This window comes from Conger conger, chromosome 12, assembly GCF_963514075.1.
Source record: "Conger conger chromosome 12, fConCon1.1, whole genome shotgun sequence".
In the NCBI taxonomy this organism is placed as follows: Eukaryota; Metazoa; Chordata; class Actinopteri; order Anguilliformes; family Congridae; genus Conger; species Conger conger.
Window position 1 is genome coordinate 15,528,425 of NC_083771.1, and position 50,708 is coordinate 15,579,132.

At 42.4% G+C, this 50,708-nt stretch overlaps 1 protein-coding gene across 1 annotated transcript; it reads left to right on the forward strand.

The window, feature by feature from the left end:
• Positions 1–21,007: 21,007 nt before the first annotated feature.
• Positions 21,008–33,506, forward strand: LOC133141507 (early growth response protein 3-like). Its single transcript, XM_061262077.1, has 2 exons — positions 21,008–21,417; positions 32,392–33,506. The coding sequence occupies exons 1-2, from the start codon at positions 21,267–21,269 to the stop codon at positions 33,504–33,506; spliced, it is 1,266 nt and encodes a 421-aa protein (XP_061118061.1). The 5' UTR covers positions 21,008–21,266.
• Positions 33,507–50,708: the final 17,202 nt, after the last annotated feature.

Genomic DNA, 50,708 nt, shown 5'->3' on the forward strand with positions numbered 1-50,708 from the left:
GTTCACACACAGAGCAGTGTGTAGTGGAGGAGGGTGGAGGTACACAGAGCAGTGTGTAGTGGGGAGGGTGGAGGAGGTTCACACACAGAGCAGTGTGTAGTGGAGGAGGGTGGAGGTACACAGAGCAGTGTGTAGTGGGGAGGGTGGAGGAGGTTCACACACAGAGCAGTGTGTAGTGGAGGAGGGTGGAGGTACACAGAGCAGTGTGTAGTGGAGGGGGGGTGGAGGTACACAGAGCAGTGTGTAGTGGGGAGGGTGGAGGAGGTTCACACACAGAGCAGTGTGTAGTGGAGGGAGGGTGGAGGTAGAAAGAGCGAGTGAGAGAGCACTGTGAACCCCCCTTCTCCAGTTTGGCATTAATGTACATTCCCATGTACAAGTCATATTGATGAAGCACACACTTTATCTGTAAATTCTGAAAGACAAAAGAAGATGTAGGAGGGAGAATAAGAGCGATATGGAAAGAGTGAGAGGAGAGAGAGGGGGGCAGTGTGGGTGACTACAGTAGAAATTGAAGGAGTGTGGGGATTTTTGTGAGTAGGTTTTTTGTGCCATTCTTTTGTTGAAATGCAAATGATTTTAAGACTTAATTCACAGGGAAACAGGGCTCAGATTATGGCTCTTGTGCCTTTCCTGTCTTCTCTCAGTCTGTCTTTTACATGAAGGCAAAATAAAAGACAGAAAAGTAGAACTGTTGTTTAAACAAATGCCCACCTTCCTTCACATTGACCATACATGCAGAGGCCATTACAGCTGCAGAAAAAGTTCCTTTAAGGTGGAAGTCACCATGTGTATTCTCCTGGCATAGCTGGATGTTTCTGACTCTGAAGACATGTTCTGGCCTGTCGCACTACTGCAGGTGGTTACTAGAGGCTGTGCACTGCAGCTTGGCACAGTGTGGGTAGGGTGGATGGAATAGAAAAGAAAGCCAACCTTTTCTTATATTCAAATAATGTCTAATTTGGGATAGGTTATTGTAATCTTGTCATGACAGCTGCCGATTGTTTGAAGAAAAAAAAAAATGCTTCACGACAGGAAACACATTGTTTGTGTTTTATTACACTTCACTCAGATGACAGCAAGCTTCTGTCTCAGAGAATGATGGTTTTCAGGTGATGGCGTGCAAAAGAAAAACTGCTTATTTTTATTTATGCAACTGCTGCAATAGCTTCCATCCCCAGCTCTCATGGGGATGGTGGTTCAGCAAGAGGCGTGGTCTCTGTTAGAACATACACAAACATAATCATGGTTATTATAGCTCTGCAAGTTCTCAGCCCCCTGATCCATTGGAGCAAGAGTTACTATGGGAACTAAGGGGAGTGTGACACACAGTGGGGGGGGGGCTCTCCTGCTGGGGGGCCATGTCTGCCAGTTCCACTGAGCAGAAAGGTCACTGGGTTCAGGTAGTGTCATGTGTACGGTCCAGTGTGGGAGATGTAGTGCCTGCAGTGTCGTGTGTACGGTCCAGTGTGGGAGATATAGTTCAGGCAGTGTCGTGTGTACGGTCCAGTGTGGGAGATGTAGTTCAGGCAGTGTCGTGTGTACGGTCCAGTGTGGGAGATGTAGTTCAGGTAGTGTCGTGTGTACGGTCCAGTGTGGGAGATATAGTTCAGGCAGTGTCGTGTGTACGGCCCAGTGTGGGAGATGTAGTTCAGGTGGTGTCGTGTGTATGGTCCAGTGTGGGAGATGTAGTTCAGGTAGTGTCGTGTGTACGGTCCAGTGTGGGAGATGTAGTGCCTGCAGTGTCGTGTGTACGGTCCAGTGTGGGAGATGTAGTTCAGGCAGTGTCGTGTGTACGGTCCAGTGTGGGAGATGTAGTTCAGGTAGTGTCGTGTGTACGGTCCAGTGTGGGAGATGTAGTTCAGGCAGTGTCGTGTGTACGGTCCAGTGTGGGAGATGTAGTGCCTACAGTGTCGTGCAGGTGGTGTAGTGAGGTAGAGTGATGGGTAAAGAAAGAGAAGGGGCCAGGATGGAGAGACAGTGGATGACAGAGAGGAGGGGTCAGGATGGAGAGATTGTGGGTGAAAGAGAGGAGGGGTGAGGATGGAGAGATCGTGGGTGAAAGAGAAGAGGGATCAGGATGGAGAGATTGCGGATGAAAGAGAGGACTAGAGTCAGAAATGAGAGATTGTGGGTAAAGAGCTCTCGCTACAGACCCATCTGTCACACGCTCTCTTCTCATCCATGTCTCCGTATGCCAGCCAATCAGCACTCAGCCAGGCCATCTCAGAAGGATGTGGGTGAGCACTCGGCCCTGCAGGATTGAGTTTCAGAGGAAGTGCGAGTCGGGGGTGGGGAGAGGAAGGGAGTGGGGGGTCGTCAGCAAATGAGTCAGTGACTCTGCTGAGGAAAGGGAGCTCTCACCCACACAGGAGACCGGAGGGGCAGGCGGACGAGTGGGCATCCCCTGGCTGACTGGCAGAACCCCACTTACCACTCACCACCCACCAGGTGAATCCTCACTGTGTGTACGTGTGTACGCTGGGGTGTTCCACACTGTGAGTGTGTTCTGGGGTGTTCCACACTGTGAGTGTGTACTGGAGTGTTCCACACTGTGAGGGTGTTCTGGAGTGTTCCACACTGTGAGGGTGTTCTGGAGTGTTCCACACTGTGAGTGTGTACTGGAGTGTTCCACACTGTGAGTGTGAGCTCTGGGGTGTTCCACACTGTGAGTGTGTTCTGGGGTGTTCCACACTGTGAGTGTGTTCTGGAGTGTTCCACACTGTGAGTGTGAGCTCTGGGGTGTTCCACACTGTGAGTGTGTACTGGAGTGTTCCACACTGTGAGTGTGAGCTCTGGGGTGTTCCACACTGTGAGTGTGTTCTGGGGTGTTCCACAGTAGCCCTTTTTCCATTAAAGAAGTGTATTCCTATGACCCGAGGCGCGTGGGGAAGTTATTGCGACAATGTTAACGGAAAACAAGCTAATTCGACATATGATGTGCTTGACTAATTATTTTGCTTGAGGTGGATTAGAGTAGATCCTAATGGATTTAGCGCAATGGAAAAAGCTTGCAGTGATATAAAGGGGGAAGTCATAATTGCGGAGCTTGCCAAGTGCATTGAAACAAGCCACTCGTCAACAGAATTCCGTTATATGTGTGAGTCAGGTAGCCTAATGACTTTACCTAGCCTCAAAGACACGTGCAGTCATTACATTACATTAGTGGCATTTGACAGATGCCAGAGTGACGTACACTTAATGTCGACTAAGCAGGAGACAATCCTCCCCTGGTTAAGGGCCCAACGGTTGTGTGGAGCTTATTGTGGCTACACCGGGATTCGAACCACTGACCTTGCGGGTCCCAGGCATGTACCTTAACCACCCTGTGTCACATGCCGGTCAGGTACAAGCATAGTTTACGCAATAACCTTAGCCTACCTACCATGTTTTCCCCACAGCTGGTACCTTCATGCACAGTTAATGCACAATTTGTGGTTTAGCTAGAAAGCATTAGGTTATCTTGTAATTAGGTCTAGTCTTATATTAGTGAAGACGACTGTTACATAACCTTACACATTTGTGTTTAGGTTATGCCAATATTTTTGACACCTATGGTTTTCGTAAGAAATTAGATTGCCTAATAAAAAACATTGAAATATGAAGGTAAATGTATTGAAATAAAAGTAGATAGTTTTCCTATGTGTTTGAACATAGATTATTAGAGTTGTTCACTAAATATGGCCTTTTTTCTTCACTTTCAGCAAGGGTGCCAATAATTCTGGAGCCCACTGTATATAGTGGGGTACAGAATTATTGGCACCCTTAATAGAAAAAAAGGCTGCACATAATAAACAAAATGTAAAGAAAATGAACCTTCACGTGTGTTTTATTCACATATATGAGACTATGTTTCTATAAAGTATGCCCAAGCTCTCAGTAAAGGAGTACCCACCCTAATGCTTTCTAAGCATCACATTTAAAATGGAACTTCATTTCAAAATTAGGTGAACCAGAGCCCCATCCAATTACAGGTTTATCAATAGCAAGTTCAAATCCTGTAATTGTCAGTTAGCACCTCATCAGACATGGACATGGGGTTGGATTTGAGGATGCAAATGAACATAAACCTATTTACAAAAGTACATTTTTGGAATATACACAGATTGAACGCAATATGATGTGTCCTGTACTACCAAACTTCAACCCACGCACGCGCTAAAAACTGTCCCCTGATATTAATGTATCCTACAGTCTTACGTATTCTAAAAACATAGTTTCACAGCGATATAGCCTATCCCTGTGCACACATATGCAAAAAATATATATATTTCTTTATCCCAGGACTTATGGAGCTAAGACCCAGGTATTGTAGGGGACACAAGTCACTTGTCTTAACCATTATATATCATGCTGAAACCAGACATTCATTAAAAATTAAACAAAATAATATTTTTATAAAAATCATTTTCCCTGCAACAAGATACGTATACTATGTCAAAAATGATAAAAATACCTCATCTTTTTTTGATCTCAGGAGGATATATACTGCATCAATCTAGTGACTCCATGTGAACTTCTCCCACTTGTGTTCTGTTGCAGAACGATGCACATTGTGCTACATTGGCTCTTCGGCTGCGTGGGATGGACCTGGAAGGCATTTTGTGTTTCTCGGTTTGCAATGAATCAGTTTCTACAGTACAGTGGAATGGACAGCGTCACATAGGAATGATGGCCCCTGCGTTCAAAGTATAAACTCTCTTCTGTAACTCTCTGAACCTGCACTGCTTGTGGTCAGCACACTGAAAACGCAGTTGTGGAAGAAACGCGCATTCCTCCTACCTTCCTCCTTTCATTCCGCGCTTTGTTTCTCTCCGTCTTTGTGGCACCTACACTTATAAGCATATTATGCAAATTTCTCAGGACCAACACTGCTGTGGATACAGGCTCACACAGGCTCTTACTCTCTCTCAGTCTCTTCCCAACACACACAAGTTTACATGCCTGGAACTGTGCGTGATCAGTGTTCAGCGTGACTGTCTTCATCAAAGTCCAGCATGCAAGTCCATCTAGGGTGTGGTCAGATGCACTTTTGTCACTCTGGTCAAAAAGGTTAAATTGTGCATTGTTGTAAATCATAAAATAATAATTTATCTTATATCAACTGTTTACTCATGAAACTAATTTCTGCATCACTCCCACTAGCTTTTCATCTTCATATGGACTTAAAATATCATGGGGTCCTAAAACCACTGAAAATTAATTACTTTATTTTTGTCCCCTTATGAAACACTGATATTGCATTGAAAAATAATGGAAAGGAAATGTGGTACACATACCTATGCATGTAATCGTTCACTTGTATATGTTTTCTGTACTCTCATTGCTCATCTAATAAAGGGGATTTCAACACCCAGTTTCACAGTGACTGGCATGAATTCAAAGTATGCCACTATGAACCAGGATGCTCTCTAGAACTACAGTGCTCTTACTGGCTATTAGCAGCTACTCAGCCCATTCCTAGCATTATTAGCAAAGGCTAACAGTTGTCTATTAATGCAAATATGACACTTTCAAAATAGGAGGTGCCCAATCAGGGGTGCCCAATCATGTGGCATGGATGCAGGTTGTCATTCCAACCAATCACTACACCTGCTTATTCACTAATTACTTCCCTCCTCTCTGGTTGAAAGTGTGTTAATTAGTGAAATCAGAATGAAAACTGGCATACTCTTGGCCCTCCATGTCACATAATTGGGCTCCCTTGATGTAAATAATTGAAATGCTGGAATACATATGTCTTTTCCATGTTCCTATCCTAGACTTCAAACAACTTTTTCTGATTCACTGATTCACTGATTCACACTTCATTCTGATTTCTGATGCCTTTATACTTTATGGTGTAATGTTATGCTCGAATGCACAATGCTGTGTAAAGCAAGCTTTTAAGCTGTTTAGCTGTTAAGCCCGCAATAATGAGCCAGTAGAATTATGCATGCCATACACTATTGGAAAGCTTGTACTGTCATTATGTTGCATCCTTTTTCATTGCCCTCATGGCCAATATGTTTTATTCATTCATTAATTTATTAGCTAGTTATTATCATTATGAACTGAATAAATTAAACTATAGCTGAAGCGGGGTTAATGATGGTGTTGAAGTCGCCGCCGATTATTATTGTTGAATTTGAAATATAATTTAGTGAAGAGAAAAATGTATGGAAGAAAGTAGGATCATCAGTATTGGAGCCATATATGTTTGCAATGGTGATATTGTAGCAATTAATGGAGGCATTGATGATACCATCTTTCTTCAGGATCAGTAATGGTTGCGTTATGGATTAATGGTATTCTTTTATTTATTAGAATTGATACGCCTCTTTTCTGGGAGTTGTAGGTCAATGAGAATACTAGAACAAATTGAGAGGTTTTTAATTTCTGAGGCTCAGATTCTGTTAGGCGAGTTTCTTGTATGAGGCATACGTCTGCCTGTAATTCAGTGAGGTGATTTTGAATTTTACATTTCTTTGCCTGTTCAGTAATCCCACGGACATTCCAGTTTATGAATTTGATTCTAAAGTGAAGCTGTGTATCATGCTTGTTTACTTCCAGGAAATTATGCTCTGGAATATACTCAGTAAAACCCTGGAAATAAGCACATCATCCTTTTTTATTTTAAAGTTTCTCATCCAGTGTAACCAACAACAATACTCAATAGTTGGCAAGGGTGCTAATTTGGACACAGCCCAGCACAAGCAGGAATTGGGCATGCTCAGTGCATCTCCAAAAGATAGACTAGCAGTAGGAGTCATGGGAGTGACTTTTGCTCTTATGTAAATACCTGTTGCTATAGCAATGAGTCTAGTATCTTCATGCTGTGTTCGATCTGCTAAATAAAGCTGTCCTCCTTGAAGCACAGCAGATTATACAGGAGTGATTCTCATGTATCATACTTTCACATTTTACTTCACGATATCAGTCATGGTGGGGTATTATTACTTTCTCTGATGTTCATCCAAAAGCATGTCTTTGGTTAAATTCCATGGCTGTTGAACTAGTATACAGTACATATACCATGAGCTCCATTATGCTTACAGTGCAGTCCATAAGTATTTGGACAGTGCTACAATTTGTGCTATTTTGGCTCCAGGTAGTAAGAGCAGTCGTCTGGCAGTCAGAGGGTTGCCAGTTTGATTCTGCCCTGGGTGTGTCGAAGTGTTCCTGAGCAAGATACCTAACCCCCAAATGCTCCTGACGAGCTGGTCAGTGCCTTGCATGGAAGCCAATTGCCATTTGTTTGTGAGTGCATGCATGAAAGGGTGAATAAGAAGCATTAATAATACAGCGCTATGGATAAAGGTGCTATATAAATGCCAAACCATTTACTATTTCAAGCAGACAGCACCATATCTTACCTTCATGTCGATGGGCCTGTAGATGACCTCCACACACCACTGCCTCCAGGCTCATCTGAAATCTGCCTCTCCAACAGCAAGAATTGAGACCCTACCCCTATGGAAGTTAGAGACCTCTGGCGCTCTCTTAAATGTGAAAGGATGCCGTAAAAGGGGTATCATAGTGCAGATCTCAATTCTTTTATTTATTTGATGTGATTTTCACTCGCAGATCGTAATATCTCATCAAAACTCTCTCATAGGATATACTTGAATAATTTTTAACCCATTTACTTCTGGAAAGTACAAAGAAAGTGTATTTTAAATAGCCTCTATTTCGTTCAGAAAAAGTTCTTCAGCCATATTTTTTTAAACATCTTTTTTGTAAGGGTTGACAGCTCCGTTTTCTTGGGGTTTTCAGGCAATGGTGTAAGCATTCCATCCAAATACGTCTGTAAAGCACCAATGTGTAAAAACTGACACTCACCGCTGGCATTGTTTTCTAGAATGTGGAGCACTACCTCGTTTAGAGGACCTCTGAATATAAAGTGCAGTATATCAATATCCATATACACTCACCGAGCACTTTAGTAGGAACATTTTTACTTTATTACACCTACTTATTCATGTGATTATCTAATCAGCCAATTGTGTGGCAACAGTGCAATGCATACAATCATGTAGATACGGGTCAGGAGCTTCAGTTAATGTTCACATCAACCATCAGAATGGGGGAAAAAAGTGATATAAGCGACTTTGACCATGGAATGATTGATGGTGGCAGACAGGGTGGTTTGAGTATCTCAGAAACTGCTGATCTGTCGGGATGTTCACGCACACTAGTCTCTGGAGTTTGCAAAGAATGGTGCAATAAACATAAAAATTGTCTTGTTAATGAGAGACATCAGAGGAGAATGGCCACACTGGTCAAAGCTGACAGGAAGGTGACAGTAACGCAAATAATCACACATTACAACAGTGGTATGCAGAAGAGCATCTCTGAACAGACAACACATCATAACTGTGAGTGGATAGGCTACAGCAGTAGAGGTATAAATAATAAGTCTAATAAATTCCTAATAAAGTGCTTAATATTTTAATATTAGTCAAATGTGTTGGGTTTTTTTTAGGAATAATGTAGGGTACGTACTATTGGCAGAAACTTCAGATCCAGTACGATATCAATAAAGAGAGGCTTAGTTTTTATAACTTGGAAATCAACAAGGCTCAACAAATGTTTTATTAATGTCATTAACAGCAACATGAGTAATACCCACACTTTATTTGTACTGTTGATAGACTTACAAATCCCCCAACACAACATTCCCCAACCTCCTTTCCACCAGCAAATCTAAGGAGTTTGCAGTATGAAAATTAAAAATATTACATTGGCCATTAAAAACTCTGTATCAAATAGTGAACCTATGTCAAATAAGCAGGTATTTTTCTAAAGGCATTGAAAAAGGCATTACAGTCACCAAACCCCTCTTTAAAAAGATCAACCTGGACACTTCCATACTAAACAAATACAACAAACAACTATTTCTAATCTGCCATTCATAAGCAAGACTATTGAAAAAGCTGTCTACAATCAATCAAGTTAGTAACTTCTTAACATTAAATGAGCCAGGCTCTGTGCTGTTCTGCCCTGATCTGTGTTCTTTCTGCTGTTCCAGTTGTCTATGTCCTTGGCGTTTTCACGTTTTTTATCCCTTGCTTTTTTAGTTCTGGCAGTCATTCATTCATTTCAGCTGTTCGTCATTTTTGTTAATTCACCTGTGTATTTATACCCCTCTACTTCCTGTGTCTTGTTGCTAGATTGCTATGTGTTCACCTCTGACTCTCCAGTGCTTTATTGATTGCCTTACCCTTTTCTTGTACCCCAAATTTATTTTCTGCATTCTGTGTTTACGATTTCTGGATCCCCTTTTGTACCTGGTCATACTGCCTGCTGCCGACACCGTCTTGGATTACCCTTTTTACAATAGTCTGCTGGCAGTTGAGGTATTTCTCTTCGAACTGTCGCAATTGCCTACTTCCTGGTTGCTAGTGGTTTGTCTGCCTTGCATTCTGACAAATCGGCTATTTTTCCCACTTTTAGTCAGGTTTCCAACCCCACCACAATACTGTGACTGCTCTTATAAAAGTAATAAATGATATTCGTCTGAATACTGATTCAGGCAAGATATCGGTTCTTGTATTACTGGATCCCGAATTGATGACATCGTATGACAGGCTCGGCCATTGAAAAATCATGGTTGATTACATACTCACAATGGTGACCTTCACTTCATTGGAGACAACCATCTGTCTTCTTCTGCCTCTTTCTCTGTTTTGCCATAACCATACCACCATGCTTCATTACTCCTCTTCCTCATCCTCTTGGATGAGCAGGCACTTGCCCCTGTTCAATGTTTTTGTAATTTGTGACTGGGTGATTTCTGACAAGCACTGACATGCAATTTATCATGACATTAAATCAATATCATGTCGCAGAGTATCTACACTGGGTCTCAAAAGTTTGTTCTCCCTAAAAGTCACCTGAAACTACGAGTCCTCGGCAGATTCAATCAATTAAAAAAAACAGTGGGTCCCACCTTCATCCTGTTCACAGCCTCCAGTCCTCCAGAGGCATGGAATGTACCAAATTCTTGAGAAGGCTCAATCTTGTCACATTTCTTTGTGACCCTTGAGTTGAGCTGTTTCATAGTGGTGGAGTGGACTAAGAAAGACCCTGCTGTTCAAGATCCCCCAACAGTTTTCAATTGGGTTGAGGTCAGGGGAGTTGGGTGGCCATTCCTCCTTATGTAGGAAGCTAGGAAGGTGGTCAGCCTTGGCTGAGTCAGCCAAGCAGTGTTAGCAGGGGCACCATCTTGAACAAACATCAATTCCGAACACCTGTTGAACATTTTCCTGGTGGTTATGGGCCCTGATTCTTTCTTTCTTCCTAGAACTGGAAGCAGTGTCTGCTGCAGAATGTGGTTCACATAGTAGTGAGCATTAATTGTGGTCCTCTGAGGTACTATGTGCAGTTTGGAGAGACCTGAAGCTGACATAGCCCCCCAGAGCATGGCATGGGTGCTAAATTTTACTTGTTCAGATGGTTGAACTTTTTCAGGACTATCCATGTATAATCAATCATGCTGACTGTTAGGGGTAGGAAACCGGTACAAAGGGCATTCATCAGAGAAAATCCAATTCTCCCAGTCTTTTGGGGCCAGTGTGACACACTTATTTGCGATGGCCAGTTTCTTGTCTTTCTGCAATTTGGTAATTTGTGGAAGTTCTTTTGTAAGCTCAGAAACCTAGTTTCTTGGTTAGGTGACAATGTACAGTCTTTGGAAACCTTTTCTCCAAGATTTTGATTGGTGCCTTTTGTCCTTGGCCCTGGAACTCAGGCCAGATGGACATCCAGCTCTAGGCTTGTCATTGAGGGAATCCCTGTGCACGTGTTGCTGCCACCACTTCTGAACCCATCATACACTTCTGCCCAGGGATCTGGCAACCGTGACTGGTTTTTACAGCCTTCCAAAGGGCAATGGCTTGGGCACGAAGCTGGGACTCTGAAAGAGTAGCCCTTCCAGGTTTGCTGTTGGCCATGGTGGTACCACTTGCAATAACTTTCAATAACTGAGCTATACTCTGGTCAAGAAAGACATTTATACACTGGAACCAGACAGATGATCTAGATTAACAACCACACAACAGCTGGTTGACCAGGTGAGATTAATTTGTGAGATGGACACGCAAATATGTTCACAGTTTGGAGAACAAACTTTTGAGGCGCAGTGTACTTCATAGCTTCTCATTCACCCATTAATACACACACTCCCACACACCCTCACACCAAGGGAGATAGGCTGCCACGCAAGGCACCAACCAGCTCTTCGGGAACATATCAGGGTTAGGTGTCTTGCTCACAGGTGGGATCATACCAGCAATCCTCCAACTGCCAGACGACCGCTCTAACCACCTGTGTTAATTTTGCCCCTGAGTAGTTGCACAGATGTGTTTGAGAATAAAACTATTCAACTGAAAAGAACATAATGTATTCTGATCAGCGAGATATTATGCGATTGATAATTGGGCCGATTGTACTTTATCATTTGCATAAATGTGCTTCACATTTGCAATTTCTAGAATGCAATGAGAAATGGTGTTCTGCTGTGAACAAGTGATATTATGGTGTGGACGTTTTCACATATAGAACGTTAATTGTCATTCGACAATTGGGCCAAAGTGAACTGTAACTCTAGTTAACGTTGGTGGGCCAAATGGATTCTTTAATGTTTTTTAGGGTGCGTGTCAGGTGTTGTGTTGGGTGCATGTAGGATGCATTGTGTAGGATGCATGTAGTGTGTCTGTAGGGTCAAAGCACACAGTTCTACCAGAGTAGCTATCTGAAATGTTCTTTCTCTTTCCTTCATGCCTTTCTTCCTTACTGACTGACTGAGGACGCAGTTCACAACTTGCCCTCTAGGGGGAGTATGCACATGGTGAGACAAGTGATCGCGAAGAGAGTAAACTTAGCAGCCAGCGGCTTCTCGGTGAACACGAATCGGGGGCTGAAGGCAGAGATGCAGCCTGGTCGTCGTTGAGCGCGTGTTTTAGTAACGGTGGATGATACGGTATTGATGTTTCGGGGGGGGGGGGGGGGGGAAGCCATCCTAACCGCAAAAGTAGGCTGCGCGCGCTTTCGCATGCAGCGTTCTTACCTCCCCCGCAAGCGCGTGACCCCCGCGGCCGCGAGCGGTGCTGTTTATTCAGCGCGCCGTTCGTCAGCACCACGCACCCAACAGTGAAGAGCCTGCCTGTCATTAGCGCCAACAGATGGAGTTTAACGTGACTCTGGATGGAGCTAGCAACAGAAAAAAAAAAAAAACCTGAATTCCTTTCTTTATGAATTCCTGTTTCTAAGCAACCGGGGACTGCGTATTGCCATTCTGTTGCTGTGGGATTTTTTTAATGCAGTTCTTAAACAGAACCTCAAGGCGATTTTTTTCACAAGGTTCACTTAGTGTTTCTCAAGATTTGAAATGCATACATTGTTTTGGGGTGGGTGTCAGTAAATGCCACGGTGTGGTTCTTGCATTCTGGTGACCAGAATGGCGTGGCAATGGGGTTTTCCCCCCTCAAATTTCCTGTTGCTTTGACCTTGTAATAAACCTGCTCTTGATTTCCATGATCAACCACTGTGACACTTTTATGTAAACGAAGCACTGCATTTTGAACACTGCTGGGACAGATCAAAACTGACACATATTTACACAAACTGACACACAATACATTCGACACACCTATACACAGTTATGCGTTCTATCAGAAAGTGATGCTCAACTACCCAGCACTGACAGTTCCACTGGCATTCTCCTGCACGTTCATTCCCTTGTTTTGTTTTTTTACCAAAGATAGCAGATAACCCTGAACGCATACTGCACACTTTCTCTCGCTTGCAAGTTGTAGTGGATTGCTGGGTCAGAGGTGGTATGGGGCCAACTGATTGTCAGAATTGATTTTAGATTAAGTGGAGGTCAGAGAGGATGCTGTGTGAACTGGAGTTTAGAAACACTTCCATAGACCTGGCGCGTGTCCAGACCTCTTCCCAGCCTCCTGTTTTACAGTTAGTACAAACTAAACTCCAAAAACACATTTCTTTATTCCTCTTAACACTGGTAACTGCAAACACCATCATTGTAGGGGAATCCTCAATCCCAACAGTCCAGAATGGCTTCTTTTTTTTTAGCTATTAGATGTGTAGATGCGATCCTAATGCAACACTATTTGGAGAGTGTTGCATAATAAGTGAGGAACTGGGCCCACTGTTGTAGGTACAGTTCCTAGATTGGAGTAAGGTACTTAATCTTAACCACTTTTGTAAACAAATATCCAGCTGTATATATTCTTTATGTAAAAACCATGTAACCTTTGTGATTAGAGCATTTGCTAAATGAGAAAAATGTCACACAATTATTTCTTTTTATTTCTCAATTAGCATAATTATACTTGTAGACCCATCCCATCCCTGCAACACTGCAAGCAGTCATGCGTTTCAAAGTACAAACAAGCATTGAGCACCTCTTTTCATTGTCTGGTTCTCCGGTCACTGAACTAAAGGCCAGTGCTTTAACTGGACAGGACACCAAGATCTTATTCTCCTCCATTGTATAATAGATTTTTCCACAGAATGCATGCTTGACAGCAATCCTTGTGGTAAATGACAGATGCGATTTTTTGAGTGAGCGAATGTGTAGGCAGTTACAGCCCTGGAGGGGAGGGATATACATGTGTCTAGTGCACATACTTCATCAGTGCAGGGGTGGGGTGGGCACTACCCTATCACTGGCATTGCAATGGGCTCTGGGGAGTTACACTGAAGGCCTGGGGCAAGGGCATGCAAAGCCGAAAGGGCCTGCAGTTTGATGGTACCCTCACTGAACGTTACCATCCACCAGGGCATCGCACCGTTTCCACCACCAGCCACACTGCATTACCACTGCACAACATATTCAGAACTATGCCGCACTGCATTAACACTGCACGACATATTCAAAACCATGCACACTGCATTACCACTGCACGACATATTCAAAACCATGCCACACTGCATTACCACTGCACGACATATTCGAAACCATGCCACACTGCATTACCACTGCACGACATATTCAAAACCGTGCCACACTGCATTACCACTGCACGACATATTCAGAACTGTGACACACTGCGTTATCACTGCACAACATATTCAAAACTGTGCCACACTGCATTACCACTGCACAACATATTCAAAACTGTGCCACACTGCACTACCACTGCACGACATATTCAGAACTATGCCACACTGCATTAACACTGCACAACATTTTAAAAACTGTGTCACACTGCATTACCACTGCACAACATATTCAAAACCGTGCCACACTGCGTTACCACTGCACAACATATTCAAGACTCAACATATTCAAGATTCAGAAACCGTGCATGCATATTGATATGCAAACATTACAATGTTCTATATATGAATACTGCAAGGCTTGATTACTTTTTTATTTCCTTTTTGCTGCTGTTTTTAATGCATATGCATTAAGGTGAGAAGAGCAGTTTGCCATTCACACTGCGTTTCCACTGTGCGCCTGTTTGATACATAAGACACATTTTTCTGGGGCAGAAGGCATCAAGATATCATACTACTTGAATCATACTAACTGTACTTAAAATGATGGGTCCAAAACGAAGCTCGGATCCTCCGTGTGTCAGTTGGGTCACATTTTGGAAACCATGGACGAGTTTAGGCCCCCACTTACTCTGTAACATCCTCTCCCAGTTGCAACGGGTGACTGGTGAGGACCCAAAAGCCAGAAGCAGACCAGAGTTAAGTAAAGCATGCCTCATCGGAGGCATTTATTAGTAGTATACAAGAGTAGAGCTGGAGATCAGAACCCCCAGACAGGCAAGCAAGCAGCTATAGGCGGCATGAACCAAAGCTGGCAGGGAACAGGAAGGCGAACAGGCAGGCTTGGCTGGCAGGGACCAGCAGGACAGGCAGGCGACAGGGCTGGGTGCGAAGACAAAAAACTGAACAGTTCAAAAGAACTGACGGAAAAGACAAATACACAAGAGGCACTGACTAGAAGGAAGAATGATCTGGCAATGAAAGGGAGTGTGAACTGGGACTAAATAGTGACAAGAGCAGGTGTAGGGAATCTATCTATGATTGAGTACGTGGGAGTGAATGATCTGAATATGCCAGTACTAACTGAATGAGTGACGAGATCATGAGGAATGTAATGAGAACTGCAGGGGCAAATTAAATCAGTGCTAATGGGATAATGAGGTGATAATTAAGCAGGTGAAACCGTGATCAGGAAAGGCAGGTAAGGCGTGTGAAGTGACTGCATAAGATGGAAAACCAGGACGACATGGAACACGAACCACACACAAACTAAAACACAAAAATTAAGAACATAGAAGTAAATTGACCTCTCACTGACTGTTGAGGACTTTGTAGTTTCCTCCTCCTGTACGGCAAAGAATCTTGGGGTGACTCTTGATAACTGCCTCACCCTGGCTCCACAAGTATCCTCCACTGCCAGAACCTGCAGGTTCTTTCTGTATAATATACGCCGTATCCGTCATCTCCTGACGGAGAAAGCCACCCAGCTCCTAGTCCAGGCACTCGTCATTTCCTGCCTGGATTACTGCAACTCCCTCCTAGCCGGTCTCCCAGCGTGTGCCATCAAGCCCCTCCAGCTGGTCCAGAATGCTGCAGCCCGCCTGATCCCCAGTCAGCCCAGGTCGGCTCATGTCACCCCGCTTCTCATTGGCCTCCACTGGCTTCCTATTGCCGCACGCATCCGTTTCAAGGCCCTAGTGTTGGCATTTCAGGCTGCTAAGGGGACTGCCCCACTTTACATACAATCCTTGATCACTCCCTACTCCCCAGCTAGACCACTCCGGTCTGCCAGCTCTGGTCGCCTTATGGTTCCCTCTCTGCGTGCACCTGGCGGTCGAGCTGCACGTTCACGCCTGTTTTCCGTTCTGGTTCCTCAGTGGTGGAATGACTTGCCTACCACTGTCAGGACAGCAGAATCCCTCCCCCTATTTCGGCGCAGACTCAAAACCCACCTTTTCAAACTCTACCTTAGTCCTCCCTCCTGATCTCCCCCGCCCCTTTCTGATATCCCTATCCTTGTCTAACCCCCCCCCAAAAAAAAAATATATATATATATTTTGCACTTATGATGACGACTATGTTTAGAACAGCATTCCATGTATGTTTTCCTAGTTCTGGATGTGATGCTTTGACTTATGGTAGAACCTATGCACTTGTAAGTCGCTTTGGATTAAAAGCGTCTGCCAAATGACAAAAATGTAAATGTAAATGTAAATTAAATACAATATACGACACAAGGGGAACCAGGAAAACATGAAGGAAATGATGGGGATCCAGTGGCGTGCATAACAGTACCCCCCTCCAGTACCCCCCCTCCCACCCACCAGGTCTGGTCTTGTCAGGGTGGGCTCGATGGAAATCCCTGATGAGGGAGGGTCAAGAATTAAGCTCCTGGGGATCCAGCTCCTCTCCTCTGGCCTGTACCTTTCCTAGTCCACCAGGTACTGGAACCCTCTTCCCTTACGGTGGATGTCCATTATCTGGCGGACAGTGAAGGCAGGGGATCCGTCGATGACCTGGGGGACTGGAGGGGGTTTGGCCGGAGGGCACAGAGGATGACACTTGGGAGACATGAAACACGGGGTGAATTTTAAGTGTTTGAGCCTTACCGCCGTCGGATTGATCATTCTTTCCACAGGGCACGGGCTAATGAAACTGGGCTGGAACGTCCGGGAGGTGCCTTGAAGTGGAATGTATGTAGACCTCTTGGGCGGGGACATACTGAGGAGCAAGGGTGCAATGCCGGTTGGCCATTTGCTGGTTCTGGGCCCTGGTGCGCAGCACACCACACTTGCCTACATCGGCAAAACCTCCTCCTCTTGGACTGGGAACAATGGTGGTTGGTATCCATGAATGGAGATCCAGTAGCAGACTCAGTTTTTTTTATTATTGCAGGTTGTGTTTGTCATGGATGTACCTCTCTGACAAACTGCAACCCAACGGATGGTGAGGAAAAAAGAAGGATGGAACAGGAGGAAGAGAGAACAACCAACATTTAAAAGGGGAGAGGTGAGGGTGAAGTAAGCACCTCTGCCTGAAAGTGGTTGCAAAGGTTTCTTCTGAAACATTAAATCAAGTTTATAGAATGTTCCACATTACATTACATTATTGGCATTTGGCAGACGCTCTTACCCAGAGCGACGTACAGTTGATTAGACTAAGCAGGAGACAATCCTCCCCTGGGGCAATGCAGGGTTAAGGGCCTTGCTCAGAGGCCCAACAGTGGTGTGGATCTTATTTTGGCTTAGAACCACCGACCTCGCGTGTCCCAGTCATTTACCTTAACCCTTATAGGATCTTCGTTTTTTTGTTACACAGGGGGTCCTGCCGGGTCTAGTGGACCCATAGCATTTTTTTTGTTTTTCTAAAACTATAATGTATTATTTCTTTGAATTTCATTAGAAATTTAACCTACTCAGGCCAGGTTACACATAACACCTGTCTGCCCCATTGAACATAACACATACACATAACACCCATTAGCCCCATTGAATACAGCCATTTTTATCCCAGACTATTCCACACATGAGGGCCACAGTTTCACTGTGTGTGTATTGTATATGTACTTCTTGCACTGGGTGCATGTATATTTTGTTTTCCTGTCCATCTTGGGGCCACAGACTTCACAGCGCTTCTTTGTATTGCTGCCGGCCAAAATCTAGAAAAATGAAAAGATAGATCTTTACTAACACTCCTCTTTCTCAGAAAAATAATTATTTTACTGCAACAGCATCAAACACTTACCTCAGATGATGCAGATGATGAGGATGTGGCACCATCACCTTCCTCCTGAATCCTCCTTACAATGGCATGAAAAGGTCAAAAGTAGAGTTGATGTCTTGTATATGAGTGACTGCCATGCGTGTAGGTCCTGGTATCATCCAAATCACATTGGCAGCCATGCGTGGGGGTTCATTTCTTGAGCAGGAAGACCATTCAATTTAGCCATTTTTTGACATCCATATGTTGTCATTTGCAAGCTGTTGAGGGGCTGGCCCTGAGGCTCGCTTGCGTTTCGGAGCTGGCTGATGGGCTGGTCCTGTGCCTTGCTGCTCACTGGCTGGTCCTGTGGCTTGCAGCTCATCGGCTGGTCCTGTAGCTGGCTGCTGGCGGCCAGGTCCTGAGGCGCGCTTGTGTTTCGGAGCTTTCTGACAGGCTGGTCTTATGGCTGGCTGTTCATGGGCTGGTCCTATGGCTGGCTGCTTGCGGGCTAGTCCTATGGCTGGCTGCTCACAGGCTGGTCCTGGGGCTGGCTGCTTGCGGGCTGGTCCTGGCTGCTCGCTGGATGGTCCTGGGGCTGGCTGCTCACAGGCTGTTCCTGGCTGATCACATAGTCCTGGTTGCTGAAGGGCTGGTCCTGAGGCTCTTTTACGCTTCAGAGGTTGATGCTCATCCTCCTCTTCAGACTCAGTGTCAGATTCTGAATTTTCAGAAATGTGATCCTCACATTCTGAAACTTCTTCCCCTGCATCACCATCGAAATCCTCTGTCTCTTCCAATATCAACTGTAAGGCAGTCGGAACAGAGAATCGCTTTGCCATCTTGATCAGTTGTGGTATGGAACCACACTGACAGAGGTATTTATAGTGGCTGATAGAGGGTGAAATGTGTGGGAATATGGGTGCAGATAGTGTTGGGTGCTCCAATTTTGCAACAATGTTGCGACCTTGTGCGGGAACAGTGGGTGCACACTGTGGGTGCTCACACCAAGGGCCCATTCACCTGCTTTACTCTCTCCCTCTCCTTCTCTCTCTCTCTCTCTCTCTCTTTCACACACACACACACACACACACACACACACACACACACACAGGCCCAAAGAGGAGGAAGGGAAAATGCACAGGACCTATGATTTCCACACTTTCACTAGCCCCAGGTCCAGTGGACCCGAAGACCCTGTATGTAATATAAATTTATCGGGGGGGGGGGGGTCATTGAAAATGTTTTTTGATTCATGTTCCTCAAAAAAATAGTTTGAAAAAATAATTATTTGTATCATTTTTCTGAAGCTAAAAACTGAAAAAGGGTCCCACAGACCCGAAGAAGGGTTAACCACTACGCTACAGGCTGCCCCCATACAGGCTGCTACAGGCCGTTCTCATTTAAGATTATATACAAATGCTGTGTCAAAGTCACAGCAGGCTCCAAAATGTGGTATTTTAATGTAGGAGTAGGACGATAATAGCTCTGAACAATTGGTGTGCTGCCCGCCTCTCTACTTACATATCCTATTTGTTTGTTTTATTGAGATGAATAACATGAAGAGTGTCACCAGGAAAATCTGAAAAGAAAAATTGGGAAATGTAAAAACATGTCTGTGACATTTGTACAGTGGCATGGTTTACATGCCACATGGTTTACATGCCACTGTGAACACCACACAGATTGTGGATTTGCTTTCACATCCATTTTTGCAGTCTTTTGCGCCTATTTTCTAAAAAATATATATCAATGAGATTGATGGCCAAAAATGGCAATCTATTTGAAATTAAATCTTGAACACAACAAAGTGTGCAAAAACTGAAGGGGTCTGAATACTTTCTGAAGCCACTGTCAATGTTCGGTCAGTGGTAAAGTGATTGTCTGGTCATCACAAAGTTCCCGGTTGGATCCCCAGCCCATCTGGGCAAAAGTGTCAAAGTGTCCTTGAGAAAAGCAGCCTAATGCCTCATTGCTCTTGGTAAGTTGGTTGGCTATGTGTGAATTTATGTATAAGAGGCATTAAGTATAGTATTAGTTGCTGGGAAAAGCTCTAGGAATGTTTAGTAAAAACCTTCTAAGTATGTGCCAAAATATTTTCCAAGAATGTTTTCAAAAGATCTTTGGAAATCTTTGGGAAAAAAGGAACTTTCCATAAAAACCCTCTAAGAATGTAGTGTCGAGAAGTTCCAAGAATGTTTTTAAATATTGTTTTTATAACTTTGGAAAAAACATTCTAGGAGAATTTAAAAAGAATGTCACAAAAAACTTAAGCATGTTAATTGAACAAAACGTTCCAGCAATTTTTGAAGAAAAATAAATTGCCATACCAAACGTTCTACATAGCAATGAATGTTTTTAAAAACTTACAAAAAATAAGTTACAGGCCACATTGGTACACTTATCTCTCTACTAAATTAACTATAGCCCCGAAGCACAATATGTACATAGGTGCATATGTACACTATGCGGTATATTCTTCTGTTTTTCTTTCGCCTGTGTAATAACTTCTGCCGTCATGGACTCGTGTCAGTGCTGGCCTTCTTAACTGTGGTATTGCTTCAGCCTATTTTATGCTACGTAAAGTTATGATTAACTTGTGCTTTTTAAGGAAATTGTATATTAAAGTATATATTTACAATTGGTCTGTGCGTCTGTGGACCTGTTTATTATATTGCCTACACATGCTCAAGCCTAGGCGGCACGGATGGTGCAGTGGGTAGCACTGCTGCCTCACAGCAAGGCGGTCCTGGGTTTGAATCCCTGTCGGCCGGGGCCTCTCTGTGCGGAGTTTGCATGTTCTCCCCGTGTTTGTGTGGGTTTGTGGTGTGTGCCCTGCGATGGACTGGTGACCTGTCCAGGGTGTATTCCTGCCTTTTGCCCAATGTATGCTGGGATAGGCTCCAGCCCCCTGCGACCCTGTTCAGGATAAGCGGGTTCAGATAATGGATGGATGCTCAAGCCTTCCTTATAACATCAATAATTAATAAATGTATTCATTCTTAATAATCATCACAATTTGATTATGTACAGTGGTTCATTCTGCCGCTGCCATATTTCTTACCTTCAAAGTTTATTTTTGCAACGCTACCTTAGACCAATGTATACGGTTCCAAAATGAAGCGCTTCCACCAGTGACGACGTGAAACCGCCAAACTGTTGTGTATCCTTATATGGTCATCTACGTCACCTCGTTTTGTCGTCCCCCTATTAAATATCAGCAAGTGCCGACTGGAATTTCCCATCTAGGCAACGCACTGAGCTGCGCTTTACCTATAATAGCGTGCCATTCCTCCGGACACAGTATTAAACACCAGAAAATGAAACCCAGTTATTACAATAAAATAACCTTAAAATGACGATCTGACACCATACATTTTATTGACAACACAGAAAGACCAGCGCATTTCGTCGATAACTTCATTTTTTGGACACTGTACCTGGGATTTCAATCACTTAGCATTTGTATTGTTCGATATCTACAGCGCTGCCGCAAATAGGACGTGGACTTTTGAAGCAACTAAGACGTTTCCCTTTTAGACAAATCGGATATAAGTGCTATGACAGGAAAACTGGTGGAGCGGGTCCCTACGACAATGAGCAGTTTAATAAACACGATTTCTGACAACCTTTACCCCGAGGAAGACAGCCCGTCGTCGAATATTTTCACGAGCACGGATTCTATTTCGCCTTATTCGCAGATGAACACAGGTAAGGACGAGACTTGCCCACTTCGAGAGAAGGGATTCGATCGTTTCAAGGCATGATGTACTTGACTAGTTGCGGAGATTTACCAAAAGCGTCTTCGAAGCAATAGTTTCCTTTGAGTGCTGGAGCGCGCGCGCTTCTGCACTCCAGTTTTACGCACCTGTTAGAGCAGCACCTGTGGTTTGTTCGCACTTTATAAATTGCATTTGGATATGTAGTTCTAATTCTACATTTTGCTTGAAGCTTGGCTTTCACTTCATTCGAATAAAAAAAAAAAAGTTCTGACAAAAAAGCAGCCTTGGCACTCTGAAAATCTGTAAACCATCATCTCTTTAGTAATGCATATTGCGTGCTACATATTCGTCTCTTAACAATTTGATCTGAGAACAGCCGTGTGGTCATTTTTTTCTCGACATGGCTTTGTCTTACTTGTCATGTCATTAAATTTGCCACTTCATGTACTTTCACTTGCATGTTGGCGGCAAGCATCGTTTGACAACTGTAATCTGCGTAACAATGCCGCATATCATCGACTGCTCCTATTGATTGATTGAGGAAAGAATCGTTTGCATCGAAGTGCTAGGCGACATGCACAGTGCAAACGTACGAGATGTACAAATGACATGTGACCAGGTCCAGTTTGCAAAAGTAAAGATACATGTACAATAACACCAACCAAAGATAACGTACTGGAAATTGGAGGAAGGCAATATTGTTAAACTGTTCTATTGCACAGAATCTGTCATGTAATCAATAGAGAAAAAAGGCTACCGTGCTGTGATTTACCCTACAGTAGCCTACATGCGATGGCTAATCTCTCACATAGGTATAGATCTCTGTGGTTTCTCTCCAACTGTGGGAATAAGCTACCATTTCAGTAGTGGAATGGTTAGATGTACAGTATTTAGCATATATATATATATATATATATATATATATATATATATATATATATATATATATATATATATAATGGGCTCCAGAATTATTTGCACCCTTGATAAGAATGTAGAAATGAGACTGCACATAATAAACAACACAAATAATCTACAGTGCCCTCCAAAAGTATGGGGACAGCAAGGCCAATACGTTTGTTTTTGCAATACACTGAATACATTTGGGGTTGAGATAAAAACATGAACACAAGAGTCAGAATTTCAGCTTTTATTTCCTGGTATTTACACCTACATGTGTTAAACTACTTATAACATAGTACCTTTGGTATCAGGCCACCCAATTTGTAGGTGAGAAAAAGTATTGGAACAGAGAGTATTTAAGTCAATTCAAGTGAATAACACTTAATATTTGGTAGCATATCCCTTGCTTGCAATAACTGTAGCAAGCCTGCGACCAGTTGACATCAAACTGTTGCATTCTTATTTTGTGATGCTTTTCCAGGCTTTTACTGCCTCTTTCAGTTATTGTTTGTTTCAGGTGGTCCCTTCAATCTCTTCTTCAGGAGGTGAAATGCATGCTCAATTGGGTTAAGGTCTGGTGATTGACTTGGCCAGTCAACCTTCAACTTTTTCTCCCTAATGAAGTCCTTTGTTGTGTTTTGGGTCATTGTCTTGATGAAGTTCCTCCCAATTAATTTGGACGCATTTCTCCGTAAATTGGCAGACAGAATAGTTTTGCAGACTTCTGAATTAATCCTGCTGCTACCATCATGAGTTGCATCATCAATAAAGATTAGTGAGCCCACTCCAGAAGCAGCCATGTCACTTCCTCCACAGTGCTTCACAGAATAGCTGGTATGTTTTGGTTCCTGAGAAGCTCCCTTCTATCTCCACACTTTAGCCTTTCCATCACTTTGGTAGAGGTTAATCAGTCCATAAAAGTTTGTTCCAGACATTTGTGGCTCATCTCTGTACTTCTTTGTAAATTGTAATCTTGCCTTCCAATTCTTACTACTGATAAATGTTCTACATCTTCTGCTATAGCTTATATATTGTTGTGTTCCAAATCGTCTTCGAATGGTTGATTGAGATACCTCACCCCTGTCCTGTGGAGAATGTTTGCAATGTCACTGACTGATGTTTTGGGGGTTTTCTTCACAACTCTTACAATGTTTTGTCATCAACTGCTTTTTCTGTTTTCCTTGGTTGACTTGTACACCAGCGATTTCTTTCTTTTTCAGGATATTTCAAGTTACAAGCTATCCCCAATGCTTGTGCAATGGCTCTGATCGATTTCCCCTCTTTTCCCAAAGAAAACAAATGCAGTCTTCACAGACAAAGCCCAAGGATAGAACCAAGACTATTTATTGTTTAATCAATCAATCTAACAGGACATATCTGGGCAACAAGAAACACCGGTCAGTCACATGTTCCAATACTTTTTCTCACCGAAAACTTGGGTGGTCTGATACAAAAGGTGATATGTTCTAAGTTGTTTAACAAATCTAGATAAAAATATCAGGAAATAAAAGCCGAAAGTCAGTCATGTACATATTTTTACTTCAAACTAAATTGTCTTTAGGCGAAAACTCTAGCCCAAATTAAAGGGTAATTAGATTTGAATAAGAGTAAAACAATTCTCTGGCACACTTGTACTTTGTTTGGGTAAATTACTGAATGAAAAGATCAAACAACATGAAAACAAAAGTAAATGCACAAGTCAGACTCCGCCTCCTGCTAACATAGAAGGGAAACTGAGACGCGAGGAGAGGGAGAATTTCAGGTAGAGAGACCAAATGGCAGAAATTTCAGGTCTCCAGGCTAGTAACCAACCAAACGTGGCAAAGAACGGCACTTCATAACTTGGGTCCCTAGCTATAGGAAGATCCAGGATTTTTTAAATTTAGGAACATTCCCATTTTTCCACTACCGTATACCTTGCATATTGCGTAAATAAAGAGTGGGATGAACAACATTCACAAGCTGACTCTGCCTACAGCTCTACTAACACTGAAACAAGCTGATGACCAGGCGAGAGGAGATTTCAGAAAGAGACATCAAACTGCCGAAATATCAAACAGCCTAAACTAGGAACCCGACCAGAGTGTCAACAGGTTCCCTAAAACCTTTGTCAGCCCTAACTAAGGAAGTTCCTGGAATCCTTTTAATTTAAAAAACATTCCAGTCTCCCGACTCTCTCTTTACTGGCTTTGTGAATGACAGAACGTGAAGTGTAACAAAAAAAAGCACAAAGTTTTGAAAAGACTGGTCTTATATAGATTAAAATCACCTGTTGGCGATTGCCCATCCACTCTTCGTGCAATCAGAAACAATTTGCTACATGAGGGAGACAAGAATGTGACCGGAGCGCCCTCACGCAGCCGCGAGAGATAATGCCCAACTAAGCAACCCTGACACCTTGCTGTTCCAATACTTTTTGAGGGGACTGTATGTACATCATTTTGTGTCTGGTAAATGCCTATTTTAGATGTTACAATATTTTTATTTTAAAAATGTGCATTTTTTTTTCTGAAGTGACAGATCGGGGGTGCACCCCTATTGACCAGCCGCCACTGAATTTGGTTGATAAAACCCAGAAACCCGGAAACCTTCCAAACCTGGAATGTGGACTGAAGTAAAAACAGGGTTTTACTCCGTTAACTACTCCAGCTAACTGTAATCCTGCTTTGTGAGAAGCCCCCCTTACTTAACAAAACCTACCAGCCACAATCAGGCTCAACCAGTACTTGCAAAGTGAAGACGGGCTTTGGAAAGTGAACATGGGCTTTGTTAAACAAGTTCTGTCCATGTTCCACTAAAAGTGACAGGCTAAACAACAGCACAGCATGGACCGAACTCGAGCAGCGCACGTCTCATCTGAGAGAAAAAGTTAATGTACACGGTATATGAACAGTCACAACCATATTGACAAAAGCCACCCACAAAGTCAGGGACAAGACTGTCTGAACAAGAATGTAATAGTGTTAATCAATTAGTTAATACCTTTACCATGCCTCTTCATGAATAGATCGACACTCCAGACTTGAGATTCAAACTTTTCTACACTTTACTTAGCTTGTTTGGGGTATTGAAACCTGTGAAATACTCTCAAAATGTAGAAACCCTGTTTTCTGTTCCTCTTGGTTGGTTCAGTTGCACCAGGCAAGATCAATGGAGCACAGAAAAGTTTTTGAATCCAAAACAATAAATTATCTAGAGCTCATAAATGTTAAGCTTGATACAAGATATTTAAATTATTGGCTGAAGTAATGACCCCAAAGCCATTGTTCCATAACCATAATTATGGGAAGTAGATATTGATGCATATTAAGAAGCTTGCATATGTAGGACAACTGCATTCCTTCCGTTGAGAATGAGGCGAAAGGATATTGCCTAGCTTACTGAATCTTTCATATAGTGTATTCTCAGAGAAAGCCTGCAGTTTAATTTGGTCTCTAAATAATCAGCATAAACACCCAAAGCTCCATGGAATCCTCCAGGAATGGAGAGGTGCTTTTTGCAAGGAGTTGCAACCCTGTTCCTGGAAATCTACGATCCTGAAGACTTTCAGTCCGAACTTATCACAGCACACCTCATCCAACAGCTAGAGCTCTCCCTGAGCCGCTAATTAGTAGAGTCAGGTGGGTAAAATTATGGATCGAATGAACGCGGTTGGGGATTAAAGGGTGCTACTTCTATATGTTTCAATATGATAGCCTGAAGATAACCTGAGTAGGATAGGCGTGCAGCAAACGTTAAAATGTCTGCATAGCTAGATGTCCCTTTTTCTGGTGGCAAAAAGTTTGGTTTCATCCTCTGAAGAAATGATCTTGCTACTTACATGTTACTTGCAACCTGTTTTTCAGAACGAGAAATGCCCAACACGCTGCAAGGCAGCTAAAGGAAGGAGGATCCAATAAGTGCTCTATAAACAGAACAGATAGATTATAAAAAAACTCCTTACCTGGACAAGTTCACAGCTACCAGCCTGAAATAAAGAGCCGGTGCTCTGTAACTTGTGCTAGTCCCTGTGAGGTTATCCAGGTAAGGGGTTTTGTGTAATTTTGTGGGTTTGAATAAGATGACAGGGAATTTGTGAAACTTCTCAACAAAGGTCCATGTGAGTTACATGTATGGGACTCACAAGAACGGAGAAACATGCACATCTATTAAATCATGTAATATAAGGGCAGGTATTTCACAAAATATGTGGTCATACTTGGGGCCAGTCCCTATTTTGACAGTGACACATTTTTTGTTGTTTTCGCTGTGCTGTCTGGCAAACATACAGTTGAAATAAAACACTATGTGCTTAATGTGCAGACTTTCAGCTTTGGGAATTTTTTTAAACATTTTTATTTACATCCATATTGGGTGAACCATATAGGAATTACAGTACCTTTAGTACCCACACATTTAAGGGACTTTAAGTAAATGGACAAATGAACACAAACTGAAATAAAGTAATAATATTCAATATTTTGTTTCAAATCATTTGCAATCAATGACTGCCTGCAGTATACGACCAATTGAGATCACCCCTGATGATGCTCTGCCAGGCCTGTACTGCAACCGTCTTCAGCTCCTGCTTGTTTCAGGGGCTATTTACCTTCAGTCTGGTCTTCAGCAAATGAAATGCATGCTCAATTGGATATACAATACATATTTGATATACTATACATTGCTTGAACAATCTATGATAATTTGATGCGTCTAGTTTCAAATTATCTGATGAATTAAATTCGGCCTTACTCCATTAAACGTTCATATCTTGGATAACTGCATGCACCCGCTCTGCTATAAAGGGCAGATAAATCGCATGCCAAAACCTGGATCACACTCCTTATATAGACAAAAGGAGGCGGGGCTCTGCCCATGTGAAAATGAACTAAAATAGGTTACAACGAAGCCTACAAAATTACACAAAGTATTTTTATCTTGTGTGCACAAGATGAAAATGAAAAAAATAAAATAAAAATAATTCAGGGGCTCCGACGAAGCAATATATTTTTAATTCTTCTAATGTAACCTCAAAATGAGAGAGAAATTCATAATAAGACTTGATGATTTTGAAATGATTTAGGCTACTTGCTTTCTAATAATGCCGGCACAATGAAACCTTAAATGATATCATTTTTCATGAATTCCCATAAATAATATAATTAAATGTTTCAGTGCGGTGGCATTATCGAAAAAGTATGTAAATCAAAGGTTTCTTATCAATAAAATCGTCAATTAGTTCCCAATAACTTGTATATTGTAATGGACAAGTGGTTAACATCACAGGACATTTGGGAACGCTATGGAAATATTTATATTTGAGTGATTATGTACTGTACAATTATGTATGAAACAATTCAATTCCAAGGCTTTTTATTCATATTTCTGTCACTCCAAGGTCTTGGCATGACAAAACAACCAAAAATATCACACATCATAGAAAACATAAAATATGTATATAATTATAAGCAGAAATACAAGTATCGTAACTACGATTATATGCGCAATATATACTCCTAAATCACAAAGGTCACCACATCACAAAGGTTAACGTCACAATAAACTGGCTTAACGTTATTTCAATTCAGCTACTTCACCATATTAAGAGCTAAAAATGTATTCATTAACATGTTCATTAAAACACTGTACTTAAGTACGATTGATTTCTTTAACAACCCCAACCGGAGAATGCAGTAAGTCTGATCCAGGTAGAAATACCACTCCATACAAGGTGCCACAATTCATGCTTTGAAATATTTAGGGCGTTATGGGTTTATTCAGCACAGTAATCCTGCTTTGACAAATACCACCAGTTCAGATTGCTAGATGGCTAGCTACAGCAGATACTGTAGTTAAAATGCTATACATGCATGTAGCAACAACAGCGATAAGTCAGCAGGGTCCTCCAAGATAAGCATTTAACGTTATAGTACACCAACTGTTATTAACTAACATGAAGGATGAATGTAGGCGAAGAATGGCAAGACCTCACACATTAAAGTGTGTTCAGACCACTTCAGATGACAGGTAATTTGACCGGAAAAATCTGCTAGCTAGCTACATTACCTACATCACCGTGAACAAAATCACAGTACCTAGCCAACTGCCTAGTAAACATGTTTAAAAGTGAATGACTAAATAACAAGAATCATCACCAGAGAAAGCGAAATTGACTAAATGTACTACTTTTCCTCTAGCTAAAATGATGTCCATATCCACAAAATCATGACCTCATCCTCCGTCCTTACAATTAACTCAACCTTAATTTTTAAAATCCTGGATCATTGTTTGAAGCACATGGCTGTGTGTTTACAATGTGTCATGGGAAGAGGTGGGGTTTGGAGTTTCAATTATTTGTGGGAAGTCTATGGTCCCTCCACACACACACATTAATCCAATGAGTATGTACGCTGAAGCCATTCTGATTTATCCACAGTGTAGGGGTCAACACTCTTTGCTGTACCTGTTATATTTGCTTTTACTTTTCTTGCGTGGCTATTCAATGACTGTGGCTAAGACAGCACACATTGTTCCATGTCAACAAAATGGCCTATGCAAGGCTCAAGCTGAGGTAGGCTAGCAGTTTCATATAGCCTGCCAGATCTCTCCAACAGCCTGCTTGTGAAACTAATGGTGCTGCTGACAAATGATAACTGTCGGCAACTGATAGACAATGCATAAAATAAAATAATGTATTATTTGTAGATATATCCTTAATCTACGATCAGAACAAGTTCACACAACAGTCTCTTGACATGCACAAGAGAGGAGTGGGGAAAATGGCATTTTTACGCACTGGGAGGAACCAGGGAGGAACTGGCCTTTCACGACACAGTGTTAACTTTATGCCACGCATTCATCACTGATGTACAGCTACTGCAGACAATTAAAAAATAAATAAATAAAGTAGGCCACTTTGGGCATCCAGTCACACAGTGCTTTGATAATGACAACATACATTTAAATCTTGAATAAAAATAATGACTTGGACGAAATACAAAAAATACATATTTTATGAAGCTTCCTTAACTATCACATCCGTAAGGTTCAAATAGATACTGAAGATTAGAAATCGGACCAAAAAGTAACCAATTATAGATCACTCTGTGAAAGTTAGCTTTGCTTATACATTTTTAATACAATCCTATTTCAAACGCCTGTTTTACAGAAACATTTCCTCAAAAACGTAAAACTTAAAACGTTAAAACTTAACCCTCTTACATTCAATCCATTTGGCCTTATTTACCTCCGAATTTCATAAATAAAAACACTGGGGGGCAGATGTGAGTGAAAAACAAGTTCAGTGAGCTCTTTCAAGAAGCCATTAAGTGTAGTCGACTGAAAATACCTTTATCCTACATTGTAATGGTAATAACATGCCGTCTCATTAATACAATGTTCAAACTAAGTTGGTTCACCAAAATATACACCCTAAGGGTAAATCTGTCTCTGGCAGTGCTTTGGCTTTTCCCATGCTGATGGTTGACAAAGGGATTTTCTATGCTTTTTACAACATTCTTTCACTCCAGTGAAATAGGAAGTGTTGGAATGACACAACACAGGTCCTTTAGACTGAGATGTACTAAATTAAGTAAAATTGTATTGACAATTTCACGGTTTGATTTTTTTTTTTTTTTCAGTAATTGTGAAGGGTGCCAATAATTTTGACACCTGAGATTACTTATAAGGTATATGGTTCACATATGTTTGAACATGCAGGCTTTTATCTTGCAGTAATTTTTTCAGGGTGCCAATCATTCTGGAACCCACTACATATTTCCAAACCTATACGTTTCTTATGGTTCCCTCGCTACTTGTACCTGGTTGCTTGGTATCCATTTTTAGCGCCTTGTAATCTTAACGTACAAGCATCCCATCATGCTAATTTCTTTCTATCTTTCGTTCTTTATTTATTTATGTAACTACATAAGTAGAAACAGTCTTTGTTAATGTGTCTGTATCTGCAACCAGAAACGAGCCGCTATGCAGAGAGTGTTTTTGCACTGCAACTGTTTCCAGTAAATCTGGCCCTTTGTCTGTTCCTATTTCACGGTAAACAAGGACGTGTATTTCTTTCACACATACCAAAATGTCATCAGTTTAACTTGATAACTCTTTAGATTTGCTGTTACTTTTGTATTGGTGTGACCTAAGTGGAAGATATCACTTCCTCTCAAGATTTATACAGTGCATCCAGAAAGTATTCACAGCTCTTCACTTTTCCCACATTTTGTTATGTTACAGCCTTATTACAAAATGGAATAAATTCATTTTTTTCTACACACAACACCCCATAATGACAACATGAAAGAAGTTTTTTGGAAATTTTTGGAAATTTATTAAAAATAAAAAACTAAGAACATGTACATAAGTATTCACAGCCTTTGCTCAATACTTTGTTGATGCACCTTTGGCAGCAATTACAGCCTCAAGTCTTTTTGAATATGATGCCACAAGCTTGGCACACCTATCTTTGGGCTGTTTCGCCCATTCCTCTTTGCAGCACCTCTCAAGCTCCATCAGGTTGGATGGGGAGCATCGGTGCACAGCCATTTTCAGATCTCTCCAGAGATGTTCAATCGGATTCAAGTCTGGGCTCTGGCTGGGCCACTCAAGGACATTCACAGAGTTGTCCTGAAGCCACTCCTTTGATATCTTGGCTGTGTTCTGAGGGTCGTTGTCCTGCTGAAAGATGAACCGTCGCCCCAGTCTGAGGTCAAGAGCGCTCTGGAGCAGGTTTTCATCCAGGATGTCTCTGTATATTGCTGCATTCATCTTTCCCTCAATCCTGACTCGTCTCCCAGTTCCTGCCGCTGAAAAACATCCCCACAGCATGATGCTGCCACCACCATGCTTCACTGTAGGGATGGTATTGGCCAGGTGATGAGCGGTGCCTGGTTTCCTCCAAACATGACGCCTGGCATTCACACCAAAGAGTTCAATCTTTGTCTCATCAGACCAGAGAATTGTGTTTCTCATGGTCTGAGAGTCCTTCAGGTGCCTTTTGGCAAACTCCAGGCATGCTGCCATGTGCCTTTTACGAAGGAGTGGCTTCCGTCTGGCCACTCTACCATACAGGCCTGGTGGATTGCTGCAGAGATGGTTGTCCTTCTGGAAGGTTCTCCTCTCTCCACAGAGGAACGCTGGAGCTCTGACAGAGTGACCATCGGGTTCTTGGCCACCTCCTTGACTAAGGCCCTTCTCCCCCGATTGCTCAGTTTAGACGGGCGGCCAGCTCTAGGAAGAGTCCTGGTGGTTCCGAAATTCTTCCATTTACGGATGATGGAGGCCACTGTGCTCATTGGGACCTTCAAAGCAGCAGAAATTTTTCTGTACCCTTCCCCAGATTTGTGCCTCGAGACAATCCTGTCTCGAAGGTCTACAGACAATTAAGCTGTAGAAACATCTCAAGGTTGATCAGTGGAAACAGGATGCACCTGAGCTCAATTTTGAGCTTCATGGCAAAGGCTGTGAATACTTATGTACATGTGATGCACTGGATACATGGCAGGAAGGCCCTTAGCTTTGTGCCTCAGGTGACAGTACTAACCCAAGCCGGAGAAAGCTGAGAGCCTCCCACTTTTAACTTGTCATTAAGCCTCAATGCTCATTGTCCAGATCCTCTGAGTGGGCTGTCTGGCGTTTCAAATATAGTAACATTATAGCAGAGAACAAAATAGCTGTTAGCTTCAAAATAACACCGTAGGGTAAAATGCTTGCCAATGCCAAGATCAGAAATGGAGCTCTCATTGCTCAGCAACCAAGTAGGTTTAGCTTAGCTATTTCTCTTAAATGTAACTTGTGCTTTTTAGTGTATAGTAATTTCATGAATACCAGTGTATCTAGGGGGTGTTGCCATCTCTCCGCTGTTTAACAACTCCTGCTAGCTGAGCATGACATTTTCCTTCCAAATCTTTTCAAAATATGCCCGGTCATCAGCAAATCAGAATCAAGCATTTATATGAGGCGGACTGTGTGTACGAATCACACGCAGCCATTACTCCTTGTTTTGAAGCCTTGCTAGTATATAATTTGTGCATGTCTCTCTCTCTCTCTCTCTCTCTCTCCCTGTGCCACAAAGACAGCATCATGGATCTGGGGATGGGTGGGGAGAAGGGTGCTGCGGACCTCCAGTACAGCTCGGGGTTCCAGTCCGTGCGCAGCAGCCAGACCGTCACCTACCTGGGGAAGTTTGCCTTCGACACGCCCTCCTCCTCGGGCGGGGGGCTGGCAGGCTCGGGCTGGTGCTCCGACAGCAACATCATCAGCCTGGTCAGCGCGGGGGTCCTGGGGGTGTCCCAGTCGCCCAGCAACATCACCGCGCAGAACTCGCCCGGCGGGGGAGGCAGTGGGGGCGAACTGGACCAGGTATACGGCACGGCTCTGCCGGCCTTCTCCCTCTGCGGAGACATGTACCAGGACCAGGTCTCCTTCAGCCACAGCCCCACAGCCCCCGCCCAGCTGCCCTACCCCAGCACCGAGTACCAAGCCAACGCCAAGCCCACCGTGGACGGCGGTCTCTTCTCCGTCATTCCCGACTATACCCTCTTCCACCACCAGGGCGAGGTGGGAGGGATGGATCAGAAGCCCTTCCAATCCCAGGACCCTGGGCGTGTCAACCCCCCGCCAATCACCCCTCTGGAGACGATCCGGGCGTTCAAGGACAAGCAGCAAGTGGCGCCGGGGTTCAGTGCCGGGCAGCAGCAGGTGCACGGCCCCACCCCCCCTCAGGCCCTCACGCTCCGGCCGGTGCGCCTACGGAAGTACCCCAACCGGCCCTGCAAAACGCCCGTCCACGAGCGGCCCCACGCCTGCCCCGCAGCCAGCTGCGACCGGCGCTTCTCGCGCTCGGATGAGCTGACGCGTCACCTGCGCATCCACACGGGCCACAAGCCCTTCCAGTGCCGCATCTGCATGCGCACGTTCAGCCGCAGCGACCACCTGACCACGCACATCCGCACGCACACGGGCGAGAAGCCCTTCTCCTGCGACTTCTGCCCCCGCAAGTTCGCCCGCAGCGACGAGCGCCGCCGCCACGCCAAGGTGCACCTGAAGCAGAAGGAGAAGAAGGCGGCGGACACAGCGGGCGGGGTGGGGCTGGAGGTGGGGGTGGGGGTGGGGGTGGGGGTGGCAGGGATGGGTCACAGCTCTCCTCCCAGCTCCTGCACCAGTCAGACCGTCACAACCTGCACTTAAAAAAAACCTCACGCTTTCTTTAGGTGGCACTGGGGCCACAGAGGACTGTTTTCCTTTTCTCTTGCCCTTCTATATCTATCTCCTTCCCACTTCCCACTGTCTCTCTCCTTCCCACTGTCTCTCCTTCCCGCTGTCTCTCTTTCTCACTGTCTCTCTCCTTCCCACTGTCTCTCTTTCTCACTGTCTCTCTCCTTCCCACTATCTCTCTCCTTCCCACTGTCTCTCTCCTTCCCACTATCTCTCTCTTTCTTGTCCCTCGTCTCTTTATTGTCTTTGTATAATACCTCCATTAATTACAAAAGCACAGAAGACCAAAAGAGAGTATATAGAAGTTGCCCCTTTATCTTGAGTCACTGACTGCTCTATAAGTACCGACAGCTTACTCAGGAGGCTTTTTTGAGCTCTTATGGAGCGAGAACAGCACGTATTTATGGGATCAGTCGGTTTGCGTGAGAAACATGGTCAGTGTGATTACATTTAGAGGTGAATCCGTCTATTTATTTGGCAAACAGGATTACTGAACAGGACCAGTGTGCTCCTATTAGGAACAGGAACGGTATGTTCCTCTATGGACAAGGAGCAGCATGTTCCGTTTGAGAGCCAAGGGGTCCTAGTTTCTCAAATCTAATTATAAATAAAAAGAGCCCAGAAAAAAGTGTGACAAGCCTTCACTGGGCTTCCTGATGGCAATATCGAGGTGTGATTTTATGCCTGTCGTTTGGCTTATCATTTCCAATGCTGTTAGAGTGTGAGGCTTCCATCCGTCATAGTCACAAAATCATACTTAAAGCTAAAAACTTAAGCAGAAATGAGAATTGGAATCGTAAAACTGCACCTATCTTATATTCTGACCAGTTATCTATCTCCTGTGTTACTTTCCATACCTCATACATCATTGTCGTTAAGGTTTTGCTTGGTAACAGGGCTTTCTGGTGCTGTCTCTATTGCTAACTTGGCTATACATGCTCTATCTTTGGTGACATTCCATATCCTGCACACTCATGAGGAGCCAGCAAATCAGTACACTTCCAACAGCTGGAAAAGGACTTCCAGTGTTAATTACCAGGAGCTTAACACTTTGTCAACATATAAAACATTTGTGGTGAAGACTGTCCTTTGGAGCACAATGGTTTTCTTGCTTCTTTGTTGATTGTCATTTGATATTTCTCCTGTGGTATCAGATTAGACGACTTGGGAAGGGACTCCAGATGCGAGTGTTGTTTGAACACACTGCTCGTGAGTGAATCATGGAAACTGTCTAAATCCCTCAATGTTCTGTTAAAAACAATTCTAATCTAAATATGACTAAAAGGAAGGATTCCAACCAGTGAATAAATATATTTTTCATGTGAAAATATAAAGGATAAAAACAAATAAATATAGCCACTTTCATGTATTTTATTGTTTGCAGATATTGTAAAATATTTAAAACATATTCATGAAATACACAAAATATTTAAATGAGAACCAGATATGACATACATAAGCAACATGTTGTACTGTATACTGTACGGCAAAGGTTCACAACTGTTGGTCCAGCAACAGTTGCAATCCAGTAATTTTAACATGTTGATTTTTCTTAATTTGCTTTTCATGTTTAGAGGGATTATTTACCCTCTGAAGCCAAATTATGTTAGCAATAGCTATGCAACCCATTAAAAATAAAAATACCATTTTCACATTGGGCTTATGGTGCTACTCTATATTTTAATCAGTTAGATATAAAGAGATAATCTTTTTATAGTCTTTAATTTGATCAGTTAAAAAAGGTTGCAGTGAATCAATAGGCTCCTAATTAGGTTGTTCAACACATGTTTATGTTCTTTCAGAATTGTTCTCTTAAACTTATTAACACAATACAGGTTTGGCTCATCATCATTTGCTTTGTCTTTGAATAGTTTTAGTGGCCATGTTTCCACAACTTTAGCAATTTGGGGCCTATAGACTCAGCTCGACATTGCCTGACAGCAATAAGGTTGGGGGTTTGGATCTCTGCTGGGCCTTTCTGTGTGGGGTTGGCATGTTTGTCCATAGTGTCCTTCCACTGCCTAAAAACATGAAGGGTATGCTAACTGGAGAATGTAAACTACCCATAGCTATGGTGGTGTGAGTGAAGTGAGTGAATAGTGTGTGCACCTTGCTATGCATCCTGGGATAGGCTCCAGTGTCAAACCCCCCCCCCCCCCCCCCCCCCCCCCGATGGGTTTGCATGCTTCTAAAAAGCGCCTAATTAAGAAAAATTAACAGCTTGTTCAAATTGCATCTGTGGTGAAAGGCAGCATCTACAGGCGGTCAGGACCCGGACAGAGGATGGGAACCACTACAGTAAGATACATGTACAGACACCCATTAAATAATCTGCCTCACCATCATATCTAAAACTGAGAAAGGATATTGCCATGGTTACCCTTGCAATGTTCAAGAATTTGAGCACTCAAACGAGGGATTTCAGACTGAAGTGAAGATTAACATTAGATCATCACTAATGCAACTTTTTACAGAAGCCTGTGTGCATGTGTACACACACACAGATCAGTGTGACTGAATGACTATACTGGGGATTTTGAAATGGCTTTTTTGAACAAAGTATTTGTAAATAGAAAGTAAAGAATGTTGTGCGGTCATGAATCTGTTTATACAAAGGTAATTATTTTGGTGTTAATATGTCGGAGCCAGCAGGGACTAACTCAGTGTGACTGGGCATGCATGTTTTTGTTCATAATATCAAATGTTGTATACATAATGTGAATACCGACAACAAACTACAGCAAAAGAGAATGTTTATATGAATATTTATAAATATAATAAATGCTTTTTTAAACAAAAGTACTGTATTTCAATTGCATGGAAATTTAAATAGCAATCTTTGTTTGTGTGCATTGAAGATATTTTTTATTTTTTTTATTTTTATTTTAGCCAAAAGTGAAACAGAGATTATTCATTCTGAAGCCATTGTGCAGGATTGGAATAGCAGATTTGTTTTTATTTAAATTAAGAAGGAAATATCCTTGATTAAGCTTCTTAATTTCCTGACTGCTCTATGATAGCCCCCACAGATACTGCATATTGAGGCACCGTTCTTTCTGAAAAACACCCGTGCGTGGTTTAAACATGCACTGCAGATGATATTATATTGAAGTGTTTAGCTGAGCTGACACATCCTCCCCCTACCTAAATGAATCATCCTTCATGTTGCACTACAGTCTCATACAAAACTGCGCACAGAAAAGAGCTGCAAAGGCACCCCATCATGCACGCACAAACCAAGTCATTTGGACCGTACAACGAGCAAACCTATTTGATTCATGGTTATTGATCCACTGTCTTTTTTTTTTTTTTGTCTCCATGGTGAACTCACACTTTAATTCTCCAACACCTCCCACTCCCACTTCCACTCCCACACCACCAGCGAGAGTGGGCTCCATTTGCATAAGTGCACATTGACATTCCACCGGGTCGTGAATTGCAACACTTCAATACGTGTTGCCAAAAGTGGTTGTAAGAGAGATTGCAAAGCAGATTTATCTAACATCTGACATTATTATAACAAAGGCAATGCTGATTTATCATCTAGATTATTATTATTATTATTATTATTATTATTATTATTATTATTATTATTATTATTATTATTGTACTCTGCTGCAAGAGAAAGCATTAAAATAAAACCAGGGGGATTTGGAAAGCAGTCTGAATTTTTGTGTGTTCCTTGGCATAAAATTTCAATCACTCACATTACATTTATATTATTATCTGATTTCTAAAATGGAGGAAGGCTTCACAGAGCTTGTTTCAGCTGTACTATGTAAAACGCCAAGTTACAAATTAAATGTGAAAAGTAGATTAGTGGTCCCAATTTCCATAAATCGTACAGAGAAAATACAGTGGGCTCCAAAATTATTGTCACCCTTAGAAAATGTATATAATAGACAACACATATAATAATATATATGTTATGTTCAAACAGATTACTTAATAAAAAACATTGAAACCTGAAACTAAATGTATTGAAATAAGACTTATTTCAGTACATTTAGTTTCAGGTTTCAATGTTTTTTATAAAGTAATCCTTTTTTTTTAACCACAGGTGCCAAATATATTGCTCCCGTAACAATTATTGTAAAATTAACTAAATCTAAATTAACTAAATTGTGTCATTCTATCACATCCTGTTTCCCTAGTGTATAAAAATGAGGTGACCTGCAAAATCCCTTTGTCATCCATCAGCATTGGAAAAGCCAAAGAACTATTACTTCAGAAGAGATGGATGGTAATTGATGGATGGTATCCCCATGGACAGTAAGGAAGATGGTCAGGGAGGCCATACATAACCCAGGGATCATGGTCTAAGAATTGTAGAGATTAATTTCCGCTTGCGGTCACCAAGTCTCAAAAATAACCATAAAAGACCCATAAAATATCTCAATACCAAAACAAATTATTTATTTATTTCAGGTGGGTCATTGATATTTTGGAGATATTTTGCTCCCAGTGGTCCACAGCACTATTTCAGATCAACGGTGCAATTAATTCAACAAAGTACCAGAAAATTTTGGCAGAAAATCTTGGTCATAGGTAGATTGTCCAGCAGGACAATCTCCAAGCATACATAAAAATAACTAATAATAATAATGCATAATAATTTTGCCACCTATGGTTTTCAGAAAGAAAATAATTACTTCATAAAAATCATTTAAATAAAAAGTATTTAGTTTTCCTCTACATAACTTATAGATTCTTTTCTGTATTGTATTACTAAACAGCCCTTTTCTTAATTTTTATCAAGGGTGCCAATAATTCTGGAGCCCACTCCAGGAGCCCAGAGTGATCTTATTTAGAACATACTACAGAAAAAGTCTTCCATAGTTATTTTATTGTCTTAAATGCTGATCTTAATTTTACTGTCTTAAGGGCAACCGGATGTTGTCCTACAGTGAACATACATGGTAAGCAATTTACCAGATTGATATATCTTAACAGATATATCTTGGACCTAATACGAGTTTTAAATATATATATATTTTCAAATAAACTGGAGCAATTCTGGTTTGTACTTTTGTCTCAACTTGACATTTCTTGGTTGTTGAGACAACCTTGGAACAGCAACAGAGAGTGACTTTGCAGAACAATGGGTGAAAAGGTTGGGTGACTAATGAACACCATTGAGAGTAACTGAAGAACAGAATGGATAGAATCTCACTCAACTGTGGATGGTAAGGCTCCCAGTAAAAATGTATTTACTGTATGTTACTATGGATACAACCATGAAATCGTAGACTTGAGGATGGATATTTCATACGCAATGCATGTCAGATTATGTGTTAAATACAATTTCATATGTCATGCTGACACTTATAATGTGATCCACACATACATTGTTCAGTACATTGAATAATAAGCATACTGCTTAAATAATCAGACATAATAAACTGCTATAATATATGCATATAATTGCATGCATTACAGTGGCAAAAACCACAGTATTTGCAACATCAGACCACTCATTTATTATATTTAAAAAGTAAATACGTTTTTTATTGTTTCTTCCCAACTTTTTATTTTCATCCGTTTGATTCCCTTTGTATTCCAATTTCATCCAACACTTGCATTGCCTCTGATTATATTTTCCTTAAAACTCCTTTTTCTTTTTTCTTTCTTTGTTTTCCAAGAGTCAGAATGACTCTATATATTACTAAAACAAAGTAACAAGACACTTTTTTCTCACATCAAATATGTTTTATTTTTGAGTGGATTCAGATGCTTGTGACCTGGTATGCTTAGAAACATAATGGAGCCACAGCCACTCAAATTTGACGACAATATCAGCAGGAATTAGCATTCTGCGCCCCATTTTCTGAGCTATGTCTATGTGGGTTTATAATTTGATCAAGGCCATTAGGAGACCTGGGTCAAATTATATTATGGGTCTCATGAGGTGTAAAATACAATGGGCATAAGGTGGCAATAAGTCCAAACGCAAGTGCCATTGCTAGTTTCAGAGATACTCAGTGACTGTTTTCCCTCCAGCACCTTGACTATTAAAATAACAAAAGACCAAGTGCCGTTGGGTGGGTTGGTCTTGAATTTTGCCAAAGACCTGGCCTTAAGTCACGTTTCATTGCTATTTTAACAGCATAATATTAGGTGAGTAATATTCCAATACTGTGAAACTGTACACCATCCTGTCTGTTACAGTACACCTGCAGGGATCTCTAAATTACAATGGAAAAGATAATTGTTGCATATTTTTATCAAAAATATAAAAAATACAACATGTCACAGCGGATGGTCATAATATTGATCATAATAATATTAGACAGTCACAGTAATGACGAATAAAACTGGCCAATGGCCAATTTTGGTATGATGGCTATCTGATGGTACAAATATAGTGTGTGAGTTATTATTCAATGGAAAACTCATGAAAACACACTGTAGCCTAATAGAGAGTTTTATAGTGGGTGACTGAAAATTCCTGTGTGTTACAGTACATAAAATTCTCAAATGACAGGACTTTAAAAGTCCTGGTGAACTGCATGTCAGGTAAGCAGACACAATGGTTCATTTGACTGAATAAAGTACTGATCTTTGTCAATATTGTTTTTACTCAGACATTTAAATCACGGTAATGCATTGCAATGTTTTTCATATACCCATAATCCCTGGGATTGACCGTGCATGATGTTTTTTTTTACTGTAAATTTGGATACATTTTTAAAAATGTGATTCATTTAAATGTCACCATTATAATGTACATTTGTAACCCTATTCTTAGTTCATCACATTTTTTGTTTTTAAAAATTACAGTGACCAGATTTCCATACTTTAAGCTATTAAAACCCCAACAATTTCACCTGTTATTCCATAACTGAACAAAATGATTCAAAAGAAAACTAAAAGTATCAATCAAGAAAAAGGCATCAGAAACTAAAACAAATGTGTACCACTTCATACAATTCAGAAAGAATTCAGCTTACCTCAACACTGTAGTAGCCAATCCATACACGTCTCCTCTTTCCCTCCTTTTATTGGATCAAAGAATGGAAAAGTTCAGTGCATTGGGCACATGCTTCTCAGATACAGTACAAAAATAAAAAGGCCCAGGCCCAGAAGCGGCCCAAGAGTTTTTAGAGTGACAAATACAGGTAGACAAGCAAGGTATTGGCCAATGTGAACACAGGTTGTCAGTGTATTATAGTAATGACTGAGCATGTTTGATTTATATTTTCCAGGTGAATATTCTGCATAGAATGCCTAAATCCCATCAAAATCATGCAGCATTAAAAAATAATGGCCACACCGAAGTAGACCAGGAACCTCTTCACCATTGATGTCAAATGAATCCACATGATGAAACATGACGAATATGAACAGGAGGAGTGAACAGGAGAACAGAAGAACAGGAGTGAACAGGAGAACAGGAGGAGTAAACAGGAGAACAGGAGCTATGAACAGGAGGACAGGAGGAGTGAACAGGAGAACAGGAGGAGTGAACAGGAGAACAGGAGAACAGGAGTGAACAGGAGAGCAGGAGGAGTGAACAGGAGAGTAGGAGGAGTGAACAGGAAAACAAGAGGAGTAAACAGTAGAAGAGGAGAAGTGAACAGGAGAACAGGAGGAGTTGTTGGACTTGAGCAGATTCAACTTTGTTTTCAGAAATGGCAATCATGGTTCAACTTCTTTATTGAAATAACACATCTCTGTTTAAAGATCACGGCCTTCATCTCAGACATTGCAAGGCTTTGCTCATCTATACAAGTTCTCACTGAAATGGTAAGCACCCAAGTGTATGTGTGTGTGCGTGTGTGTGTGTGTGTGTGTGTGTGTGTGTGTGCATGTTGTGTGTGTGTTTGTGTGTGTGTGTGTGTGTGTATGTGTGTGTGCATGTGCATGTTGTGTGTGTGTGTTTGTGTGTGTGTGCGTGTGCTGCACGCGCAAGTGTGTGTGTGTGTGTGTGTGTGTGTGTGTGTGCCTGTTGGTGAGGTGGTACTTTTTGATTTGATCACAGTTGGTACTTGATTTAAGAAGTTTGAGAACCACTGCATTAGACTAACAGCATGTAATAACCTGGTGTCACATGTGAACAGTCAGAGCATTGCCTACATCACAACTTACAGAAATTACCCATGTGTGAGACCATTGTTTCGCTATGTAGAAAACTGCCAGACCTTCCTGTCAATTCGCGGATGGGGGTTTGGGGGAGTTTTAAGTTTGGTATCCTTCATCCAAAGGCCTTTGATTACTGGCCAATACCTGGAGTGTAATGGTTGTTCACCCACATCTTACTTACCTGGAGTGGGTGCTGTGTACAGCCATAGATGTGTTATTTTGGAGGGCAGGACCTATAAACACTGGCCAAGTGAAAGGTCTCCAGCATTTGAAGGCGTAATTATACCCGACCAGAATAATTACCTTTGTGAAGAAAATAATAAAACTGACACAATTTAAAAATAGGTTTGGGCATAATGTCTGCCAAAATGCATCACTTACGCCCCATTTAAGCCAGCTAATGATTGGACCCCTCTCTGGGGTGTTTTTTTGTGAAAACATGAAAAAAAAAAAACTTTGTCATGTTTATTATTATTAATATTTCAATTTCAATATTTCATTAAATATATTCAAGGGTGCTGAATGCTTTCTTGAAGCGCAGATGAGCCTTATTTCAAGTCAGTATAGAGGTACGTTTGCAGAATTAGGTGTTCATAGGCCTTTGTACTTTTGTCAGACACCACTAATACCCCCTTCTCACACAAAACCCAGAATATACACAGGATATTGAACCCAGGATCGCCCTGTGTTTGACCCATTCACTCCGCACAATGGTCACAGGAAAATCCCATGTCCTTGCCGTTCACACCAGGCCTAGGACATTCCCAGGTCTGCAGGAGGAAGGATACTGACCTTCAGCCAACGCCTGATCTAGTTGCTGCTTGTTGCATTTTGCATAATGCTTGTGAACTACAGAAAGATTCAATTAAATTGTATTTGTATAGCGCTTTTCACAGCAGACTCAAAGATGCTTTACACAGTAAAAGAAGGGAAATCTCAGCCCCAAGCCCAGAAATAGCAGATGAGGTAAATAACTTCCTTTGTAGGAGAAAACCCCTCAAACAGTGGCAAAAAATGTTGAGAGTAACTTGGCTAAAGGGGCCCATCTTCCACTAGCCTGTAGGTTAATAACAGTTCAGGTATTAAACTAGGAGGTGATCTAGATCTAAGCCCACATGGATGGAAGTACGGTATGCAGTTCAGTGGGTTGGGGGGATGAATCTGTAGCTCCAGGATGTGTTGAAGCCTGGGCAGGAGCAAGGAGAGGAGCAGGGCTGCAGCAGGCCACGGCCTTAAGGTCCGGTTGCAGTGGTCGAATGGACCAAGAGCTCGGAGGGGGCAGATGAAAAAGAAACAAAGAAGGCTGTTAGGCACTAGTAAAGTTATCAGGACGGAGTAAAATGTTCTCTTGCACAGAACAGGTAGAAACAGGTCTCCACCTGTCGCTAAGAGAATGTCTGTGGTCCTGACTGTGGTAGACCAATTCTCCAAGTTTGTGCACTTCATCGCCCTGCCCAAGCTCCCATCCTCGAAAGAAACTGCTGACCTCGGACTTCCCCTCCCGAGACCAATGGGCAGACAGAGCGTCTCAATCAGGAGTCGGAGAAGACGATCCCCTGCATGGTGGAGAAGTCGCCTTACTCCTGGATGGATTCCCTCCGTGGATTGAGTACACCCACAGCTCGCTACACGTCTCCTCTACTGGAGAGTCTCCAATCGCCAGCAGCCTGGGCTATCAGCCACTTCTGTTCCTGGAGGAGGAGAAGGACATGGAGGTACCTGCTGCCCAACTCCTTGTTCATCGTGCCCATCGGGCCTGGAAGAAGGCCCAAACTAGTCTATTACACGAAGAAGTTTGCTGACCACTGGAGTCTGTGGTTTTCACACATCATCAGTTAATGATGTGTGAAAAATACTTTGGTGAAAAATAAACAAAGATTTATTAATAACCCTTGAAGTTTTCAAATCATCCTGCCACTCACATGAGAAGCGTGTTGCTATAAATACACAAAATCCCAGTGTTTCAACATTCTCCTCATTAGTTTGTGTCCCCAGTCTCACCTGCATCAAGACAGGGGAAAAAGAACAAGACACAAGTGATGCATGAGTGGTAGATTATGGTACTCCTGCAGAGTAGTACTAGCTGGTTAAGGTATTGCCTGAGACAGTGCTGTTGTATGAGACAGTGCTGTTGTATGAGTGTTACGACCCAGTCTAGTGTAGAATGGGGTGGGGGGGAGGAAACGAACACTGCAGACCGATGAATAACTCCACTCCTGTCTGCCTAAACAAATCTATATAACCTTCAACTAGTCTTCGAAGCTTTACCAGGCTCCTCCCAGGATCCTCTTAAAAAAAAGGAAAAATAATAAAGAAAAGTAACAAACAGTGTCCCGTTGGATGGGTGTAATCTAGCTGGAGACACTCTAACATTACAGGAGTCACTATGTGGCGAGCAGAGGGGCAAATCAAAGTCACAGTCAGGGTGGGCAAATAGGGTTGAGCACGATTGAGGCACTGGAGCAAACATATCAAAAAGGGCTGGGCAGGAATCAGAGTCGTAAGAGATGCAAGGGTCAAAATCCAATCAACAAACAGTTCAAAACGGGTTAGGCAAGAATCAAGTCGAAAACAAACGAGGCAATGGTCATACATGGCATCCAAACAGTAAACAAAGCAAAAGGGGTAGGCGAGAGTCGCAGGTCAAACAAAAATATGGTAACACACAAGCCAAAGTCAAACGCAAAAAGGGTTGCATACCCCGATGGGTAGGACTGGCGGCCTTTTTCAAACGAACGAACTGGAAATTGCCAATCTAAGGTCATAACAATGAGACAGTGCTGTTGTACGAGACAGTGTTGTTGTACAAGACAGTGCTGTTGTATGAGACAGTACTGTTGTACGAGACAGTGTTGTTGTACAAGACAGTACTGTTGTATGAGACAGTGCTCTTGTACGAGAGAGTATTGTTGTATGAGATAGTGCTGTCGTATGAGACAGTACTGTTGTATGAGACTGTGATGTTCTGAGCATTTATGCTTTGTGTCCTGCTGACAACAGTCAAGTACTATCAGAGCACAAGGAAACTGAGCTGCCTACTGTTGCTAAGCTACAGATGAGAGTTCCGTCATTTTGGCCATACCCGCGGTTCTGTTGCTGAGGTGGAGCCAGCCAAGTGATGTGTTTAATCTTGCTTGCACAAAGGGTTTAAGAATAATACCCGTAAAGCAATGTGTTAACACAGGTACATGGAGGATTGGGATTGCAGGGACAGAGCACACTCAGTTTTAATTGTTGTTTTATTTATTTAATTACTGGCAAGAATGAAGAATCTGTGAACCTTGTTTCAGAAAGCCTGTGTAAACCACCACCCACAGAGGTCTTTCAGCGATTAAAACTCTAAACACTTACAGAAGCTGACTCTGTCTTTCTATCTCTCTCTCACATACACACATACACACACACACACACACATACACACACATGCATGTGCGTACAAACACTTACCGCTCCAACACGGTTAAAACCTGCAGTAAACTGATCTGAAGTGGTAGTCTGCTTCACCATATATTTCTAATAAGTGAATAGACATCACCACTTCAATGATAGTCTTTCTCTGAGTTCAGTGTTGATATCACATTGAGCTGTTGGTCACTAGACTGTCATCAGCATTATAATCAGCAGAACATCTAATCATATAATTGTGACCTTAATGGCTTAGAAAGTATTAAGTTATCTATATCAGATCAGAGAATGGAAACAAACAGTGTTTACAAACAGGTCAGTCATGGAAAGGATTTGTTTTGAGAATTAACGTAAACTCACCAAACAGAACACGGGGAAGCGGCCATTTCACCAGAAGTTAACACCCATTCAATGCTAGTTTTTCTCCTGAGGAATGTGGTTTATGACTGATTATTGACTATCTCAGACAATAAAACACTTTGATTGATGTGGACCAATAATTATAGAGAGAAAAAACAAATAACTGCACAAAGTCCCTGCGTTCGAATGTGTTAGCTCACGATGGTCCAAACACCGCTGTAGAGGCCTGCCCAGTTTGTAGTCTCTCATTAGCAACAGCTTCCCCACCACAATGTCACAGTGGAACACTAATACTATGTCACTGTATGCTGAAATTGACTGCGTATGTGACTCATACAAAGTTTTTATGAAAATGGAAGGAATTTTTACACACACACAATAAGCTCTTAATTGGATAATGTATGTGACTCACGCCTTTGTCCTGAGACACAGGCTCTCACACGACTCAACCACATCTCTGAACTGAAACCGAAGTAGTCACTCCCTCATTAAACAAATTAAACAAATCTAGATTCATCAGCTTGCATGGCAAGATTTAAAGCTAGATATTGCCATCAGGCTGTATTTTCTCACTAACTAAAGCAACACTGCTTTTCCAATATTTATGTCTGGCTTTGATACACTATCAGGAAAAAAAAAAGGTTCCAAAAATAAGCCTGAGATATGGTTCCATAAAATAACTGTATCTAGTTAAAGAGTTTGTTGCGGGCAAAATGGTTCTTTTTCAGGGAGCTTTGACACCTCATACCTATGATAGAGGGTTCCATAAAGAACGAAAACAAGTTCCTCTATGGAAAAAAGCCAAAGAGCCTTTTTCTGAGAGTGTAGGTCTTTGAAGTCATGTCTTTATTCATTTTGGGTTTGTTAGCATTTTTGAGACTTCCGGATCAAAAAAATAAATGGTCAGCAGGAGAAATGAATGGCATTTTCCTTTAAGATAAAATAAACTATGACATGTGGACATTTGTTTCTCACCATCATTGTCTGGAGGTATTCCTGTGTGTGCTTTTAAGGCCCCAAGTCCTGCCCCCCCTACCCTCCTACCCCCCTCTCCTCAGAGCACCACTCTATTAAAGAATTCTGGGTAGAACCCTGAAATTGTACTTTGTGAGGCTGTTGTTTCTGACTGTAATAAAGACAAATGTCAGATAAAGGTATCCTTCATGAAACATCTCTTCAGATTGATGACACAGCCTCTGGCTCCATTTGCAGAGGATTTCCTGAAATCCATGTTTTTATGAAATCAATCTTTTTTTTAACTATATGAATAAAATCCTGTTAAGGATATAGGTATTAAAGGTAACCATGTTTGCACATGCAGTGGCTGTGTGTGTCTGTGTGTGTGTACCATAGACTGTATTAAAATATGAACCAAATGCCTGTTATGTCACCCGCTTACTATCCACGGGCTTGTGATAGCATTTTGAAGCCCAGGAAGTCAAGTTTACCAGCACTGCCATGTTGTGCAGTTTGGAGCTAGAGACTGCACAGTAGGGAATGGATGTCACTCCTCCACTAAGCGTGTGAGAGAGAGAGACTGTCCCTGATTCGTCCACAAAGTATTGCTGTATTGTCCTAATAACACAAAAAAAATCGGCAAATGGAGAGACATTAGATGTGGCGACTACATACATTTTCTTGAAGAAAAATGATTGACTGTATTTTGACCACAATTGTCTAAATTACCTATTCTGGAGCCAACCGCAGTGGCACTAATGAGCACCATCTCTCCGAACGACCAGGAATTGAGCTTTAATAAAGGTTTTGGACGCTTGGTGTGTGCGTGTGCGTGTGCTTGCCTGTGTGTGCATGCAAGCAAATGTATATGACTGAATGTGTCAGGGATCGGGCAGAGGGGACCAGGCATAACGTGAAAAGGGCAGGCTTTAATGCGAGAGGGCAGATCCAAAACCTAATCCACAAACAGGTAATGGTCGAAATCCAGGCAGATACGTATATACGGGGCAGGCAGACCAACAGAAAATACAGGCAGTATGAGTGACTGAGTGTGTCAGAGTGCAGTATGAGTGACTGAGCGTGTCAGTGTATGAGTGACTGAGTGTGTCAGTGTATGAGTGACTGAGTGTGTCAGTGTATGAGTGATTGAGCGTGTCAGTGTATGAGTGACTGAGTGTGTCAAAGTATGAGTGACTGAGTGTGTCAGAGTATGAGTGACTGAGTGTGTCAGAGTGCAGTATGAGTGACTGAGTGTGTCAGAGTATGAGTGACTGAGTGTGTCAGTGTATGAGTGACTGAGTGTGTCAGAGTGCAGTATGAGTGACTGAGTGTGTCAGTGTATGAGTGACTGAGTGTGTCAGAGTGCAGTATGAGTGACTGAGTGTGTCAGTGTATGAGTGACTGAGTATGTTAGTGTATGAGTGACTGAGCGTGTCAGTGTATGAGTGACTGAGCGTGTCAGTGTATGAGTGACTGAGTGTGTCAGTGTACGAGTGACTGAGTATGTTAGTGTATGAGTGACTGAGCGTGTCAGTATATGAGTGACTGATTGTGTCAAAGTATGAGTGACTGAGTGTGTCAGAGTATGAGTGACTGAGTGTGTCAGAGTGCAGTATGAGTGACTGAGTGTGTCAGAGTATGAGTGACTGAGTGTGTCAGTGTATGAGTGACTGAGTGTGTCAGAGTGCAATATGAGTGACTGAGTGTGTCAGTGTATGAGTGACTGAGTGTGTCAGAGTGCAGTATGAGTGACTGAGTGTGTCAGTGTATGAGTGACTGAGTATGTTAGTGTATGAGTGACTGAGCGTGTCAGTGTATGAGTGACTGAGCGTGTCAGTGTATGAGTGATTGAGCGTGTCAGTGCAGTATGAGTGACTGAGCCTGTCAGTGTATGAGTGACTGAGTGTGTCAGAGTGCAGTATGAGTGACTGATTGTGTCAGTGTACGAGTGACTGAGTGTGTCAGTGTATGAGTGACTGAGCGTGTTAGTATATGAGTGACTGAGTGTGTCAGTGTATGAGTGACTGAGTGTGTCAGAGTATGAGTGACTGAGTGTGTCAGTGTATGAGTGACTGAGTGTGTCAGAGTGCAGGATGAGTAATTGAGCGTGTCAGTGTATGAGTGACTAAGTGTGTCAGTGTATGAGTGACTGAGCATGTCAGTGTACGAGTGATTGAGCGTGTCAGTGCGGTATGAGTGACTGAGTGTGTCAGAGTGCAGTATGAGTAATTGAGCGTGTCAGTGTATGAGTGACTGAGTGTGTCAGAGTGCAGGATGAGTATTTGAGCGTGTCAGTGTATGAGTGACTAAGTGTGTCAGTGTATGAGTGACTGAGCATGTCAGTGTACGAGTGATTGAGCGTGTCAGTGCGGTATGAGTGACTGAGTGTGTCAGAGTGCAGTATGAGTGACTGAGTGTGTCAGTGTATGAGTGACTGAGTGTGTCAGTGTATGAGTGACTGAGTGTGTCAGAGTATGAGTGACTGAGTGTGTCAGTGTATGAGTGACTGAGTGTGTCAGTGTATGAGTGACTGAGTGTGTCAGAGTGCAGTATGAGTGACTGAGTGTGTCAGTGTATGAGTGACTGAGTGTGTCAGTGTATGAGTGACTGAGTGTGTCAGTGTACGAGTGACTGAGTGTGTTAGTGTATGAGTGACTGAGTGTGTCAGTGTACGAGTGACTGAGTGTGTCAGTGTATGAGTGACTGAGCGTGTCAGTGTATGAGTGACTGAGTGTGTCAGTGTACGAGTGACTGAGTGTGTCAGTGTACGAGTGATTGAGCGTGTCAGTGTATGAGTGACTAAGTGTGTCAGTGTATGAGTGACTGAGCATGTCAGTGTACGAGTGATTGAGTGTGTCAGTGTATGAGTGACTGAGTGTGTCAGAGTGCAGTATGAGTGACTGAGCCTGTCAGTGTATGAGTGACTGAGTGTGTCAGAGTGCAGTATGAGTGACTGAGTGTGTCAGAGTATGAGTGACTGAGTGTGTCAGTGTATGAGTGACTGAGTGTGTCAGTGTATGAGTGACTGAGTGTGTCAGAGTGCAATATGAGTGACTGAGTGTGTCAGAGTATGAGTGACTGAGTGTGTCAGTGTATGAGTGACTGAGTGTGTCAGTGTATGAGTGACTGAGTGTGTCAGTGTATGAGTGACTGAGTGTGTCAGAGTGCAATATGAGTGACTGAGTGTGTCAGAGTATGAGTGACTGAGTGTGTCAGTGTATGAGTGACTGAGTGTGTCAGTGTATGAGTGACTGAGTGTGTCAGTGTACGAGTGACTGAGTGTGTCAGTGTATGAGTGACTGAGCGTGTCAGTGTATGAGTGACTGAGTGTGTCAGAGTGCAATATGAGTGACTGAGTGTGTCAGAGTATGAGTGACTGAGTGTGTCAGAGTATGAGTGACTGAGTGTGTCAGTGTATGAGTGACTGAGTGTGTCAGTGTATGAGTGACTGAGTGTGTCAGAGTGCAATATGAGTGACTGAGTGTGTCAGAGTATGAGTGACTGAGTGTGTCAGTGTATGAGTGACTGAGTGTGTCAGTGTATGAGTGACTGAGTGTGTCAGTGTACGAGTGACTGAGTGTGTCAGTGTATGAGTGACTGAGCGTGTCAGTGTATGAGTGACTGAGTGTGTCAGAGTGCAGTATGAGTAATTGAGCGTATCAGTGTATGAGTGACTGAGTGTGTCAGTGTATGAGTGACTGAGTGTGTCAGTGTATGAGTGACTGAGTGTGTCAGAGTGCAATATGAGTGACTGAGTGTGTCAGAGTATGAGTGACTGAGTGTGTCAGAGTATGAGTGACTGAGTGTGTCAGTGTATGAGTGACTGAGTGTGTCAGTGTATGAGTGACTGAGTGTGTCAGAGTGCAATATGAGTGACTGAGTGTGTCAGAGTATGAGTGACTGAGTGTGTCAGTGTATGAGTGACTGAGTGTGTCAGTGTATGAGTGACTGAGTGTGTCAGTGTACGAGTGACTGAGTGTGTCAGTGTATGAGTGACTGAGTATGTTAGTGTATGAGTGACTGAGCGTGTCAGTGTATGAGTGACTGAGCGTGTCAGTGTATGAGTGATTGAGCGTGTCAGTGCAGTATGAGTGACTGAGCCTGTCAGTGTATGAGTGACTGAGTGTGTCAGAGTGCAGTATGAGTGACTGATTGTGTCAGTGTACGAGTGACTGAGTGTGTCAGTGTATGAGTGACTGAGCGTGTTAGTATATGAGTGACTGAGTGTGTCAGTGTATGAGTGACTGAGTGTGTCAGAGTATGAGTGACTGAGTGTGTCAGTGTATGAGTGACTGAGTGTGTCAGAGTGCAGGATGAGTAATTGAGCGTGTCAGTGTATGAGTGACTAAGTGTGTCAGTGTATGAGTGACT

Excerpts from the sequence above, each read along its gene's own strand:
- LOC133141507 (XM_061262077.1), top strand. The coding sequence starts at position 21,267 with ATGACAGGAAAACTGGTGGAGCGGGTCCCTACGACAATGAGCAGTTTA. Across the intron at positions 21,418-32,391 it reads TTATTCGCAGATGAACACAG|ACAGCATCATGGATCTGGGG; the intron begins GTAAGGACGAGA and ends TGTGCCACAAAG.